Here is a 59,155-nt window from a genome sequence, read left to right on the forward strand (position 1 = left end):
CACACACACACACGTGGGGGTGGTTAAGGTTATTCCTACAAAAGGAAATTGGATCCTGATTACAGATTGGTGTCAATGTGGGTTAACCTGAGGTCTGACTGCAGCTTTATTGAACAGAGGTGACATGATGAGAGCAGAGGCGTGAGGCAGAATCGATTAGCAGCAACACATGGAGGGGAAAGGGTTTATGTTTACAGGAGTTGAGAGTATGATATTATATTTTAGATTAAAACCAGGCAGCGTCCTGTCTCATTGGATTTGACAGTTCACTTTTTGCTGTGATAGTTTTATGTTGTGTGTGTGGTGAGTTGTGACACATGAAAATGACTCATGAATGAGTCACAAGTACGTTTAACTGCATACAACAGGCCATAGATTAAGATTGGACATTAGACTGGATGATACAAGTTTGATCCCCACTCAGCCACCAAATATGTTTTATGAAATGTGAATCCACCTTTCACCGTCTTTGATTTCCTCCACAGATACAAAGGTGCTGAGCAGTGTGACCCGTGTCACAATGTTCCATGAATATTTCAGAGGCTGGCTGATGTCAACGGGAGCTGTAAAGCGTCTATAAAGAGGGGGCTCCTCTCTGTGCAGAGGACCTCCAAACACCCGCCTCCGCAGAAGCACCACTTTTATCCACCCGCCGAAGAGAAGGACTCGTCCGTGTTCGTGTGTCAGCACCATGGTCAGCACTCGGGCTCTCCTCCTCGCGGTCACCTGCTGCTACGCCTACCTGTGGCTCGCTCGCGCAGAGGACTCCTCACTGGAGACGCGCTCGTTGGATTTCCCGCTGAAAACCCAACAGGAGAAGGACCTGGTGAGAGATATATCAGGGCTGTGCTTTGAACGATAATATAAAATGTATTAGTTAGGGGAAGTGACTCTCATGTTTAACTTTAATTAGTCTCCACAAAAAAAATGGACAAATCATGTCAAGTTTTAATACCAAAATTTACTTGATCAATATTTAACTTTCTGGAATTTTATTCTCGGCAGATCGACGCGTTGCAAGAAGTTCTGGAGAAGCTGCGGAGCAAAGAGATGCCCTCAGAGAAAAAGCTTGGATGGCTGCCTTCTGTATGTATTTAAATTCTTTTAAAGCATCGTTTTATCAGCTAAAGTCTCTATTTTTGAGATACTGTCTAAATCTATAACATCTGGAAATGTGCTGACTTTTTTGGAGATGAGATTTTTCGTCTTTCGGAGTATTTAAATAAGCCTTTCCTCTGTTAAAATCGGAGCATACGCGTACCTGTCCAATTATATTCCTGACCTTTACTTTACTACTGACACTGTCTTTGATTAAAAAAAACTGTACAACCTATATCAAGATTAATTTATGTTGTTTTACCGTTCCAGTGTGACGCAGGGGAGCCGTGCGCCGTGCGTAAAGGCGCGCGTATTGGCACGCTATGCAGCTGTCCCCGGGGAACTGCCTGTAACTTTTATGTCCTCAAATGTTTGTGAAGAAAAAGAGAAGAAAGAAAAAACAAGAAAGAGAGAGTTCAGGGCTTTGGAGTCACAAAATCTACTGTTATCCTCTGTGTGACAAAAAAAATAAATGTAACATGTGATTAATAAAGGACGCTTTTCTTTTATAAACGTGGACCGGAAGTTGTTAGAATAATAGATTTTAATGTCTGTGTGCATCTGTATCTTCTTATTTGTCCGCCAGGGAAGTTATTTGTGTGGGGCTGTGGCATTTTGTGAAAGACTCTGAATGCAAGTTTTGTCCTAAATAATTTTTCCTCTTGGGTTTTGTTTGTTGTTGTTCCTGTTATGGGGGGGAGATAGTGAAGCTATCTATAGCACCAGGTTCAAAACTCTTTTGTAAGATAAGGAGGTCAATAAATTAACAACTTATATTCAAGTGTCTGTGTGTCTGTTGCACTATTAGAGGTTTGATCCAGTATTATCCAGGATGGTCTGGTCCCATCCTACATCGCAGACCTCCAATCCACCTATTCTACACTCAAGTCCCTTAAATTATACAACATAATACAATGATACATATAATTAAGGGGTTTTATCCAGTATTATCCAGGATGGTCTGACCCCATCCCACATCACAGACCACCTAACCCCCTATTCTATGTGTAGGTCCCTCAAAATTATATAACATAATATAATAATACATATAATCAAGGGGTTTTAGCCAGTATTGTCCAAGATGGTCTGATCCCATCCTACATTGCGACCTCTTAACCCCCTATTCTACGCCCAGGTCCCTCAAAATTATACAACATAATATAATGATACATATCATTAAGGGGTTTTATCCAGTATTATCCAGGATGGTCTGATCCCATCCTACATCGCAAACCTCCTAACCCCCTATTCTACGCCCAGGTCACTCAAAATTATACAACATAAAATAATGATACATATAATTAAGAGGTTTGATCCAGTATTATCCAGGATGGTCTGATCCCATCCTACATCGCAGACCTCCTAACCCCCTGTTATCCAAGATGGTCTGGCCCTATCCCACATCGCAGACCTCCTGACCTCCATTTCTACGCCAAGGTCACTCAAAGTTACACAACATTATATAATGATACATATGATTAAGGGGTTTTATCCGGTATTATCCAGGATGGTCTGACCCCATCCTACATCGCAGACCTCCTAACCCCCTGTTATCCAGGATGGCCTGGCCCCATCCTACATCACCGACCTCTTAACCCCCTATTCTACACCCAGGTCCCTCAAAATTACACAACATAACATAATGATACATATCATTAAAGGGTTTTATCCAGTATTATCCAGGATGGTCTGATCCCATCCTACATCGCAGACCTCCTAACCCCCTGTTATCCAAGATGGTCTGGCCCTATCCCACATCGCAGACCTCCTAACCTCCATTTCTACGCCAAGGTCACTCAAAGTTACACAACATTATATAATGATACATATGATTAAGGGGTTTTATCCGGTATTATCCAGGATGGTCTGACCCCATCCTACATCGCAGACCTCCTAACCCCCTGTTATCCAGGATGGCCTGGCCCCATCCTACATCACCGACCTCTTAACCCCCTATTCTACACCCAGGTCCCTCAAAATTACACAACATAACATAATGATACATATCATTAAAGGGTTTTATCCAGTATTATCCAGGATGGTCTGATCCCATCCTACATCGCAGACCTCCTAACCCCCTATTCTACGCCCAGGTCACTCAAAATTATACAACATTATATAGTGATACATATCATTAAAGGGTTTTATCCAGTAGTGTCCAGGATGGTCTGACCCCATCCTACACTGCAGACTTCCTAACCCCCTGTTATCCAAGATGGTCTGGCCCTATCCTACATCACAAACCTCCTAACCTCCATTTCTATGCCAAGGTCACTCAAAGTTACACAACATTATATAATGACACATATCATTAAAGGGTTTTATCCAGTATTATCCAGGATGGTCTGACCCCATCCTACATTGCAGAGCTCCTAACCCCCTGTTATCCAGGATGGTCTGACCCCATCCTACATCGCAGACCTCCTAACCCCCTATGCCAAGGTCCCTCAGGTCAGCTGACCTGGGGCTCCTGGCTGTCCTACGCTCCAGACTCAAGCTCACAGCAAGTGTCTGACCCCAAACTGTGGAACAGCATCCTTTCCTCCAGTCATGTTGCCTCTCATGTGTTTTTAGCATTTTATTCCTCCTGCGCATCACTTTGGTCAACATGAGTTGTTTTATAGATAAATTTGAGTTGCACCACCTCACTTTCCACAAACATCACTTGTTGGCCAGTTGCTTCTGATTTAAATACAGCACTAAAACACTTAAGGCACAATAAAGAAAAATCCATTTGCCACGTGTCATCAATAATGCATCCTCTTCCTACACATCCACTAATGCACAAAGCTGCATTCCAGCACACCAGCTGTCATCTCACTGTTATAAAAGGCGCTGTCAGGCTTTTTCAATGACATCACATCCAAGTGCAAGTTTCCAACATGGCGTCCAGCCGGGTGCCGGAGAGGGAGGTCCAGGAGGAGCCGAGACGCGCTGCGACCGCAAACCCCGACTTGTGCCTCCACAAATACTCCCTGCTCATCATTATAGGACGGACCGCTCACCTCAGACAGACGGGACACATCAGCAGGGAGATTGAACGAGGTACGTTTGCGTCAACGCCTCTTGCAGCCTGCTGTATGTCGCTTTGCTTTTCTTAATATACATTTGGATAAATAAAACAGACGCAAGTTTTCATCGCCTAAAATCACCAGCGAGGATGCTACACTGACCCCCATTGCAGTGTTTATGTAATTTTATCCACCCTACTGACCGAGGATGCGTCATCTGGCGATACTCCACCATCAGCATCATCTCAGCCCTGTGGGCACAGTATAATTAAAAGCAGTCTGGAGCGGGTGGTTTGTCTTTCGCCTCACTGTATGGTTACGTAAGGAGAAGCTTTGGGTAAATGTTGCAGGGCGGATATTCAGTCAACACACAGCCACTTGTAAACGACGTGCCTTTAACCTTTGTGTGTTCCCACTGTAGCAGCACTGTAACTGTGCAGACTGCAGGTAGTAGACAGTACATGGCACACAGTACAGCCTGTCTTTCACTGGGAGTACAGCTGCAGGACATTTGAATGCAGGCAATTTATGTAAAACATCGCATGGCTGTGAGATAGATAAGAGGACAGAAACAGAAACACGAGCACAGATACAGAGGACAGAGATGTATTTATCGTTTTCTTTGGGCCTGTAAAGATTTCATCAGTCTGGTGGAAACCATGTGCCTCGAAAATGTCAGCTTATCATGAGATATGTTAAACAGCCCTGTTTCTGCTGTGTGACTTTGCATTTTTTAATCAATGTTTGTGTTTTGAAATTTATCTTAAGAGGAAGTAAAAACCATCATGTGTTTTCTTTCTTATTTGTTGTGTCCATAGTTGGAGATTGGTGCAGGGGACACATCTCCTTCAATATGTAGAACATTTGTCTCCCCCCAATAAAATGTAATAATAGAGGACTTTTATTTTGACAAAATTAAACACCATAAACTGCAAAAAAATGACCAGAATGCAGGAAATTATGTGTACGATGCTCAGTTTTTCCAGTGACAGACCCCCAACCTCCTTGTTTCATATATGTCCCCCCAAATGTTGAAACGAAACCTACGCCCTTGGCTGTGTCACACCCTCACTGTCCACTTAATTACACTGGAACAATCTAATGCAATCTAAAGCAACAGCTCTGCCATGAATTCTACTCTTACAAAGCTTATACATAATTCTACTTTAAGTCTCTTATAATTGTTTAGTTAGTGGTACATTTTTATTAAAATACATTCACCCAACTCTCCCCTTGCTGTTTTGTTTAAATAACAAGTTTTAGCCCCTAAACGTTGAAAAGATTTAGAGCCAAAATAACCATATCTTTGAATTTTGACAGAATTTTGACTATGACTACTATCTAGTCTCTGTAGTACACTTAAACACCAGTAAATACTCTGGTCCATTTGGGCATATCATATTTAATTTAATTTAATTTAATTTAATTTCAATGTTATTTTTTTTAAATTTTATTTTATATTTCATTTCATTTCATTTTATATTATTTTATTTTTATGTTATTTTATTTTATTTTATTTATTTTTTCATTTTATTTTATTTTATCTTATTTCATTTTATTTTATTTAACAGGGACAGTGCACAGCTACTTAGCCACACCAGAGTTAGCTTTAAGCTAATATCATCCGTAGTCCCTGGGCAGGAAACACAGAATAATGTCTCTGCTAAAACACACTATTAGATTAAAAAAAAAAAAAACAGTTACAAAATACAACATATTCATGACACAATGGCTTCGGTAATACTAACACAACATCAAGTCATCGCAACAATAACAGCAACAACAACAACAACAACAACATTAAAGCTACAACATTAAGATATAACAAGATTTTATAATGTTAGATCAAGTGTTTGAGTTAATGTGTGATCAGTACATGATTGGGTTGATTTGAGCTATGATTTCATCTTAAATTTAAAACCATCTTACATGGTACTGAGCTCCAATAGTCTGTAGCTCTAACAGAGCTTGTACTTACACTTGCAAAATCCAAAGCTGTTCAGTTTATAATGATGTATGATAAAGAAAAGCCTCAATATCTCACATTTAAAAAGCATAAAACCAGGAAATGTTTGACTTTTTTGCTTGAAAAAATTAATTAACAGTTACTTGATTATCAGAATAGTTGCCAATAATTTTCTGTCAACTGACTCATCGATAAATTGACTGATCATAGCAGCTCTGGTTGACGACAATAGACTTTTGGTCTTAAGCATATCTAACAAACCAAAATTTTTTCAGATTTCAGTCCCTGAAACAAATTCTTGTGCTGGCCTATATGTAAAATGAGTTATACCTACTATAATTCAATTTTCACATTCCAAGTTTATCACTTATTTTTGTTTGTTCTGTTAATATTTGGACACTAAAGTTGTTTATGACAAATTGTTGCCCCATGTGACGACATGTCTCTTATGTCTCCAGGTATTCGGTCATGGGATGTCGACTTAAAATCCTGTAACCTGAACCTTCATCTCCAAGAATTTCTCTCCCATCACACGGCTTCTTTTAAGGGTGCAGGTAAGTAACAGTGTGTTAATTTGACCCTTTATCGCACAGAGAGCCCCGTCCCCATGGTAACCCGCCAGTTTGGCTGGTCTCGGGTCAACGAGGAAGGAAGGAAGGAAAGTGGAGGAGCAGTCGGGTGATTGTTAAATATGGGTGGGCCCTTTGGACAGAAAACAATGGGGCTCTGCAGCCAAGCGGTGCCACCTCTCTTTCTGTGTGTGTTAACAGGCTCTCAGTGTGCAGAGCCAAGGACGAGCAGGGAAAATGGTAAAAGGCAGGCAAACAGCAGAGTCAGACAGTCGTGTTACAGCTGAGCTGTGAAGTGATTAACACAGACAGGAAGAGACACATCTCTTTGTTAGGGAGGACAAAATGGCAGCCAGAGAGGTTGCCCACATGTGATAGTGTTGTTAAAGACAGATTTATCGATACATATTGATTCTGAATATTTGAAACAGTCTCAATACTTGTTTTCCACAGTATCAATAAACCAGTACCAGCTGCGGTTTCTCGCTCTGTCTTATTGGAAATGTTCACTACAATCATTCTTCAATTCTCTGCTGATCACCACGAAAAGTTGCCAGTCATGTTACAGCCTTGTTATGTTTATCTTTTATTAAATGCCCTCAATGTCAATTTTTCCTGTGATATTGAAAATGGTATCAAATATCAATATTTTTCAAGGTACCGTAACAAAGAAATTCCAGTACGACCCGGTCTCACTCCGAAGTCGTCGAAATCCGACACTTGGGCAGCGACTTGTGGCATCAGACAGTGAGGGAAAAAGCTGTCCTTTAATGTCGGCATGATACGTGGCCAGCCGCCTTTATAGTTTAATGGCGCTCGGCAGCATCAGGGGGAAACATGGCGGGATAAGAACGAAAGTTAAGATGGTGAATGTTCGACTAGGGAGGGCGGTAGGGGTGCTGGATGGGTCCAACACACACCGACCTTCACCCAGGAGAGCGGTGTTCGCCTCAAACCCTGTCGTTTTTTTTGTTCTTGAAGAAAAAAAAATGTCAAGGAAGTCCCTTTATTTTGAAAGAGACAGTATGTAAATGGATAATTCCCTGTGTATTTTAAGAAAGACAATGTATGTAACAGGCAGAACTTGACACGGCACAGCAGAACATCAACAACCAAAGCACCCAGGGTACCTTGCACGTCGTATCTAGACATGGAAAGTCCATGACCAAATGTCAATATGTGACGAGGTCAGAGTGAGAATGTGTTGTCCAGTATTGTGACAGCACTAGCATGTGATAAATATTAGTGAATTATCTTTTATCTATGTACAGAGCCAACCCGTTGTCATCAATACCAATGCATTGTCTCACCCCTTGGCAACTCATAGTGACGCAAAGGCAGCACACAGTTAATGTTGTCAAAGGTTGCGCTTAGGTTTAGGCAACAAAACAACATGGTTACTTTGAGAAATAAGATCATGTTTTAGGTTGAAATAAGCACAGTTGTAATATAACGTAACGTGAATATGTCATGTGATCGGCGTCAGCGTTAAAACTACATAGACTTTTGGTTTCCCAACGGTCACGAACTGTGATGTCCTGGTTGAAAGTCTGGTTTTGTTTTACCCATCCAGTTCCACTCCCTCCCGCCCTACGCAGACTTTCTTGCTCTTTATACTACATCAGTTGCTCTCAGCATCAAGTATTACCTCGGATGGTTTACACTGGAGTTAGATGAAAGCGTGGTCCTTCTCATAAACACGCCAAAGGCTGACTTTGGCGTCAATATCACACGCTGAGGGATGTGACGAAGCGGCAGTACGTGAATCCCTGGCAGAGCTTACATGTAATCTTGGATGTCAGGGTTTTGTAAAATGGTGGGATCTGACGTTTTGTAAGAGATGGAGGGTTTGGGAAATATGCTTATTTGCTTTCTTGCTATGAGACAAGAAGGTTGATACCTTTATGGTAACTAAAACTAGAGCAAGCAACTTGTTACCTTAGCTTAGCATAAAGAAACAGGAGACCGCTAACCTGACCAGCACCCTTAAATTGGAATAATTAACATGTTATGTCTTATTCAATTTGTACCATAACTGAAAAACTGCACTTTTGTCACTGGTTCCTTAACAACTTCAGGGTGACAAGAACAGTCCACATAACTGCCCGTCAGTTTTAAATATGCATTTAGAGGCTGGTAGACAGATATTGTTACCTTTGGACAGAACCAGGCCAGCTGTTTCCCCCTGTTTCCAGTCTTTATGCTAAGCTAAGCTAACCGGCTGCTGGCTGTAGCTTCAAATTCAGTGTACAGACATGAGGGAGGAATTGACCTTCTCACCTAAGCCTCAGCAAGAAAACAAAACTATTTCACAAATCGTATTTATGCATTGAACTTGTGCATGCCCTGTAATTCAGCACAATAGCCAGCCAGGAATGGTCACCATATTCATCTCTAACTTGACCTACAGACAAAGAAACTTTTGTTCTTATTTGGGTCATTATGTTCCAGTTGGCTGTGTCCGCCTCTGCATCCTCAAACGTTGATCCAGTTCCCCTCAGACTGGATATTCGTCGCAGACTGAGTTAACTTGGCATTTCATCCTCAGACAGTCCCTCCGACTCAGCTGTTCCACTCTTCTTCCTTCCTCTTTTTTTCGCTGAGGGAGTCAATCACCCGCCCGGTTATCCCAGTTCACTTTCTCATCGACTTCTCCGAGCTCCCCTCCTATTTGCCTCTGGCCTCTCTCTCCCCGCTCAGATCCCTCGGCTTGTTTCCAGACTCCCTCAGCTCCGACCTTCCCCAGCTCTTGTTTGCTTCCCCTTGTCTGTCTGCCTGTCTGTCCTCCTCTTTCTACTCTGTTTTTCTCTCTGCGTCCTCAGGGCAGAAGTGTCTGCGCTACAGTACCAGAGTGTTGGACACTCAGGTGCTGATCAGTCCATCTCAGGAACAGGCTCATACAGAGGTGAGGGGAGAAGCCCTGGCTCCTTCAGGTGTCATGATGATGATGCGAGGGCTTTTTGTCCTTTTCTCTCCTCTTTTACTTTTTCATTCACACATTTAATTATGGAATAATGCAAAATAAAAAACATATTACCATCTCTCTGTGGCCTGGCCAGGTGTTTGCTCTGTTGTCCAGGGAATCGGCACATAAGCTGTTGATCTTGGCCGGTCAGAGCGTGGAGGACAGCGGTGACCTGCTGTTTCACAGAGGACTGCTCTCACCACACCAACTGAAAGAAATAATAACAGGCCAGGTACGACAAAGTCTCTCTGACTTTTATCTCTCTGCAAATAAATGTTCAGATGCTACTATAGCTGGCTATACTATTTTGCCTGGTGATATCAGTCTGGCTAATTTATCAGTTGGCCTCTGCTCTAAAATGTGCTCTATCTTTAGTTCATAGATCAAGGGAGCTCTGCCTCCTCCTCCAAACTCAGCCTGACCCTCAGCTGTCCCAACATCGGCCAGTGGAGGAATACCCTCTTGGGAAACCAGCCTCTGCAGGGTCCTTTCACGCTGCACATCAACCCCCCAGAGGTGCTGCCTGCCATGGAGGCTCTGGGGGAATTCACCTCCCTCATCTCTGGCACCCTTTCCCCTCCATCTCCCTTCGACCTCCTGCCTCCCCCCACCACTGTTGGTTTTCTCAAGCTGTCCCGCCCCTGCTGCTATGTGTTCCCTGCCGGCCGCGGTGACTGTGCCTTTTTCGCCGTCAACGGGTTCACTGTGCTGGTGGACGGCGGCTCGGACTCTCAGGCCTGTTTCTGGAAGCTGGTCCGCCACCTTGACCGAGTCGATGCAGTTTTGTTGACGCACATTGGGACAGAGAACCTCCCCGGGGTCAACATATTCCTGGAGAGGAAGGTGGCTGAGTTGGAGCTGAGCTATGATATCAAAGGTAAGAAGTCACTTTTATTCATACAGCCCAAAATCACAAATTTGGCTCAAAGGGCTTTTGAATCTGTTCAGCATTTATCTTTAGACCCTTGGTTCAAAAAGAAAGCAATGAAGGAGGGATCCCGCTTTCAAGAAACAGGGTGGTGATGTTGCTGCTCTCCCTGCTGGAAGATGAAATAATAAAGAAGTGTTGTTAGGACACTGAGGTTTCCCTTTAGTCCTCTTTAACTGTTTCATGTTCAAATGTCGTTTTTGTTTGTGTCTTTCTCTTCTTTTATCTGAACAGATGACTCATCTAAGAGGCTCATCTCCCCCGAGCTTGGAGTTGTGTTCTTTAATGCCCCCAACAGGTTGCAGGTGGAGGAACAGCCTTGTAAGTGATGCATTGTAGGTTCAGTGTGAAGGATTTTGGGGGAAATACAGACAGAAATTAAAGACAATAATTACATTTTCTTTAGGGTATAATCACCTGAAAATAAGAATTGTGTTTTTGTTACGTTAGGGTGCTGTTTGGTTCGGTTTAATCAAACTCAAGTTCGTTTGGTTCATTTGGGCAGGTGTGAACACAGCAATCACACTCGGGTGCGCACCAAAACAACCGGACCAAGACCTTCTTGAAGAGGTGGTCTCAGTTCGGTTACAAACGAACTCTGGTGTGGTTCGTTTGTGGTGAGAACGTGTTCCGACCTGGATCTGAACCAACTGCAGTCACATGACACATTGTTTGGGTTAAACATGTTACAGTCCTGGAGGATTATTAATGTGCACCTCCTCCTGTACTGCCTTAATATGCACATTCAGCACATCCAATGCATCATAACATTGTTTTCTAGTTGGAGCCGCGCCTCGTTTTCAAACTGTATGGTTTGACTAAAATGAACAATGACAGCAATATAGTCCACGATGAGCAGCGCTAAAATCAACCTGCGTAGTTGTCCCTCCATTGTGACATTAGAAAGTGTCACATTTATCTTGCAAGTGTACTCTTCTTCAACGTTTTGTTCACTTCCTGGATTTTTCCCACATGGAAATTCTGACCAATCAAGAGCAGCTTTCTCAGGCAAGGCATTTGATCTGGTCCGCTAGTAAATGCTGCCGTGAGAACACAAACCAACTCTAGGCAATAATGCAGCTTTGTAACAAAATTAGTCCCTGATTCGGACCAAAGCAAGACAACTCTAGGTCTGAAAGCACCCTGAGAATAAGCCGTTAATATCTACACAGGGAGTGGGGCCTTGTTTATGGAGATTCCTATACTCATGTTTCTACAGTAGCTCGTAACAGACAAACCAAACCATGGCTCTAGGTAGGGGCATTTGCAATTTCGCGTCAGCCACCGTAGTTAACAGCCCCTCCGTGTCAAGAGCATCAGAATTATACAGATTTTTCCATGTGAAATGTTTTATTTAATGTGTTTAACCAGTTAAAATCACAGAGTCCATTTGTTTTGGAGAGGAAGAGACTTCTGCGGATAATTCAGCTCTCATTATAAAAGCCTCCTGACCTATGAACACTGAAGGAATTCTAACCAGGAAAATTTTCATCTGGTTGCAATCTGCAATCCTCACCACTAGATGTCACAACATTCCCTTAAATTTTACACACTGTTCCTTTAAAACCTCCTGAAATAATTTCTAATATGAGTGATTGATATCAAGTAACTTTATCATTCTTCTCATGTCAGGTGTGGACAATGTACTGAAGAGCACACACCAGGCGGCCCTAACCCTACAGCTGTTAAAGAAGTTAGACATCCGACCACAGCCAATGTTTCGACCTCAAGGGGTCCCTATTGAACCGCTAACCCTGTTCCAGAAGATGGGAGTGGGGCAGCTGGATTTATACATCCTCAACCCTGGCAAGAACAGCCAAGAGTACCACACATTCATGCAAAATTGGCCTGATGCAGTGTCCTCAGCATCCAAATCCCAAACTCTCCCTCTCAATGCGCTGGCATCAGTTGCTGCCCTGCTCGTGTGGCACCCAGCGTGTCCCCAGGAGAAGGTGGTCAGGGTGCTTTTCCCTGGCATTACCCCACAGGCAAAGCTACTGCAGGGGCTGGAGAAGCTGAAGGGGCTGGCCTTCCTCCAGAAACCCACAGTGACCACGGGGGATATGGAGAGGCTGGGCGAGGAGAAAAAGACCAAGAGGACAGAAAGCCAGGACAGCGCCAGGTCACAAGGGAAGGAGTCAACACCCAAACATGGAAAGGAGCGGGGAGTTAAAGAAGAGGGAAAAGAGGTGCTGGTTAGGGAAAAAGGAAAAATATTTAATGGAGTCGCTACAAGAGATGTTGATAAAACCAGAGTCAAAGAGACAGGTGTAAAGCAAAAAGCAGCATCGTCAGAGAAGAATACATCGAAGAAAGGAGGAGGGAAGGATGGGAAAAAGGAGGCTGGAAACAAAGAGGAGAACAGTGTTATGAGGAATGATCAGGGTAAAAAGGACGTTCTCCCTTCCAAACCAAAGACTGAAAATAAAACTAAGCTCAAAAAGGAAGCAAAAAATGACTCGAAAACAGGGACGAAGAAAACAAAAAAACCATCAGGAAAGGAGGCGAATAATGGTAAGAAGGTAAACACTGAACTGTCTACCAAACCCGATGATGGGAGTGGGTTAGAAAACCCAGAGGCAGGGGGTCTTGATGCAGAGCAGCAGAATCAAAAACCAGAGAAAGAGTCTGAAGAGAACCCCTGTGGCTCCAAAATGTCCACCCCTGAGGATATGACAGCTGATTTTCTCATGCTCCGGGAGGAAAGTGAAAGAGGAGAGGCGCAGGTGGAAACAGCAGATAAAGGGAAGCTGAACAGCAATGAGCCAGGAAATGAAAAGAGCCTTGGGGGTATGAGTGAGGAGAAGTGTAATGAAGCTGCTCATACCCTCGAGGAAGATGCAGCAGGTGGTGCAGGGTTAATGGGAGGAGAGAGTGGTGATAATGGAGTGCAAGATAAGGCTTGGACTGAAGAGAAAGCAAATGTGGAGCTGCAGAAAGAACCTGTAGACCAGCCTGGAAATGCTGCCAAAGCAGCAAAGGTTGTAGGATTTCCATCTCCCCTGAACAAGGCGCCAAAGAGCGAGCGCACAGTCCAGCTTGACTTAACCCCGACGGAATACACTCTCCTTGACGGGGCTTTGAGAAACAGCCCTCCCTCGAGATCCTCTCCAGAGAACCAGGCCCCCGTCAGCCCAGACGAGGAGACCGTAGAGCCTGCCTCCCCGGATTCACGGCCCAACAGCGCAGGCCACACTCCTTACTGTCTGTCCCCAGATGATGTGTGGTGCAACAGGGCCACTCTGAGCAGGTTACAGGCCCAGATGGGTAACATGGACTCCGCTGATGTCAGCCAGCCAAATGGATCATCCAAGCAAAGCGAGGGGCAGCCCAAAAGCACTCCAGAGAGCCACACACAGCCCAGAGAGCGGCAACTAAGTTTCCTGTCTTTGGGTACATTTAGAGAGGGATCTTCAGACCCCTCTCCCTCTCTCACCACCACCACCACGACACACTCCATGCCAGCGGAGGTGAGCTCTCCTCAGTCCACAGAAGTCGATGAATCACTGTCCATGTCCTTGGAGCAAGGACCGACCACTGTGAGCCAGAGAGAGGGGGATGACAGTGTTCATACCTCCAATGGAGGCCATTTTGCTGGGATGTCTTTACCACTGAAGAAGCCTCCCAGATCTTTAGGGCAGGGCTCAGAGATGGGGCGGCCTCCAGCGCCTACCACGCTTCATTTTGAGGTGTCAGCTCACGACGTGGATCTATGTCTGGTGTCGCCCTGCGAGTTCAAGCACCTCAAACAGCTTGACTCCGGCTCAGGTGCGAGCGAGCCCTCCAGGGGAGCCTTTGCTGTGCATCAACACGGCAACAACAACAACAACCCCAAGGACACGTCACCAAGTGAGTCAAACGCCCCCATGTGCACGGAGGACTGCCCGTCCACCACAGCAGATGGAGTTCTGGACTCAGATGAGGATGAGTCGTGTAGTGAGCCATCCAACTCTCCACACGATCTCCGGTCCAGTCAGGTGCTGCCCCCGGACCCTCTTCCAGCTCCTCTCAGGGACAGTCCACCCCTGCCCCCACATCCTGACGCATCCATGCCTGTTCCTCAGACTGACGCTGACGCTCACGGGAAGAAAGCAAAAGCAACCGGCATGCGAGGGAAGAAAACTCTAGCGGTGAGTTTGTCTTATTCGCAAAGAAGAAAAGGATGTTTGTGTTATTTGGTGCATGAGTTCATTTATGGATTTGGGCTACATTTTTTGCTTAATCTTTATATATTTTTTTTGTGGCTGCCATCAGTTATAAAGGTGTAACATTGGGTGTTTTGAGGGATTGTTTTAGCTCTGATTTCAGAGTAGGTACTCTCCCAGCAGAGGAGGAGCCATGAGTGATGTAAGTGTGTGGTGACTGATCCACATGTCATAAGTGTACGTTGATTGGTTGAAGACAGCCAGTGCAGCACCAGCAACTGCCATTTTCATTATCTGTGTAAAAAACAAACCCAGGAAAGTTTTTGACTCGTCAAAGCTAAAGTGATAGTGCTATACCAACCGCTGGCTGGCTTTCAATATATCACATCAGACATACATTGGCAGAGAGAATGTAAACAGGAAAGTATGTAGTTCTCAGTTTTGGGGGGGGGGGGGGGGGGGGGGGGGGGGTCCAAAAACGCCTATTGTCACCTCCTTATATTTTAATTCATAGTTTGTGGTGAATTTTGACTCACAGATTTGCTAAGTTATTATAATTTTGAGCATTACCATTATTGCTTACTATGTCTGGAGTGAAACTGTCATTGAACCTTACATATGTGTATTTTACTTTTTGTGTTCCCAGGTTATTGAGGCCTCCCAAAAATCAGGCTCAGGGAAAAGCAGGACAGGGGGCCAGACTGGAGTTGCAAAGGGGAATGTGTCTTCTACTCGTACACCGTCCTCCAGCACGCGCTCTGCACCAGCAAAATCCTCACCCACTCCAGGCATGAGGCATAAATGATATAAATACTGTAGATTTCTCTGATAGATTTCCTTATCCCTCTTTTTGTTCATTTTCTCCTCTCCGTCCTGTCACAGGCTCTAAGTCTACCTCTGCTGGTGAAGTCAGTGTGTACGTGGACCTGGCCTATATTCCCTCTGGAGCCTCCACTCCAACAGTCAGCGTGGACTTCTTCAGATGCATTCGCTCCTCCTGTTACATCATCAGCGGAGACAGTCCAGAGAAAGAGGAGCTGATGAGGCAGACGCTGGACGCACTACTGGATGCCAAGATGACCTGGACGGACACTATGCAGGTAGAAAAACACACAATGAGGTTCATGCATATTGAAAGATATTACGTGATGTTGGTGGTTGCCCTCCTGAAGAGAGAGCTGAGCGGTAAAAACTAATCTCTGGGAACCTATTATGCTTTTCCATATTTTGTGACTTATATAGTGTTACAATGAAGGATTGCCAAAATTTGACATAAAGAGGTTATCCTCTGGCTTTTCTACTCTGGCTACAGTATGACATCATAGTGTGCCGGATTTCTTTATATGGTCATCTGCTCCAGGTTGCAACTGTAAGTGTTTACTTTACGTAGCCTACACTGCTACATGTAGCTACATGCTAACGTCAGACTGTAAATGTGGATGCTAATGTTGTAAATTTCTCCGGATTTCGGATCATATTCCTGCTGAAACATGTCCTGATGTGTTAAGAAGCTTTGGTGATTTTTCACGGTACAAAGTGCTGCTATCCTCAGTTACAGTCATTCCTTGGCTACAGTGACGGTGCAGAGACACAGAGACACGGAAGACTCTCAAACACTGACTAATCGAAGCTGACTTGGGCATTTTTGGGGAGAAAGGGCTAAAAAAGACAGGTGCTACATAGTATGGAGTTAGATTTGTGTCTTTATTACATGTGAGAAAATAAATGATATGAGAGAAAAAAAAATTTGAGAAAAAACATTTTTTTACACTGATAGCAAAAAATAATATTTGAGACTAAAAAAAGTTTTGAGAGAAAGTATTTTGTTATAGAATATAAAAAAATAATAATTTGAGATTTAAAAAATGATTTCCGAGAAAAAAAACTCTCTCTCAAAAAACTTTTTTTTTACTCTCCAATATTATTTTTTTTGCTATCAGTGTGAAAACATTTTCTCTAAAAAAATGTTTCTCTCAAAACATTTTTCTTCTCTCTCTCAAAACCTAAACCTAAGTCTTTGCTCTCGTGTCAGGATTTTGCTTTCGCTGCGAAAATAATGTCATGGGCGGGGCCATGTTCCTATTGGCCAGTCTCAATCGAATTGACAGCTGGGTGAGGATCGTCTTGGGAGTTGAATTCAACTGAATCATTCATCATCTGTGTCATCATCTTACCCAAACATTGCGCATCTATGCCGGTGAATCGACCATGGTGGATGAATGATTCAGTTGAATTCGACTCCCAAGACAATCCTCATCCAGCTGTCAAAAGAAGAAAAATGTTTTGAGAGAAACAATTTTTTTTGAGAGAAAATGTTTTCACACTGATAGCAAAAAAATAATATTTGAGAGTGAAAATAAAGTTTTTGAGAGAGTTTTTTTTCTCGGAAATCATTTTTTAAATCTCAAATTATTATTTTTTTTTTACATTCTATGACAAAATACTTTCTCTCAAAACTTTTTTTAGTCTCAAATATTATTTTTTGCTATCAGTGTAAAAAACGTTTTTTCTCAAATATTTTTTTTTCTCTCTTATCATTTATTTTCTCACATGTAATAAAGACACAAATCTAACTCCATACATAGAGCTCTCTGTTGTAAGAACCAACGAAAGTGGTTCAACATGAAAAACGCACTAGTACACACAAAAAACCACAACAGCTACAGGAAGCTCCTCCCATTCACAGCTCTCTGCTGCAGACAAGTGCATTGCTTGCATCATCAGAGACACCTCTGTCAGTTTGCCCTGAGCCTCATTCTGTGTCACTGTTGTGAAATTAAACCACTATTAAAACATCTTCATGCAGGCAGTCTAATGTAGGCAATTACCCACCATTAAGTTTAACAACAAGTAAGACAGTCTGGTAAAGCCACACCATCTCCCTCCAACTCTCGGCCAGATTCAGGTTCACCAGCTGCCCCTGCTTTCCCATGTCCACAAGTCTTATCAAGCCAAAACTGTATTTGAAATAATGTTTACGTCTCCCATGTCGTATCTCTGATAATTTCTCTCTCTCAAAACAAAAATGACGTGCAGTTAGGGGCTGCGGTGTGTAAAGAGGGCAGAGGAGGAGAGGAGGAGCGCGCTGCTTTATTTTCTTTATTTAGAGAACAGCGTTTTCCAGTTTTGTGTCAAGTTGATTTAAACAACTCGTGCAAGTTTTTAAGAACCCTAATCTGAAGCTAAATGCCAACTAATTTATCTAAATGTGTTATATATGTTTTTTTGTCTTGGTTAACATGACAATGAGCTCAAATTATAAGTCCATCTTTTTAGAGACACAGATTAAAGAGACTCACTGTTGCACAATAGGTGTACTGTAATGTTCTGTATGTCTATGTACTGTAACAGAAGCTAACCTAGAAGACGTGTGGTGCTGCAGCTCTCTTCATATGTTCAATTTATAACAGCTATTCTGCTGACTGAAAGCCCTGATTGACCTGTGGTTCTATACTTCTTCTGCCTTCATATATTATATATTTGCCTCCTGTATGTGACTGGGAGTGAGGTGACAAGAGCAGGAGAAAACATCTGAGGGCCTCTGGTGGAAAGGAAAAGGATGGCAATGAACAGATTTGAGGAAGTGGAAATGTGGCCAAAGAGAGGACAGGGAGACAGAGTGTGATACTAGACCCCTTCTGACAGTGTAAAGATGATGATAGAGGACTAATGGTGGACATGTAGGCACTGATTTAATTAAACTGAATTCATTGTCAGTTATAACACCTTTATTGGGTTTATGATCTAAAGCAGGGTCATGCAAATGTGATCAGCCCGTTTTTACGTCATAATGTCCACTATAAATTGTTAAAACAATGGGGAGGTGTGTGATTGTGTTCATGTGGCTCGACTCCTGGCTACATTAGCCGTTAGCTTGGAGAAAACTATCCCTATGAAAGTGCATCGCCGAGAAGAAATGATTTGAATCACTCAGGGATTGGGGTTTCGTCGTTCATCGAGTAATTCGTTCACCGGGTGATTATCACGTGGTAGGCAGTCCCTCCCTGCACCCTGGCTGCCTCGCGCGACTCACGAGTAATTCATCATTCGCACGGACTGAATCGGCAGTTCCACTCCCGGCCTGCACGCTCGCTGCTGAGCTCAACTGAACTGAGAAATGAACGAATCAATTCTGAAAGTGATTCAGTTCAGTATGTTGATTCAACAGATTCATTCTTTTGAACGATTCGTTCGCGAATGACACAACACTACTAACAAGAAAGTTTCCATTTCGCATGCAGTGGAAATGCTTTACAACTGGCTACATGGTTCTTTGAATTACTCCGGCACGCAAAAGTTTGGGCACCCCAAAAAATTCATTTACCATGAATAGTTAAATAAGTAGAAGATGAATGATCTCCAAAAGGCATTAAGTTATTTTTTAAAGCAAAGTATTATTGTTTTGTACAATGTTTTTTTTTTTTTTTTTTTTTAAGAATATTTGTGTTGCATTTTTAAAAATAAGGGAGCAATGAAAAAAGAATTAATAGAAAAAAATAAAAATAGAAATAAAAAATAGTGGGCATTACATCCATCCCCAACCTTCATCACCTCCTACAGCCATATAAAAGGCAGCGAACATACAAACAGACTAACAAATAGACATCGAAAGTTACAGACTTTGTCACTACAGCCGCGGATACTGATCCACTTACTTATCCACCTTTCCCCAGGTGACAGTGATCCCTACCTTTGAGTCGGTGCAGATGCAGGAGTGGTACCAGCAGACCCTGGACAGACAGAAGGAGCAGGGCATCACCGTGCTGGGTTCCAACAGCACTGTCGCCATGCAGGACGAGACCTTTCCTGCCTGCAAGATAGAGTTTTGAGGCGGACTTATGGATGCAGCGATGGAAGATGGAGGGTGAATATGACATGTAACAGTGTACAAGGAGAGATAACAAGAAACAGAAATTTGAGAATATGAAGAGAATCCACTTTCTGCATGAATACAACTGACTGGGTAATGACATGGGATGAACACGCCATCCCCTTTTGGTTTATCACTTCTTTGTGGGCTACTTTTGCACCAGAAAGCCCTTATTTCTCTTTATCCAAGGAGAGAACACATTCCTATTGGGGAGTATTGCATGATTATTTTTTCCGCAGACCCATGACCCTGTGCAAAACAGGAGAGGAAATCACACTGGCTGCAAGAGAAGCATGTTGCGCTGCAAACATGTGGATCCACATGAGAGCTGACACTGTAGATTAGGCGATGTAGTTAGCATACATGGGGTTAAAGGCACTGTGTGTAGGCTTGTTTTCTTAATGCATTCAGCACTGAAGTGTGATAGTAGTGTGTGCTATGTTCAAGGGCCCATTTTGCTGCTTTTAATGTTACATTTACTAATCGACATTACTGCTCCAGATACTCCCAAATGGCAGGAGTGTGTAAACTTTTGTTTGTGAAAGCATCGGTCACATTTCTTTTATTTACTAATATTATATTTGTCTGATTATTGCAGGAGATGTTTATATCGTAAAAAGAGAGTCATACGTTGTACCTTAAATGAAATCGCATTCACAGTGTGTGGTCAGGTGTTTGTTGTGAGTACTGTAAGCAGACATGAACTGTGCTGCTTGTCGTACCTACGTTGACCTTGAGATATCTGCCCAGCAAACGGACCAGCGTGGTGTGTCTGATGCAGAGCGATAATCTGAGATTAATGAATCTGAGTGTGCATAACAGACCAGTCAACAGAGATTAGAGCACCAGATTAAATTTAATAGCATTACAGCAACCATCTCATTAAGAATGGGGCTGTAATTGTAATCCAGTATAAGTGCTTAAAAGCATACTGATTAGGAATCAGACGGCAAAAGCTTTTGTAGAAATAGATGTTCACTTGTTATCTTACTAAAAATGAAAAAAAAAAAAACATTAAAGGGACAGTTCAGATTTTTTAAAGTGGGGTTGTATGGGGTTCTTATCCATAGCCGGTGTATTACATACAGTAGATGTCTGTCGGTATGCGCCCAGTTTGGAGAAGCAGGCTGGAGTCTGACGCAGGAGCGAAGCAATGTACTGCTGTGAATGGGGGCCAGCATTAAAATGTATTTAGAAAGTACCACCTAAAAAAAACATATATATCAGTTGAAATGTATGTTATATTGAGAGCATTTTCACAGCTTCACCTTGCCGTCAGACAGCCCGTTTCGACATGCTCTCCTCAAAGCCACCAGACTCCATTGAGAAAAAGAGTAATTTTAGCCTCGCTGAACACTGGAGCTGCTGGTCTATCACTACCTTAATCACAATAACGTTGTGTTTATTGTGTGACTTTGGTGAATCTGAACCAACCCTTTCAAATGACAAAGTCACAAAATAAAACCAACAAACTAACTGATAGAAGCAGCTGTAGACCAGCAGCTCCTGTGTTCAGCGATGTTAAATTGCTGTTTTTCTCAATGGAGTCTGGCTCTTAAAATGGTGATATAATGGCTTCATTTTCCCGCTGGAAATCACTGTCTGACATTAAGGTAAAGCAGGTAAATACTCTCAATGTAGCATACAATTAAACTGATAGGGATACATTTTGTTGCTGCCCCCTCCACAGTAGTAGAATAATTAGCGTCCATGTTGAACTCCAGCCTGCTTCTCCAAACTGGGGCATACCAACTGACATCTACTGTATATAATATACTATCTATGGATAAGTTCTCCATACAACCCCATTTCAAAAATGTGAACTAACCTTTGAAAAGCAATGACATGTATTTTGATTGTGAATATGATGGATATGATCATATAGTTTATTGTAGACAAATATTTTGCACAGCATAAAATCAGCCCAGTCGCCAGAATAAAATGTTGGCATTGTATGTTTCTGCAAACCATGGATATGTTACATTTGTATATTTTGTACAAATGATGTAGTTCTGATTACATTTACATTAGCTAAGTTTCTCATTAGGAGGTATAGGGGATGGTGGAAAATGTGAGACCTTGCAAGCAGTTGGGGAAATGTCCTGACTTGGACGTGGGTATTTTGAATCCAGACATGTTTTCCTAACCCTAACCAAGTGGTTTTTGTACCTCGTCATAGCCACACATAAACCACAGTGTCGTCACAACAGAAAATTTAAAATTGAAACTTACAGAAAGTTCGAACATACACTCTACCTATGAAACATACAGATGTACAACCCTGAGTCCAAAAAAGTTGGGATGCTGTGTAAAAGGTAAATAAGAACATAATGCACCAACTCTTTGAAACCTGTTGCAGGAATCAAATTCAAAATGGGTGTAAATTTACAAAGAACAATAAAGTCTATCAGTTTGAGCATTAAATTTATTTTATATACTTAACAGAATATAGACTGAAAATGATTCGATGTGGTTTGCAGAAATGTACAATGCCAAAATGTACTTTGGTGCCTTGGTTGCATAAAATCAGGCTTTAGTCACAGTGGATGGTAACGACAGCTTTCCTAGTTGTAGTTTGTAAATATAAATGAATTAAAAATCAAATTTAATTTATATTTGGAACAATAATCCTGAAAGGGAAACTGAAATTACTGAATTGTTGTGATTAAATCGACTACAGTACTAATACTTTATTTTATGGGTCCATAATTTAGTTAAATGTATAATATATGAAGTTATATATAAATAATTTGGTACTACTTTTTGATTATTCTAATTAATTCCCAGGATAACAGCACACAGTTTGACATATATGATGAGGACGTGGGCAGTTCTTTCCTGGTATTATACAACTGCGTACAACTAACTAACTCGACTGTATTGTCCGTGTAATTATTACCAACTTAAATGTTTTTCCTAGACTTCCAGGAAATGATGAGGACATTACAAAAAATAAAGTACACATGTGTAATGTAATAGATTACATTGTAATCTCTCCAGATCTGTTTATCCATAATTGTTTTCCTTTTTATTTCCTTTTGTCCCAGTCTAGATGTCCAAGAACGGATGTTCAGATTCTGGTGGGATGTAAATCATCCCATCGTGACTGATTATCTCTGTTTCTGTCTTCAGAGGATTAGTTCACGCAAATGTGAATGTGACGTACAGACTTTCCTAAAAACCAAAGCATGACATCACCAAGACACCACCGACTATTTTCCCCTTCGTTCGAATGCTGCCTCAAAATACAGGAAAAAGATTCAGCATCTCTAAATTACTTGGAAAACATTTTGTAATTAAATAAATGCACATTTGTTTTATTTTGTGCTCTCTTTTCTTTTAATCACACTCTTGAGCAAAAGGCCACCAGATTAAATGATTTATTGGCCTCGGAGGGGTCGAACTAGATCTGTAACCATGGGTAAAAATGACTTGAACCCCACAGTAGCCAAGTGAATTGTAACTATGTGTATGTGTCCCGCATGTATAAAATACTGTACGTACTGTATGTTGTTTCATTCATGATATTCATGAAGACAGAGAGCAAAGCACTGTGGGAGAGCGGGATGAACATGGAGAACCTTTCACTTTGTAATTGTCTGTAAGTACATACAGTAACAATGTCAAAATGTGTGGGTTGTATGAATAAAGAATGTGCATCACCATTCAGAAGCGTTGTGGAAGTGCAGATTCCTCAGGAGAGCCGCCTTGTGGGCGTGGAATGAAATTATGCATGTATTGCACCTAAAACAAGTTGAGCACAAACATTTCTTTAACATTTGCTGCTCTGCAATGGATTTACAGTTTAATTCCACCAAAACATACTCTATTACATTTGCCAAAACAACACAGTGGAGAGTGGAGAGTAACTAAGTACTGCACTTAGGTAGAGTTTTTAGATACATTATCCTCCTGAGACCCTTCGTTCTTATATGAGGACATCACATTTTGGGTTTGCTGCACCTTATACTCCATTATGCTTAACATTAGTCTGGGGCCGTTTAGGTAAGGAACCAGAACCAGGGCAAGAGAGACAGGATCCGGAATTCGATGGATGCGCCTTTCCATCAAAATAAAAAGCACCAAGCTAATAAAAATGCGGTGAAACTTTTTAATTTAAAGAATATAATTTACAAGAAAAGCCCCAAGCCATTAAGTTAACCTTTTTCTTTTATTGTAAATCGATGGTGCGCCAGAATTTAAAGTTTTACTTTGGTGAACACTTTTACTTTGGTGAATCCGGATCCGCTCTCTAGACCGGAACCAGAATCCAGACAAAATTCAGAGTGAATGGAAACCAGGCTCTTCGCCGTACTTGAAGAGCCTGGTGACACGAGGCTAGCTTAACATAGACCTGTTTGTCCTCGATCATGGACACTTTTTTGTGCCATCTAGTGGTGGTAAGTGCACAATACACTAATCCATGTAAAAACAAGATGGCTGCCATCTCTGCCAAGTCAGTCTGCAGCTGATCCCGACACAAAAGTAGACAAGGTCCAAAACCTGAATGAACTTTAAGGTTGAAACTTGTTTATTCATGATTAATGATGTTTGCAGTTTGATATGGCAACACATTTGACAAATTTTAGCTGTAGTAACAAGCTGAGACGCTGTTAATTAGGAAATATTTGTTTGAAGATATTGGGTCTTTATTATTGCAGCATTTCACACAGGCCAATCAGGTGTGACAGACTTACAGACAAAAGGACATTCCTAGCTTGGAGTTTGGAGCAAGACACTTGTGGCTATTTAATTAAACCCAATGCCCCCATATGAGGACACCATTTAATTCAAAAACTACTTCCTGTTCAAAGACAATGCTTAGTTTTTTATACTTATCAGATCTCACTGACCCCAGATAGCTAGGAGAAATTGAAAATGCATACCGAAGAAAAGTTCAGGTCTTTGGAGGAGGTTATACTTCTACTCTACTAGTTGCTATACTTTTCAGATCAATACTTTATACATAAAACTTTGTAACTGTTATAAACGACCTCACAGCCTGGGACAATGTTGTAGTCAAGACAACCAAAACCGAAACTAAATCATGCTTGGGTTAAAAGCAAGTCAGGAATGAGGCAGGGCGAGTTCGAGTCAAAACAAGACCAGTTTCCCACACTGCACTTAATATAAAATGCAGAACATGCAAACGTTAGCCACTCTTTAAACTCCTCTGAAAGGTCCACAGTAAGCTTTGTACATCACATGACTTGACATTATAAAACTGAACACTTTCATTTTTACTGGATCCTCAAGGGAGAAGCACACATCAGCTGAAGCACAGGGACCTGCTGCATTTTAACACCACACTTCTACCACTGCTGGTGAGTTTAAAACCTTAAATGCATCAAATGTATTCAGATAAAACACATCTGTGTTGGTGGTCCAGTTTTAGTTTGGTGGGGTTTTGTTTGGTTGATAAGAAATTAAAGCTACTTTCGTTTTCTGTTTGATGCCTTTTCCATCTTTCCCTCGTGGGGTGTGGACAGAAATTGCATTAATATTTACATGATATGAAGCAATGTGAGATTATAGAGAGCTTGTTCCTTTTCTGCTTTATTAACATACGCATCCCGGTGAAAATGAAACTTCCCAACTGAAAGAGGACAGACACTTTCAGATTCATTTTTGACAACCTGGCAGCCCAACGTCCGTCACTGTCCATTCATAAAACACCTCTAAAGCATAAAACCATGAGGTGCAATAAAAAAAAGGCTTGTGAAAATCGCATAGGCTACAGGCGCATGTTCTCTTGACCTGTTAAATTCAGTATAACAGCCTAAAGTACTGTAGGCTTATATGATTTTCATATATTTCACATGCGAAAGTACATTTACTCAACTAACATTACTGTAGCCTACTTAAGTTGTATTTTATTTAAGTATTTCTTTTTCTACCACTGAAAACTCATACTTTGGCCAACAGCACTGATGAGGACTTGCAACTATATGTATTCACCATGTGTTACATGCATGAAAGAGAATGGTTTTAATTGCATGCCACAGGTGGACGAAGAATCCAAAAACGGAGAAAATCCGTCATGGACTGAAGCCACATTAACAACAGCGAAACTACATCAAAACAACCTTTTACAAACTCTCTCGAAACTCCAGTACCTGCCATGCATTTTTGGAAAACATTAGGATATGCGGCTGTGCATGAGACTATTGTACTGACTGTACTTTAGAGAAATGGGTTAGAAATTCAGCCGCAAAAAAGGTTCCCCTTCTGAAAACAAATTTAAAATGTTTCCTGATCGTCTAACCAAAAGATATCAACATAGTTACAGGTGATTTTACTGAAGAGTACATTCCTTATTCTAATTCTGTACATTTCTGTGCCAGTGTTAGCCAACTGGCTAATTTTCAACTGCACTAAATTAACAGGACAAAGACATAAAGACAGCATTAATTACAGCGAACACAAATTCGCAGGATAGAACAAAAGCCATGCAAAGCAACAAGCAACAGAGCATCACTACAATACAATAACGCACCAGCAACAAACAGCATGTTAGCACAAACAGACACGCAAGCAACACGAAGCACCAACACACAGATTAGCCTTACATTCAGATATGTAGAGCAGTCAGAGCAGCCTTTATAAAATGCTTAAACATGCAGTTACAGGTTAGCAATGTGGTCATGTGCACTAACACACACGTCGTGCAACACAAAGTTAGCCATGCTGTTAATTATATAGATACTGCATACATATCCATGCAGAGTTGGCTGCCTGGCAACGGGCAAAGGACATAGAGCATGTTAGCGGCATGTTAGCCAGTAATAACAACAACAACAACAGTATTTCAGTGAGGAGCAATGTACTGTGTTGATCAGAAAAGTTTACATCTGATTGTCCAAAAACCAGGGGCTCTCCGAGACCTCCCAACTTAGCCTAAAAACTTTCAATAAGGAGTTCTAGCTTAGGAGTGATTTTGGGAAGTTCTCAAAGCAAGTCCAAGTGAACCCTGGTGCGCTTCACGTAGGGCATATTCACACCATGATAGTCAAGGGGACTCTGTTTGATTGGGCGGGGAATACCAAAAAATTTCACACCTTCATTTGGTTCGGTTCACTTTCACACTGCACTTTTTAAAGCGGACCAAACCGCCTGGACAACGTCACAGTTACAACAGCTGCTCCTTTGGGGGTAGTATTGCCCAAAACGACCACTAACCAGGAAGAAAAAAAGCATCAGGAAGAAGAAAACCCGGCTCAATGATTTGGCCAGGACCAAAACCGGAAATCCATCCCCTCCAGTCGGCTTGATAACTGCGATATATATAGTCCTCTGACCATATATCAATAAGCACCTGCACCTCCTTACTACTCCACGTCTTTTCAACTTTCTCTTTTACCTCTGCTTCTCCCAGTTAGTGCTGTTGACTTTGTTTTTTTTTCCTACCCAAAATGCACTGCGCTCTACGTCACTTCCTCTCTTTGGTTCCATGGATAGTCCGTTTGCATTACTCACTGTAAGCAAACCGCACCAGGGTTCACTTGCAAGTGAACCGAGACCCCCAGTTTTCAAGCAGACCAGCATTCGCTCGTTTGGTACACAAGAGTTTGAATGAGCGTTCACACCACTCCAAACGAACTGAACTATCTGTGGAAGCGGACCAGGGTTTCTATAAAGCGGACCAGACAGCGCCAGCGTGAATGCGTCCATATTATCCCTGCATGATCTAATTTGGAGCATTTCAATAACTCACTGTCAGAATATTTCTCCGACCTCTTTGTCTTTTCACCATTTTCTCCTCTGCTTGAGAAACTCTTAATCTTAATCTCTTAGGTGTTTTCACACTTGGTCCTTTTCAGCCGTCTAAAGGCCCATTTATGCTCAACATTAAATACGGATCCGGATATGGATGGAGCCTTCTGTCCGTGCTCCGCGTTCATTTTGTCCGTATTTCTGCACATTTCCATAAAGCTTACGGATACGGGCCAAACGGAGCAGTACCACCGGAAACCGTGGGGCCAGTGTTGCTGTCACTACCCGATACGTAGCTCTAGTGAGACACGAAGAAGAAATAACAATTCAATTTCCCTCATCGGCAGTACTAGAGAAAAGAATTCTCCATCCTCCAGTCATGATGTATTTAACGGCCTCACCGACCACCGCCTCCTACAACGCTGCCTCTGTTTTTGTCTTTTATGCAAGAGGTACATTATCAATATCTCCTCCACAGTCGCCATGTTTGTTTTTGAGTTCGTTGTGGTCATAAACTTTTGACTCTGGGCTGCCCCCTGGTGGATATATTGGTTAACTATGCCAATGCCAATGTAAAGGACGCATGGAAGTATTTGGGCAGTGACAGGAACATCGTTTGAAACGGACGTATACATTTTTGTATGTAAAAAGGGAGCATAAATGGGCCTTAAGCAGACTCCGAGCGGCGACTCAGCATTTTTTGCCCAAATGTGAACACTCTAAGAGAACTCAGGCCCCTCTGAAGCAAACCGAACTCAGACCACCTAATGCGGAACCGAACTCAGACCAACTCCCGAGGTGGTCTGAGTTCGGTTTGTGCAATGTCAACACAAAATGCTCTGGGTCCGCTTTGCCTTTCACTATTGTATTGCAGCCCTCCAGGCTTGCCGTAGACAGATCACACGCGATTTGAGTGGGACGCATTATAAACGCAACGTAACCACGGCCACAGGTAACGACAGCACGACCAGCGGACGAGGAGTACTTTTGGTGTGACGATGAAACAACTGCACTTCTAAAGATATGGAACGAGTCCACAACACACAGACACGCTAAGGTTTTCCTCCAATATTAAATTCATAACTACACTGCAGTGCTACATCAAAGTAAAGTATAGTGTAGAATAATACAGGCTATAGTGTGAACAGAAAAAGGACTGAGGCCCCATCAGAGCTGCAGTGGACCAGAGAGAGAACCGAGTCCTCTTTTAAATGAACTGACAATGTGAACACGAGAAGAACTGACTCCCTTTTCTGTTGGTCCACTTTAAGGAGGACTGAGTTTGGTTCACTTAAAAAAAAAAAGGACCAAGTGTGAAACACTTAATCTCTTAATCCTGGGGGTCTCGGTTCACTTGCACGTGAGCCCTTGTGCGGTTCCCTTACAGTGGGAAATGCAAAAGGACTCTCAAGAGAGAGAAGGTGAACCAAAGAGGGGAAGTGACGTGGGGCGCACTGCATTTTGGGTAGAAAATAAACAAAGCCAACAGCACTAACGGGGGCATGCAGAGGTAGGAAAAAAAGGAAAGGTTGGAAAATGTCTCGCGGGCAGACGTGGAGTTTTGAGGAGGTGCAGGCGCTTATTGATATATGGTCAGAGGACTATATGTCGCAGCTGCTCGTGGCTACACACAAGAACTATGAGGTTTTTAAACTGTTTAGCGAGAGGATGGCGGCGCGCGGGTTTAACCGGTCGGCGGTTCAGTGTCGCATCAAGGTGAAAAAGCTGCGACAGCAATACGTGAAGGTCCGGGACTCGCTGCGGAGAAGTGGCAGCTCGATGGAGGAGAAGGAGAAGTTTATATGGTACGACGACCTGGACGGTATTCTCGGCAGGAGACCGACAAGCAGCCCAAAAGTCGTTATCGAGTCTTTTAAAGAGGAGGTGCCTTGGACGTCAACAGCAGAGGAGCCAGCTGATGTGTTCAAGTGCTCTGTCAGTCTGGAGTCGGACAAAAGTGGTGAGTGTGTTTTCTGTGTTTGCTGTTATCAGACATTAAAAACACATTCAGTGGCTTTTTAACTTTGAGTGCTAATGACGCTATTATTTTCATGACATGTTTTAAATAGTCATTGGTTATTTCTCACATAGCCGCATACAACACATTTGTAAGAGTCTAACACAGCAGTGACATGTTAACAGTGACATACTTGGTGTTCACAGGGGATCCAAGCTACGAGGAAGTTCACCCTGAGGAAGATGAGAGCACAGCCAGCTCAGGGAGCCCTAGGCCTCAGCAGGAAAACACCAGCCTCCGGTGGGCAACTCCTGGTGCACAAGGTCGAAAAAGGAAAAGCTGGACTGAGCGTTTGGACAGTTTTTTGGAAAGCTACATGCAGCATAAGAGGAAAATGGACGAGGCTGACCAGAAGCGGCACGACGAGGAGAGAGCTGCGTTTGAGAACTTTAACAGACTGCAGCAAGAGGCAGAGGAGCGCCGCTTCAAGGCGATACAAGAACAGCAGCAGGCCAACAACCAGCTGTTGTTGCACATGATGGGGACTTTTGCAAGAGCGTTATTGCCCCAATCGCACACCCCACCGGCACAGTGGGCGCCCACAACCTCGACAGTGTCCCCACATGCCAGGCCCCCTCACAACCCGCCAGCAGCTATGGTCAAACCTCACAACGCACCATCACCTCTGGAGACCTCTGAACATCCTGTAGCACCAATGGCAAAATACCTCTCAGAAACCATGGCTCCATGCACGTCTTCTTCTGTGCTTCATGATGTAATCAAACAGTTCTTTGATATTTAGTAAATGCACATCACGTTACATTACAGTTGTACTTTACTTGGAAGACGTGTGCATAAATGTTTCAAAATGTAAAGCTGTTGCTGTAGTTTTTTTTCTTTCACCCCTAATTTGAGACACATTTAATACGCAGTTGCATGTGAGTTGTCATATGTTGTTTTTGACATGTCAACATTTGCATTTTTGTAGGATGGGGGAGAATAATTTATTAGAAAACTCATAATATCTAATCACACTGCTGCATCCTCAGGTCTGTTTGGACAGTGTACCCTCCGTCATGCCTGTAGTCAAATCCAGCCTGTCTAAAGATCAGCAGAAGATGCTGCTCTCTCTCCTCGGTCATGTCAGGCTCCACCTGCTCTACAAAGCCAGCGTCCACGGTTTCACCGCTGCTGCTTTCCACAGCCACTGTGACAACCAGGGGCCCACTGTCATCGTTGCCTACAACGCTGCTGGGTTTGTCTTCGGGGCCTACACCTCTAAAGACTACAGCCAGAGTGGAGAGGCTGTCACTGACGAGGAGGCCTTCCTCTACAGCATCAGCGCAGGGGGTAACAAACCACTGAGAGTGGCCGGTATCAGCGGACAGTCTTCTTTCACAGATGGATCCACAGGTCCCGATTTTGGTGCTTTGGTGTTCCTGAATGGGGACAAACCTGAGGTCCAGTCCAAACCAGGGACAAGCTTCCACTTTCAGGCTGCAGCGATGCATGGAGATGATTTGAACCTGACGGAGTTTGAGGTGTATCGGGTTGAAGGTGTGCAATGAGATCAGGATATGTGCTATCCACATATATTCAGAACATCTTTTAAGTACAATTATGTTACAGGTAACTTATTTTTCACACGCAGGCTTGGGAGAACTCCTGGACAAGCCATGGAGGAACATCAAGTGGACTGCTGAGTATGTAGAAATCTTTGAGCAACATTTTCCATGACGTATGAACTCATTTAAAAGTCAAAAATAGGTAAAATATTTTAGTATCCACACAAGAAAAAAGAACAGGCTGTAGGCTCTGTGTCGTCGTAGGGTGTCTTGTGATAAAGGCTGAAACACCCGATGTTGAGGTGTCGGAGGATGGCTCTGCCGGGTGGTCACAGCTGAAACACCTACAGTCTGGCACAAAGCATGCTGAAACACCAGGGATTGTAACACTAAGTCCTAACTGCTGAAACTCCTCAGTTAACGAGTATCAGACAAGTAAATGTCGTCCATATCATTTGTGCTCACTCTAGGAAGAAGCAGCAGCTGATGAAGACCATTCAGAGCTATCAGCCTGAGATTAAAACAGTCCACCAAGCCAGGGTGTTGTTGGTGGGGCCAGTCGGGTCTGGCAAGTCCAGCTTCTTCAACTCCATCAACTCAGTGTTTCGAGGCAACATGACGTCCCAGGCCATCGCTGGTACAGCGGGGAAGAGCGTGACCACTCAGGTACTGGCGCAGGTTTTTCTGTTTGTGAGACTTAAATTTTCGAGTTCATATTAAGGTTTACATTCCTCGACTGCTTGTGATGTGAATGTAAAACTGATCGCACATGCTCTAACTACAGTTCATCCAGTTAAATTACATTCCATGCCTCTCTTGTAGTTCCGCACCTACACTGTCAAGGCAGGGAAAGGTGGTGGAGCTCTTCCTCTGATCCTGTGTGACACAATGGGGCTGGAGGAAAATGCTGATGCTGGTTTGGACATCGAGGACCTAGTTAACATCTACAAGGGCCACGTAAAGGATCGCTACCAGGTCTCTTACATAACCACCTACTGATTTACATCTTCGTGTAGCTGATTTAAGGGTTAAGGTTGTAGGATGCTTATGGAGTGCGTCTGCTTTATTTACTCCACAGTTTAGTCCCTCCAATCCTCTCCAGGCGGATGCTCCCAGCTATAAGAAGCAAACGACTGTCAATGACATGATTCACTGTGTCATTTATATGGTCGACACCTGTAAGGTCTCTCTCCTTACCCAGAAAATGCTGGACAAGTTTGCTACCATCCGGAAAAAGACCAACCAGCTGGGTTAGCAGTATAATATAAATAACATTTTTAGACAGATAAATAGGATTATTTTCACTTTACTTTATTCCCTTCTATTCTGTCTCTACTGATCTCTTACAGGAATTCCTCAGATTTTGCTGATGACTAAAGTAGACGAGGCCTGTCCGCTGGTGGCAGAGGACTTAAAGAATGTTTATCGCAGTGTTTACATCCAGAGGAAGGTACAGTTGTATTTCTTATTTTGCAGGAATCTTCCACAATGAACGGGGAATCCAAAAAAGGCAAACATCCTCACAGAGCTTGTGCAGTAAAATGCAAGTCTGATTTATATAGACGTATGCCAAGTTCTTCCCGAACTTCTCAAATTTTTGCTAAAATGTCTCATGCACAGCTGAGTAAGAGCGCATGGGTGCGCGCAACGGGCTCGTGTTTAAACATCTTGGTCTCAGACTTCGGAGAGTGACAATAAAAGCCGTCCTTTCATGTTGGCATGATACGCAGCCAGGCGCCGTTATTGTTTAACAGTGCTCAGCAGCGTCAGGGGGAAATGCAGCGAGACAACAACGAAAGTTAAGGCGCGAAAGTCAGACTGAGGCAGGCGGGGTGGGTCCAACAACCACTGACTTTCACCCGAGAGAGTTGTGTTCACATCTCGTAAGATTCTAAAGCCAAACCGTGTTCTTTTTTCCTAAACCTAACAACGCGCTTTTGTTGCTTAAACTCAACCACATGTGCGTGTTGGCTAAATGTAACCATGTGTGTTTTTTGTTGAAGGAAAAAAACGACAGTGTTGTACCGACGTAGTGCATTTATTTTGACAGAGACTGTATGTAAACAGTAAATTTCCTGTGAAAACGGAAGTGTATCTTGAAAGAAGACAATGCATGTAACAGGCAGAACTTGACATGGTGTCCCAGAACGTCAACAACCAACGCTCCCAGGGTTCCTTGCACGTTATTAAATGTGGTCCTCAATGACTTCAATTCATGAAGATCATTTGCCCTTTTTGGATTCTTCATTCATCATGGAGGCATGCGGAAAAAAAATCTGCACTAATTCAAGATGACATGCAGCGAGTGAGTTATTGATATGCAAATGGTTATTTTGTGGGTAAAGTATTCTTCAAAATGCTCAGAAATCATGTTAGGAGCAATGACGCTGGCCTGATAACGATGACTTCATCCATGGTCATTTCTTTTGCCGTCTTCCAGGCCCGGGAGTTGAGCGAGTCTCTGGGCATCCCCTTGTCCTGTGTGCTGCCGGTGAAGAACTACAGCGAGGAGCTGGAGCTGGACCAGGATACTGACATACTGCTGTTGACTGCCATGGAGCACACGCTCAACTATGCAGACAGCTTCTTTGAGAACCAGCTCACTGAGGACCAAGACGGGAGTGATCAGCAGGAGCTGTACAGATCCAGCGATCTTAACCGCCCAGGTTTTTCAGAGCGTCCTCGACCTGAAGTTGTTTGAAAAGATAGAGCATCACCATTTCCCAAACCTCATTAATTCGGGCTAATGATTATGTATTCACTTACTTAACTACTCACATCTGCGATAGAGAGCTTGTGGGTCTAATCTAAAAGTTCAAATCAATCAAACGATCAAATGATAAGGATTAGTGCACTGTATACTGGCTGCAATACGAGAATTAATGAACAAGAAGTTGGCACTATACGGTTTCCTGTATTGTAAAAACAGAGGCTGAAAATGCTGAGATCAAACTGTAAAACGTAGAGATGACGAAATATGAACCAAGATTCTGTTGCCTATTTCTCACTCTCACAAAATATTTCAGAGTCATTTTAGTTTACTGTTTGTGTAATTCGACATAATTTGTTACCAGCGGGCGGCCATGTTCTGCAAAGCTCTCATTAGGTTACCCACGAGCAGGAGTGTTTATTGGTGCGGCGAAGTGCATGCTGGTAGTTGTAGGTTTTCTACCTCTTGAGCAAATGCCACAGCTCTTTTTTCTGATTTTTTTTTTTTTTTGTTCCCAGTCATGCAGCACCAATTCCAAAAGTATTTGTCTTTCTACTGCATAGACAGTCTAGTTTTGGGAAATGGTCGTCTTTCCAGCAGTACTTTAAAAGCTTTACGTCTTGGTTTGTTTTTTGCTTGTTAGGACATTATGTGTCAAAATGCTTCGTTTGTCTTGTGCTTAAAAAGACAAACATTTGATCACACACACACACAAAAAAATTCAAGTTAATGAATGAATCAATAAAATGTATTTAAAGAAATGCATGGTGGGTTAAAAGTTATCCATTAATATATAGTTGCCTTTATTTGCCAGCATTATAACAGCTGAAGAGAAAGGAATCACGCCTGTTAATGTCTTGGTGGCTCATGCTAATCTATAATCTGTGGGGACACTGTTTGTTAACCCTTTCACATATAGTGGTTGCTACAGGGGACAGTTGTTTAACACCCATTTTCTTGTGAATGCATGGGTTTTGATGCTATAGTTTCATAAAAGCCATTGCAATGGACCCTAGTGCGTCTTGCTATACACTGCCACCCACTGGCCATGTGTTGTAATACAAAAAATGTTGATCACCTATCCTACTGTAATTGGAGACCCTTGCAGGTAAATAAAATTTGTTATCATCAAGTAATGTCTAAGAAGTTGTACAGTTAAAATATTGACATTATGTTTTCCCGCAGTGACTTTTTGGGCTGTGAACAAATTGTTTTATGTTATAAGAATGCAACTTGCAGTTTTTGTAACTACTTTTACAAGATGTTTATTTTTGTAGAAAACATTCATTGAAAAATATACATGGTTTAACAGGGGGAGGTGGTTGGGGGGTTCAAGGAGTCAGGAGGAAGAAGCTGAATGAGGTGTGGGAGGTGTAGAAGAGGGGAGAGGCTGAAGTGGGATTTTGACGTGTGGCAGACCCTACGCACGTCGCTTATGCTGTTGTGAGCTTTATAGTTGTGTGCTGGTGTGTCTGGGTCACTCTGCAGTTACACCTCCAAAACACTAGTTGGCGACAGGGTTTCTGTGAAGTTTAGTTGATTCAAAACACTTTACACATTACTTAAAAAGACAATTTCAAACAAGTACACAAATCAGCTTCACTGTAACTCGCAGCATTCACAGACACAGCACTTGTCTTTTGCTGGACACATTTTCCCCACAAATACAACATGCTAATGTATTTAGCACAAGCCTATGGCATTTTACATTGTATAAATTAGCCTAGCAGCTAGCGAACTTTCCTCTTCTCATATAAAACCAGGGACAACAGCAACATTTAACAAAAGGTGACGTAACAAAATTCAACTCCATTACAACTCACAAGGTTCACTGATAAGTAAGTTGTCTTATACTAAACACGTTTTCCAAACAAATATAACATGCTAACGTTGTTAGCACAAGCCTATGGCATTTTACATTGTATAAATTAGCCCTAGCACTGGATAGTATTGGAGTATATCAAAATATGTAAAGACTCTGGTTTATCATTGAATATATTTTTTTAATTTCACATAATACATTGATTTTTTTCCATTGGTTTATATTTATTCAGTTCAAAACTTAAAAACACATGCTGTCCACCCAAATGGACACTCCTTGCATGTTTACAAAAATGAACTTCAAATTTGTTTTTCATGACTAAAGAGGAATATAAACACTTACGAAAAAAAACTGACAGAAGTAGTCATAATTCATGTGTGAAGTGGAGGAGGAGGTTCAGAAGGAGAGGTCTTCTGGCCTCATCAGCCATGACACTCTTCTGCACACAGAGGTTTATTTTCCAAACCCAAGAAATGGCAGTTAAATATAAAGGGGGGAGCAAGCACACATGGGTTGTGAATCTAAAAGAAATAAACACAACATCAGTACCTAAGGCAAATTAAATGTCCATCTTATTAAGGATAAATAATGCTCTAAGTTAAACTAATCATACACAGGATAAACTAAAGAGAAAGAAACTCTGCTTACCAGCACTGCTGCCCCATGTGATGATGAAGGCAGAATGAGCGATATGGTGTTTGGGGTTTAAATAACGATGAGCAGGTGAACTCAATCTGATTAATGAGGAGTGAAAAAAGGTGAAAGTAACCAATCAGTTATTGAATCAGTGCTGAGAAAGGAGAGGAAAGGAAGTGAGGTAAAGGAAGTGAGGTGTGTGAGGAAAAGAAGTGTCAAAATAAAGGAAAAGAGGAATCTTAATTACAGTTTACATTTCCTTTTCTTCTTGGCAGAGTAACCAGGCACCACATGTAGCTGAGGAGTTTTGTAAATTCTATTTTTAAATGCTGTGACATCAGATAAGATAGATGAGAAGATGAGAAGAAAAAACAAACTTGACACACACTCACACACCTACACACCTACACACACCTGATTCTCGTTAAGATGGCTGGATTTTTGTCATCCATGACACGTTTCCTGTCAGCAGACACTTCAAGCTCTTACTTTTAAAACTAATTAACTTAAAGAAGCAAGAGAAAAAGAGGAGAATAGTGATTGAGTGCTAAATATAATAAAAAAACCCTACAGAATACAAATAAGATTAAATAAAATAGTATAAAATATATACATAGTCTTGCTGCAAGGCAACAATGCACCACTATGCCACCCATTTAGATGCACTGTTATCCCACCGGTCACTATTGTTACCGTCAACATGTTCACTAATTCTGAACAAAGTTGAGTAATTGCAAATGCACATATCAACACTAGACACCTTAAAGATATTGTGTACACAAAATCTCTGTCCTATCTTTATGCTAACAAACTTTACTAACCTTTTGTTTGGGAGCTGTGATGCAGCCATCCTCGTCTCGTGGTGCAACCAGGAAGTAAATAGCTCTGGTCATGTGACAGTTTACACTAATCATGTGACACTGCACATATTTCATTGAGAGCCTTTGTCTCAAATGTATTGCTACATCATTTGGTAAAGTATTTACAGCCTTGCCATGTAGTCATCGGACTTGGCCCATTTGCAGCAGAGTGTCGGCTGACTCTGCTGTGTTCTGGCTCGATGGTGCCAAATGTGAACCAGCATTGGCCTGTTTACTTTTGCCAAATCTGGCCCAGATTTAGCTGTTACAGATTTGGACCTTTTCTGGCTGAGACACGGCTCCTGGATGAATTAGCAGCCTCCCCAAAATGTATTCTGGTCTGTTGATGGTTGCCAAATCTGGGCCTGATTTGGTGTTGTAGACATTCCTGACTGAGACACGGCCGCCAGAATCAGGACAGTTTATTTAAATAGGCCCGATTTTGGGGCGTCAATCATCCCGAGTTTCAGCCGAATCAGGTAACCGGAAGTGGCTAGACTTGTTTCTTCCTGCACGCCGAGTTTGGGCCCATGTTGGCCTGGGTCGTTCTGGCTACCCAGGTTATATCTGACCCATCACTATCACAATCACTGAAGACAGCATCTTTTAGAGTTTTTGGGACAACTGTAATGTTGTATGCATTTTCTGGGCCGTCACCTTCATCCTACCTGTCCAAACTTCACTCTAAGTGGCCTGGCCTGTCGATGGTTGCCAATTCTGGGCCTGATTTGGCGTTGTAGACATCCTGGCTGAGACGCGGCTGCCAGTATCAGGACAGTTTATTTAAATAGGCCTGATTCTGGGGCGTCAATCATCCCGAGTTTCAGCAGAATCAGGTAAACGGAAGTGGCTAGACTTATTTCTTCCTGCACGCTGAGTTTGGGCCGATGCTGGGCTGGGTTGTAACTGAAAACTTTTTTTGTGGTCACATTGTTACCAGGTGGGATGGTTAAATTAAAAAAGGATTGACATTAATCTGTCTAAGCAGACACTGTTGTCATTATACAATCAAAAACTAAATGGACATGATTGGATGAAGGTATTTGTTTGGACGAATGTCTTACTTGAACATGTATGACCTCAAACTCACATGGCTGTCAGATTCATAACAGTGGGAGGTTATTCCCCACTCAGCCACCAGATGTCAGTCATAATTTCATAAAGACTGTTGCCCAGTTATGGAAACTTGGGCTGTTAGGAAAAGAGGAGCTCATGTTGCACAACTGCGCCTGCACAGCTCAACATATTTACGCAGTTAAGTTGATTTTAATCGATGGATTCCTTTGGGATTATTAGATTTTAAGCGTATAAAAGACCAATGCACATGCAAATGCACATGTTTTATTATGCACTGTATTGTCACGCAGATCACGAAGTCAGAATGACAAAGCAAATGTACTTCCATATCGTGCAAAGCCATCACTCAGTGTGACCAAACAAACAAACAAAGCACATGACAGAGAGAGACGTTGGATTTCTTTGGAACCAATTGTAAAACACGGGTAGTTTCGGTGCCGCCCTCGTCTCAGCCCTGCTATAAAGACTGTGACGCAACGTTGCCAACAACAAATGCTTCCAACGCTTGTGCACAGATCCACTGAGGGAATATTCAAAGCGCTGGACTACTGTCACGCTTTTCTCACTGGGATTTAGTTTTGACTTGCAAACATGATTCCAGAGGAGAGCTATGGATCCATTGAGAACAGGTAAGATGTGTTCCTCGTGTTTTTTTTTTCCTCCTGCACTTTCTTCTGCTGTAGTTTCATGGCTGTGTGAGCCATGTGCATGGACATCATGTGCTGGACAGGAATGCGTCTTGTTCTTTGACCCTTGCGTTGCCTGAACTGCAGGTAGATTAGGTAAAATGCCACTTTGTGATCTTTAAGACTTTGCCTGGCTGGAGTGCAGATAATTTTGGCATCAAATACTTTATATAAGATACATTTAATTTGTAAACATGAGCATAGTATGGTTTAAAAAAAGCTATAGTTGCTTGTGCAATACTGTACATGCATGCAACAGCCTGCAGCAAGGCTGTGCGTGGACTATTGATATTCATATTTTTATAGACTTAAAGTTCCTTTTTATTTTATTGCAATAATCAAGTGCAACATAACTGCTGAAACAGATGGGATGGGATAATATATCAAAAACATCTGATGGCTTCTCTTGGACTTTCTCATGAGGTACATTAGGTACACTTATTTAAGCACTGCAGAGGCTGTATGACAAGACCAGTGTTTTCTTTTTTGGAATATAAAAGGTTGATTGTTCTGTGTTTCCCCCTCAGGATGCAGTCTGTGGGTCTGGCTCTGGAGGAGTTGCTGGTGACAGCTCAGAAACAAGACTGCCTGACTGTTGGCATTTATGAATCAGCTAAACTTCTTAACGCGTGAGTTGAAACTGTAAACTTTGGCTTGTAATATTTGTAACACACAAGTATATGCTTCGCTTCACATTTCAGGAAATAACTCCCATCCCAGACATGAGTGCAAGTGTCTGCCTTAAACTCATCATTTTCTCATTTTCTCCTTCCTTCCTCCCCAGAGACCCAGACAGTGTGGTGCTGTGTGTTCTGGCAGCCGACGACGGAGACGATGCAGACGATGTGGCACTGCAGATCCACTTTACTCTGCTACAGTCCTTCTGCTGCGACAGCGGCATTACCATCCTGCGAGTCTCAGGACTTCAGAGGCTCCAGCAGCTGCTGGGTGCTGTGGATGCAAACAGAAATCAGGAAGAGAATGGAGACCTTCACTGCATGCTGGTTACGGTATGTTGACTCAGCACAACAGTTCTCTCTTACGTAACTGGAGGGCCAAAGTGGAAATATATTAGTGCAGATTATTTTCATGCAGCACTTCAGCTGAAACGTTGCTTCATATCATTGGCTTTATTGAGTAAACTTTTATTGCACTCTCTGGAACTCTTCCTTGTGATTTGCAGGTTGAATTCGCCTTAAAGCCTGAGCATCAGTTTAATGTTGTGTTTGCTTCCCGTGCAGAACCCCCAGGCTGACCACTGCAGACTCCAAGAGGTGGGGACCTACTGCCAGGAGAGTCGACGCATTGACCAGTGGGTGCCTGAACTGGTCCTGCAGGAACGCTGAGGGTCTAGCACCAGCATACACCAACAAACAGGAGCTTTCTGGGTTCAGATGAACTGAAGGATCCATTGTTGCTCATGCAGGGACGGCCTGGAGCAGACTGGGATGGGCTATCCTGACTGATGACAAGCAGGAACCAGGGACTTCCTCTCAGCGACTAGTGAAACAGTCAGAGTGGAGAACGGTTTACAAAATCTGCTTTGTGCAAAAGATACAGACAGAAAAGCAGATTCACATCCAGGTCACATTGTTTTTACATCGTCCGTAAATCTAAGCTTCTATTTTGTGCTTCTCTTTGGCTACAATACAATGTTTTTGGGGTGTGACAATCAATAACAGGAGTAGTAGCATTGAAAGAAACGTGTCCACACCCCGATTAGTACCTGGAAGACCTGTGTGTTTGGACTGGACAGGAATGCTGTAATGAAACTGTGCCCAACATTCCTGTGTATTCTGTCATGGGAGAGTCCTTGGAGAAAAGGCGTGTGTGAATGTGTGGTATGCGTGCACAATACTTGTGTCTTTCTTTAGAAATGACTGGGCGGGCAGCGTGTGCGTTCTTGAAATGAGCAGCTGAACCTGCGGAGGAATCGTCACCATGGAAACTGAAATGGAAATGATGTTCAAGTTAAAGTCACACAGGGTTTATTGGCATTTCAGGGCCAAAAATAAACCGAGGGGGGGCAATGGACATGATGTTTCTGGTCAGAGGAAGATACAGAGTGAGCAGAATAATGAACTGTGTGTGATCTGATGGAAAAATGTCGGCTGTAAATTCACATTGTGCTGCAAAAAAAACACAGTCAATATCTTTGTGCCTTCAGGAGTGCTGCTTTTTATGATCAAATGCTGTTAAAATAATATAAACAGTGCTACACTAGTAACTTATTGATTGTATCAGTTGTTTGTGTAGCTATTTATGATCTGTGCTCTGTTAACTAAGTCAATAAATTATGAGTTCCTAAGTGTTCGACTTCTTTATCAAGAACTTTGTGCTCACTTTTCAAAAGCCATGATTGCGTCATGGCACTTGAACTATAGCTGAGTTATGCAACTACAGTTTACATTTGGTTTGATGTAATGGGAAAAAAAATCCATGCGCACTTGGGGCAAAATTGTCAGTGACAGCCTTGCAAATTATCTGGCAAGCTTTCTTGTTGTAGTAAACATTAGTCAGAGGGAGAAACCGGGGTGGGGACAGAAACTCTTTGTGTTGGAGCAAACAGGCAAAACAAGCTAATGCAGACCCACAGTCCCTACAAGTCAAGTAGCGGAGGGTGGGAAGTTTGCAGCACAGATGCAAGTTGCCTGTTCAGACTTATAATTTAATTGTTCCCATGCCCTTTGCATTCTGGTTTTTGTTGCATAATGAAACTAAACCTGCAGATGCATGCTCCAGAGCCCTGAGAGCTGGGGCATGTGCACATTAATCTCAGTGTAACCCCACCCATGCCATGGTATCTTCACATGATCAGGTAGCAAGATGTTCCTGCAACAGTGCAAGTGGTTCATCCTCCCCTCTGCCTCCCTCTCTCGCTGTTTTGCCTCCTGCTCCACCCTCCGCTCTCACATGTCTGTGCTCAGATCTGACTGTAGTGCACCAGAGAGGGAACATTCAGGCACATGGACCTCCCATTTGTTTATTATCAGCTGGACAGGGGAGTGGCTAGTGTGGGAGCCTGACTTCTGATTGGCTGTGGTTCTTCCGCCCTTAATCTGATAGGCTTTGACTTGCAGAGAATTGGAGGGGGGGCTGTGATTTGAAACTTGGAGGAGACTCGTGACTGTTGAAGCAGCGTTGCAAAGGGACATGTAACAATGACATTCCTGTCAAATGACCCTAATAGGAGACTTTACCTGGCTGTGCCCTTTTGTTTACTCTGTTCTTTGTTTTGTCTGGTGCGAAAACTTTTCATCTTTGCACTGCACACTATGTACCCGTTCGACCAGAGAACATGTATGTCCATGTGCATCGTGTATCTTTTCAATCAGTGTGAGAAGAAGCCAGAAACTCCTACACAGAGAGCTCAGAGAGAAATACACAGCCAGTAAACTGCAGCTAAAAATGAGCAGGAGTGAGTGTTTACAGCCGTGATGGTGCAGCTCTGTGAGACTGTACACACATACTGTAGTTTCTCTACTGATTTGTAAACAACATTCTTGTCAACTAAATACAAAAATAGCGATACATCTGACTTACTAATGGAAGTGCCAAAGTGGTTATGGTGTTGTCATTGCAGGATATTTTTATCCTCACACAGCTAAAGCTAACACATGGATGTTTAGCACCATATTAGTTTAGCATGCTGACATGCTTACAGTTGCTGATTAGCGGTAAACACAAGGCACAGCTCAGGTTCAAGAGGACATTGTTAGTTTTGGAGCGATTAGGTGATAAAGCAAAGTATGGGACACGTTAACATTTGGACCAGATGATGGCGATTGAAAAAAAAGTTTAAGGCAGACTTTGGTATTTTTGAACCCAGATCCCGTCTTCCCATGTTTTGTGTCTAAGTAACTAATGAAGACAACTATTTTTAAAATTGGTTGAGTAATATGAGAGACCACTGCAGCCAGCAGCCGCTAAACATGCTGCAATGCAATCCCTACAGGCAATTGTGCCCCGTCAATTTACGTCCATTAAAAGTGCTTGTTTTTGCCACTGACAGGCTCAGATTGCTATTATAAGTGTCGGACAACATTATGTGGGCGATCCATTAGACTTAAAAATGAGGTTTCAGAATGAGACTTCTCCTTGAGTGAATCTTGGTCACAATTACAAACAGACCAGTGAAACGTAAGTATGAACATTTAATTTCTCCGTGGGATCTTTTCCATAATGTTGTCGGACATTTAGACCAACAATCTGAGCCTGTCAGTGGCAAAAACGAGCACTTTTAGTGGACAGAAATTGACAATGCCAAATTAACCTTTGCTTGGCCCCGCCCCTTTGTGGTGGTCTGACAAGCTGTCGGAACATGCATGGTGCCCACACTGTAACCAACTGCGCTCCCTGAAGAAATATTATCATATTTTTGGGAAATGAAACAGTGATTCCAGAGAGAAGCAGACAGAGGGGTCTACAGTCTGTGTTTGAAGGATATATCCAGGATGTCAAACTGACTCAGCAGCAACAACAGGTTAAAAAGACAAAGATAGAAGCTAAAGCCTAACGCACAGAGTGTAAGTGAACCACCAATCAACTGGCAACTGAGACAGAAGACATTAAAGACAAAGGGAAACTTTGCCAATTTCAACAATCTGTGTTCTCACAGTGTGTGTGAGTCAATGGTGTTATGCTTCCCCACGTGCTGCCAATGCCGAGACCTCCACTGGTGGATGGGTGGGGAGCTCATCTACGCACTCTGCGATGACACCGAGCTGGTTGAATATCAGCAAAGTTTCCCTGCTTCCTTTCACTGGTTCCTGTACAGCAGGGTCGGTCTTTGTTTTACTGTTACAATCATTAAAAAGAAAAGGCAGCATGTGTATACATTCAGTAGGCTATATCTTCAGTAGCTAGCTAGCTAACCCTACACTTTTCAGGGTCTGATTTTGATTTTGGAACAGGGAAGAAACGTGTATCTTTTTCCAACCTCTCCAGGTAACGATCATTAATACATGACGTGCTCCAGGCACAATGTTAAACTTGAAATCTGCAAAACCTGCCTGAAAATGAAGGAAATTTGAGAAGATTACATTACAATCTATTGAGCACAGCTCCATAGACTTGTACTTGTCGGACCATTGTTGGAGCTAGCCAATGCTACACTATAACTGGCTAGTCTGCGTTTGAGGGGCAGGACTTAATAAAGGGTCAATTGCCACTGGGGATTACATTCCAGTCTCTGGTGTCTCTCAATACTGGACCAGTTTAAAAAACTGTCGTCTCCATTAGTCAATTAAGTGGGATTTATACTTGTGTGTTAGCTCTATGAAGGGCCTGTGCCATAGCCTATGCCGTTGTGAGCATTTAAACTTGTGCGGTGGTGTGTCTATGTCACTTTGCAGTTACACCTCTAAAACGCTAGTCGGCGGCGGGTTTCTGTGAAGTGCTGTAAAGTTTAGTTGATTCAAAACACACATGACTTAGTAGAGACAATTTCAAACACAAGTACAGAAATCAGCTTCACTATAACTCGCAGCATTCACAGACAAAGCACTTGTCTTTATCTGGACACATTTTTCCCACAAAGACAACATGCTAATGTTTTTAGCACAAGCCTATGGCATTTTACATTGTATAAATTAGCCTACTAGCTAGTGGACTTTCCCTCTACTCATATGAAGCCAGGGACAACAGCAACATTTAACAAAGGTAACATTACAAAATTCAGCTCCATTACAACTCACAAGGTTCACTGACAAAACAACTGTCTTATACTAAACACGTTTTCCAAACAAATACAACATGCTAACATTATTAGCACAAGCCTATGGCATTTTACATTGTATGAATAAGCCTAGCAAATAATGGAGATTTCCTCTGCTTGTCTGAAGCCAGGATAAATCATACAAGACTTAAAATGCCATTTTTGTGGAGCCTTTATTGTCTTCACAATTTATTGTTAGTTAGTTATAGTTAGTAAATAAATGCTTTGTTTCCACTGAGAGAAATGGTTTCAGCTTACAAAAATAGACAGGACATCTGCATTGTGACTTGTAGTTACATATCTGGGGAAGTGCATGTCAGGCTATGGTGTAGGGTAAGGCGTTGGTTCAACACAGATGTATAAATCCCGCTTTTGGCATAAAAACGTAGGAAAATTGGGTCTGGGTTGAAAAATACCAAAGTTTCCCTTTTTTACCCTGCAGGGGACATATATGTGTGTATCAAATTTTATGTCAATGAACTTGCATCTGTGGTTCATGTGAGTTGTCCAAATAGCTATTGGATTAATTGTGGAGACATTTCAGTTAATCCACAAATGTCAACCTGCTGGTGGAACTAGAGGAGAAGTCAGGGGATCACCAAAGTCTCAGGGTTCATACTGTAAAAACCATGAATGTTTGCATTTCATGGCTTTGCAATAGTCCAGTAGTGTTTAGATATTTAAGTCCGGACCAAAGTGGTGGACCAACCAACACGCTGACATACCATGCATACAAATTACACAAGAGCACGTGTTATTATATCATCTTTTTATTAATGTTATCTACTTCTCAATATCATCTTTTTAACAGCAATATCCACAAAATATTAACAGTGTGCAAGAAAACATGAGTTATGGCACATCAGAGAACAGTTACAAAAAATAGATATATTTTCTTCATAATCAATCAAGGCAAAAAGATACATATACTGTATGCATACACAGGAGATCAGAACACAAAAGATGAGTCTCAGGAAGGGCTCAGAGCCGATTCAGCGATGTTTGATTTCAAAGTCCACCAGTGAGGAGCCTCGACTCTCCCCACCTGACCTGAAATGAATTTCCCCAGGCTCGTTTTGTGTCACAACACCAGTGGATTTCCATCTCGAGCCGTGTGTTCTACTTTAACACTGTTCGTTCTGTCGATCTGATAACCCCCAAGACCAGCATTAACACAATATACGCCACTATAAGGCAAACTAACAACCAACCAATCAGACAAACTGTCAGCCACACCAGCGATATAGGCCGGCTGTCTCTGATCTTTAAGCCCAACCAGCGATGGAATGATTGAAAAAACAATAATGATATAAAATAGCATCTGTCAGACATCTCCAGGACAACATCAGTGTGTGTGTGTGTGTGTGTGTGTGTGTTCTGATGTATGCATGCTTGTTTCATGTTGTGTGAATCTCCTGCAGTTGTAATCTTCTTTGACTTTAGCTGCACCTTGCAAAAGACATTACAAGGGCCTACCTTTCCTTTCCTGAACACAAACAGCGAATCAGTTATGTCCTCAATTCTGGGGAAAATAAACTTAGATTATCTCCTACCTGTCACTGCAGCCTGCACTCAGGTTTCTTTTGATGAAAGCTCACCATTTATTTAGCCTAAATCAGGTCCAACCGTCTCTTCAATTATCTCGACAAATTAGATAAAGGGATTTAAATAATTTAAAGGAATAGTTTGACATTTTGGAAATAATGTTAATGAACTTTTGGCAATACTACTTTCATACCTGTTTACTAGATATGAAGCTACAGCCAGCAGCTGGTTGGCATAGCCTAACCTAAAGACAATAAATAAATAAAAACAGCTAGCCTAGCACTGTGCTGAGCACAGAGGTGAAACCACAACTTCTGAGTTGTGTAACAGAAGTTAGGCCGAGCCCCCAGGAAGTGTGCCAGGCAATTTTTATAGAGGCCAGTGGAATTACAACTTCTAGGTCCGTCACATGATGCCATTCAACCCAAAAAGACTTTTTTCAATAGAATTACATTGTGAAAGAGACGTCGAAGTTTTAGAGGCATCACAACCTCTGCAAAATTACTAATTTCACTAGAGGGATTTGATCCATTCAGTCCCGATAAAAGAGCCAAACCATTAAATAATTGTATTTCTGTTCAGGTTAGCAGAGAGCTAAACTTGAAATTAGAATTCGGCTGGCAGAAGTTGCTGCTCTGCTCACGAAAGTCTGTAGTGTCAGACCCCCAGGAACACTGCTCAGCCTTGCAGCCAGTGGCCACTTGCAGTACTGCAGCTAAAAAATCTCCTGCGGCCCAAGAAAAACATTTTTTCCCATAGACCACCGATGTAAAAGAAACATTTGTAAAACTGTTGACAGGACACCTCAAACTACAAACAAGGTCAATTCCAAATCTTTTAATCCATGGAGGTTTTGTATTTGTAAAACTTTCCTGGAGCCGAGAAAATCTATTTAAAAATCTGTGACATCATCATAATGTAAAGTCTATAATGTAAACACTACTGAGCATACTCAGTGGGCCGCGTGATGTGGAAGTAAACCTGGAAGCTAGAAACTTTTGGGTGCATGCGCCAGTTGAGCAGTTTATTGGACTGAATAGGCCCCATCTTGTGGTCTGGTATCTACTCCTTATTATATATCTGTGGCTTGCTCTGTCGGCCCAATGATGCAGGTTATCTAGGAAGTCGAATTTTTTGGGCGTCACACACCACTGAGCACCTTCTATAGGAATGAATGGGCCCTGCCTCTGATGCAGTATCCAGTTCTCTTTATGCATCCATGAGTCAGATAACCTCGTTCAAAAATCCCATTAACATTTGTGACAATGCTAACAACTATAAATTGCCTCGTGCAGTGACTTCATGGAGCCTCTGTTGGTCACCTAGCAACTTCAAAATGACGACAAGACTCCATTTAGATGTATAAACCCGTTGAGCTTTAGAGGTTACCGTTGGATAGAGCCAGGCTAGCTACTTCCCCCTGCTTCCGATCTTTAAACTCAGCTAAGTAGGTCCCAGCTTTTGCTTGATATTGAGCAGACAAATGTGAGAGTAGTATTGATCCTCTCCTCTGACTCTCTGCAAAAAAGTGAATTAACGTATTTTCTGAAATGTCAAACCAGTCCTTTCAGTCTCTAAGGCTTTAATGAGTGGTGAAAATAAACTGCAGCGAGTACAATGTAGCTGAGTCAGGCACACATCGAGCTAAACAGAAAAAAGCTTTGTGGGTTGTTTGGGGTTATTATTGGTCATCACATCAAAAATAGCTTCCCACACGTCAACCAAACGATTTGAGCTTGTGACTGAATCCTTCTTCTGCAGAATGTGCACACTAGCATCTGACAGATAGATGGAGTGCGTGGAGGCCATGCATGCTGCTCTGACTCACACAGCGTCACATGACCTCTCCTCCAGTCAGACTTGCCCTGACCTGGAATTGCAGGGCTGCAGTACTGTAACATTACTATGCGACACTGGAGGCACTGTGTGCTCTTACACACTGTGTCTGCACTCACACACACACACACACTTGCATGCGTGCACCTCTATTTTCTCTTCTCCGCCTACTGCTCTGCCAAATCATCCTTTTCAGCCACCAAACACTAGCACCCGGCACCCACACACACACGCACGCACACACACACACACACACACACCCTCAGCCCTCTCTGGCCTTTCTCCAGCTCCTGCTCTCTCTGTACTTTGGAAACCGCCTCTGTTTGGAACAAAGGCAAATGAGAAATGAAACAGGGCTTTGTAGCAGGAACCATCGCCTACAGTGAGCAAGCAGTGATGTTAATTAGAACATATATCAGCATATATATGCAGAATCTGTAGCATAGTGGACAAGATTTTGGTATCGGAAGTGTTCTAGTTTCCGTTTGACGTACAGTAGCATAGACCAATAACGTTTAAGCAGCAGGTAAACAGTCGGTGTAGAGATGCGAAACATGTTGACCAAAATGCAATCTCAGAAACCCACTGGCTGACGTCTGATGACAATTTAGCTTTGTATTAGCTTTATTAGGATAAACAGGCTTACATCTGCATTAATATGAACATATCTGTTTACTGATGAGGGCACATGAAGAGCAAATCTTGGCTCGGATGTTTGCTTGCTCTCCAAAAATATCAGCCGTTGCCCCAAGACTTATCATCGTCACACCGATAGCCAGTGGGTTCCAAGACTGGCAGCCTGTTAGCTTAGCTTAGCATAAGGGCTGGAAACAGGGAAATATAAAGCCTAGCTGTGTCCAATCGGTGCCTCTAAAGTTTAACCTTACCCGAAAACCACTACTTTGAATAAACAAATTAAATATAACATGTTAATTTGATGAACTTTAGAGGTTTTGATACATGTGGACAGAGCCAGGCTAGCTGTCTCCCACTGTGTCCAGCAACGGCAACCTCCGGAGCTGAAAATGAAGCCAACGCAGAAGTGCCACTTGAGGCTGGCTCCAAAAGCGAGCACATCCTCATGGACCCCCATGTTAAAATGCCCAACTTCACAGCAGAAATGAACATGTTTACAGCCTGGTACAATTTGGTCTCAATCGCTCCCCATTCAGGACAACTGACGGAGGGTGTATTTTTATGTAACTCACCCATTTAAATTTGTCCAGGTCACCTTGAGTCACTTGTGGCTCCAAAAATCCAAGATGGTGACGGCCAAAATACCAAACTCAAGGCTTCAAAATGGGAGTTCACAGTGACACTGGTATCAATCTTCTCACTTAACGCTTGGCAAATAAGCAAATAAGCAAATAAGCGTACCTAAATTGTCGAACTATTCCTTTAAAGACAAGTTCACAAATTCGTAAAGGCTTTAAATTTTGCACACTTCCAGGACTAAATACAACGCAGGTATTTTTGCATGGCGTCCCCAGTGGACCGTCTGCACTTTAAACTGTGCACACACCAAACAACTGCTCACCTCTCACGACTTCCAAGAAAAGCCCTCCTGACTCCCAGGAGTCAGTGCACCAGGTGTCACATATTGACCTAGTGATTAGTGAACAGAGAAGCAGTGGGTTCAACTCCTCAACAGTCCATCAGCAGCCATAAGTCCTGTCTAACAGACTCCACCCTGCCCTGCCACTGTGCATTAATCCTGACAAAAGCCTTGCCTAAATGCTCAAATGTAAATATGATGTCACAAAGCTCCCTTCTTTCAGCAATTAACCGTCACAAGCAGCTCTCAATACCCAGCCTGGCCACTCCTTAAACCTTTGACCTCTGACAGTCAAACTTAAAACAGCTGTGAGAGAGAGAGTGTGTGTGTGTGTTATGTGTGTGTTGTCCTAGGTGCCTGTCGCCCACCAAAAAACTGAGGGCTGCTCTGGTGTTAAAGGATAGATCAGGAGGTTGGTTTTTGCCACTGGAATGAGGTCCGATGTTGATTCATCCTCTAACAGGATACGATCCTAAACCTAACAGGGCTTTTGTTTCTATCAGGTGTTTGTATCGGTGGTTAAAACCATCCTCCCTTATCGTAAGCCTCTAAAACCTGAATGACAAAAAAACAATAATAATAAAAGTAAGAAATGAAGACAGACATGATCCTGACTGACGAAACAGAATAAGTAGTACTAAAAAAATCCAACACCCACAGAAGGGGATTCTGTGTTTAGATTTTGTATCTTACAAACACTGTACAGGGTAATACTCAACTGACCAGGTTCCATGGACTCCATAGAAAGAAGAAACTCAAAAAATAAACCCAAAACAGCTACTCTTCAACTTATCACTTCTGCACGTCTGAAAGAAAGTTTATACACTTAGTTTGTTTCTCTTGACTCCATTTTTTTTTTCACTTCATCTTCAGCTTTTACAATCAAGTTTGGTTTGTCAGAGAGGAGGAGCATCGTGGAGGAGACGAGGGAAGAGGAAGCCGAGAGCAGACTGCGGTTCCACTCCCTGACCAGTCTGAGCTCACATTAAAGCGAGCTCTTCTGCAGGGGGAGGCTGGAAACCTGACTGGTGAAGCTGGTTATTCTAATCCAATTTAAAGCCAGAATTGTTATGCGTTAAAACAGGACATATCCCCCTTTTTTACTGTAGAGGAAAACAAAAACAAGCACCTCCATCTTTGCACTATCCAGTGCAATACATCTCGTCCCTTTACCTTATAAAAACTGCCAACTGAAAAGATTTTCCCCTCCAGCCTTGCAGTCCTTGCAGACTGATTCTCGGGTGTGGTTGAGTCTGCGACCTCGCCCTCTCTCAGGGTAAAGCACAGGGAGGCTTGATGTACAGTAGAAACTTTTTGTTTAAGATCCTAGCAGGTATCTGGTTAGGTATTACCCCTGGCTTACAACTAGATCTCCTGTCGTTTCATTAATACTAGCATTTAACGCGAAGAGAAACCGGATCAGCCAGGGGCAACACCTATGTCAAAGCAAAACAATAAAAAAAAGTACTATCTAATCTGTTAAGTAATGCTTCAACAAAATATCAAAACATACATTGAGTTCACAAACAAGTATTTCTTAAGAAAAATGCAGTAAACGTCCAGGGTTAATAGCTTGAGTTCTGTGTAGAGCAGTTCACTATGTTCCCCTCATAGGTGCAGATCTGAGGTCAGCCTAGACATCGATTTCAGCCAACTGCAGCCATAATGAACTGCAGTGGAATCGGTGACAGCAGATCAGCATCTAGAGACGACTCTCTGTACAGGTTGGCACGGCTGGAGGTTTGGCCGCAGTGAGGCCACAGGCAGAGAAGGTCTGTTGATACAGGTTTGGGTGGGAACATGCTAGCCCAATATAGGCAAAGGCTTTCACTCCAAAAATACCCGCCATGTTTTAGCACAGGCAGGTTCGTGGGCAAAGCTCTGAGACCTTTCAATACACCCACAAGAAAAAAAAGCTTTTATTGAGCTTTTAATGGGACACCAGGTCGTGTTTGGCACGGTCGGCAGGAGCGCCTACCGCCCATTTGTGTTGCCCACATGCATCCTCCCACTCCTTGCCTATGGCACTGCTGTCCATCCTTTACCCAACCCCTCATTTCATGACAAAAGGAAAAAGAAATCCTGGTTTCCTACTGATTATTAATGTCCAAATCCCTTTTCAAGTTAAGCTGTAGTTAATTTACCAGCATATATGAATATTACCAAAGCACCTTGGATCATACTCAATGATATACTGATCTCAGCCACTGTGAACAGAAGATACCTGCCCCTTAGCTGTGGCTCCGGGGTATGGCGCTTTTCCAGAGTGGCTATTTTGGGAGTGTTTGTAAGAGTGTGTGTGTCGGCTAGATGGGCTGCTTGAAGTGTGTGTTTGCATGTGTGTGTGTGTGTCTGGGGATCAATTTAAGTACTGAATGTGTGCACTCATGTGTGTCTGTATGTGCATGTGTGTAAGTGTGTGTGTGATGGCAAGAGGAGCGCAGCGCGGCTATAGAATGATGCAGGGCTTCTTGTCCTTGAAAGGGTTTTCGGAGGTGGGAACCCCGACCAGCAGAGGGTCGCTACGAGCATGCTGCTCACAGTAACTCATCAGGTCTGCTGCTGCTTTAGACACCTGACGAGAGGTGGGAGAGAAAGAGAAGGTGAGGGGTTAAATGCAGGGGAAATAAAAAGGTAATGGTCGACGAGTGAAGGGATTTGTGGGGTAGATGAGAGGAAGTAACAGGAGCAACAAGACGGAGGTGTAAGGTGAGAACGGTCAAATGTGGGCGACACACGACTCGTCCTACCTTAATGCGTTCAATCCCTGCCTCAATCCTCAGCTGTTCCACCAGTTTCCGGGCCTGGGCGATATTATTAGTGGTAGACATACTGATCCATCAGAATACACCAACACAGGAGAAAACTGATGAGGGAGAGACAGAGGGAGAGAGTAAAAAAATGTTTGCTATGCAGACAATGATGGATGATTTCATCAAATATGCTGGCACGCCTCAGCTCGATATGCAGGGAACGGGAGGTGACTCCTGGCTACTAAAAACTGACTTAGGGACATTGTTTGACATGTACAGACATGTTTTCATTACGTTTTGATTTGTGTCTCGTGTGTAGCCATGACAAGAGTGGATTATCCTGGTGGCATGAAGGTGAAATGTGACAAATTTAAATTTAAAGCCATCTTGGAACCCATGGGTCTGATGATGATTTAGCCTCTGAGGGCAACAGCCAATATTTTGGGACTTCCAGTGTAGACAGTGGATATTGGATGTTGGATATCTAGGACAAGAGTTTCTCTACTGTGCACCGGTCATTGTTGTCAGTCCGATTAGCAACTTAAGCACGAGAATGGAATTGCATAGTTATGGCTGATCTCTGTTAACAGATACCTGCATATGATTGAAGATAAACCTTAAGCTAAATTGCGGTCAGACAATAGCCGATGGATTCAAAGACTGCTTTTGGCCGATGCATTCCACCTCTTTTGATCTTTACATGGACTGCTGACTTGCATGTAACCAAAGCCCGCTGTAGCGTGATTAGTCAACACTGCTCTGACTACAAATGGAGAAAACGTTGAAGAAGAGTACACTTGCAAGATAAATGTGACACTTTCTAATGTCACAATGGAGGGACAACTACGCAGGTTGATTTTAGCGCTGCTCATCGTGGACTATATTGCTGTCATTGTTCATTTTAGTCAAACCATACAGTTTGAAAACGAGGCGCGGCTCCAACTAGAAAACAATGTTTTGATGCATTGGATGTGCTGAATGTGCATATTAAGGCAGTACAGGAGGAGGTGCACATTAATAATCCTCCAGGACTGTAACATGCTCATGTTTAACCCAAACAATAGCTATGTTTCCATCCAAAAGTGATTTAAATCATTGGGAAATGCGCATTAAAACAAATACGAATTCTTTGGTGAAAACTATGAACTCACGCAAGTTTTCCGCAGAACCGGAAACAAAACAAGTCTCGCATTCTTCTTCTTCTACGTTTTCTGGCGGTTGGCAACCAGCTTGTAAATGCATTACCGCCTTCCTGATCCGGAGTGTGGATATCACCATGGAGAGAGGTGCGCTACATCAGACTTAATTTGAACATAACTGTTTTCATCCCCCGTTTTGCGGATCAACATTTTTTCGAATCAACCAAAACCCGGCTAAAGCGAGCGTATTTTAGTTTGTGCGAATCAGGGGATTTTAATTCGAATTTAGGCGTTTCCATCGTAATTTTCCAATGCGATACTTCTAGATGTGCATCTAAACAGGCTGATGGAAACATGGCTAATGTGTCATGTGACTGCAGTTGGTTCGGATCGAGGTTGGAACACATTCTCACCACAAACGAACCGCACCAGAGTTCGTTTGTAACCAGATCGAGACCACCTCTTCAAGAAGGTCTCGGTCCGGTTGTTTTGGTGCACACCTGCCCAAACGAACCACACTTAGTGGGCAAACGAACTTGAGTTCCATTGAACTGAACCAAACAGGGCAGGTGTGAAAGAACCTTTAAACTAGCAACAACTGCACTTAAAATAAATAGTAGTAAAGTAGTAGTAGTAGTAGTAAATACAATATTGATAAAGCTGAGTATTTTCATTTTATGCCACGCCATATTTCTACTTCACTACGTTTCAAAGGGAGACACTGATCTCTTTACTACACTTCATTTATCTGACAGTTACTAGTTACTTTGTAGATTATAATTTCTCATATTATAGATTAAACTACCATTTATGATGTAATTTAAATTATCTTTTGTATGACCAACTACTGTATAATATTAAAATGCTGCTTGCACATTAATGAATCAGTGTTTATGATCCAATACTATTATATATAGCTAATGATATACTCTAATGAGGACCATTTTCAGCAGGGTGAGTATATTATTTTTGCTACTTTACACACTTCTGTAGTTTTACTCAAGAAAGCATCTTCATGCTGGACTTTTATTTGAAATGGAATATTTTTACCTTTTGGTACTAACACTTTTAATAAGTACACTTCTTCCACCACTGCAAGTATTCCACACAATGTATTTACAGTTAAGCAACAAACAATTAAATGATGATTTACATCAGTCTCTGGGTTTGCTGCCATATGAACATTGTGTTTATACTGCACTGATTTATGAGCTGAATCACCTTTTAAGTAATCAATATCCTCCTTTAGGTCACTGTGTGGCCTCAGTTGTAGAGTTATAGCACCACTGTGAGGTGACTACATGGTAGTGCATCACTATTAATGAGAGAAATAAGGCAGTTTCTTGCTCAAAATACATGTTATGCAGGTAATATGCAGAGTATAACTCAACCTGGGACTCACTTATTAGTTTAGATCTATGTTATGCTAAATGTTCTTTAAGATTTTAGCACAGCAGAGACAATAGAGTGTTACCTGACTGATGGCAGGCAGACAGGACTCTCTCTGAACACAGACGTGACTGGACGGAGGAGATCTGAGCGATGCACGGAGGGCCACAAAACAGTTGCCAAGTCAAAACGACAGAGCCGGACGGCAGCTGAGCTCACATTGGCTTGTCTCTGTAAAAGAGGAGAGCAGGTGAGATGGCTGCTTACAAAGCTAGGTTACAGACAGGCAAACATTACACATGCGTTTTTTAGTGTTAGTCTCCATTCACAAGTTAAATTGTAGTTCAAGTTTTCATATGTCACTGAGAATTTTGAGATCATGAGGGTGCTTTGCCTCAATGCCAAACTATCATCATCAGCCTTGTTATTCATAAAACAAAATCTGTCATCACAACCTGTATTACTGCCTCACTGATCAGATGCTTGGACGTTCCTGCATCTCTGATCCAAAAACAGGAATTCCTTTCATACCTGCACGGTCAAAGATTCATTCAGAAACCTCCACTTTCTTTCTTTTACACGTCTTTTAGCACAGCGCACAAGTTTCCCCACCAGTGCACTTGATCAAAACGCACCTCGCTCCTCACACACATCAATGTGACTGTGTTACGACTGGGTCTCTCACTCTGTGTCTCTGTCTCTGTCTGTCGCCCTCTCTCCCGGGAGGAGAGTCCTGCCTTAATTACTCCTACTGTGGAGTAGCTCAGAGATTCATGACTGTAATTAGGGCTTTTGTGTGTGTATGTGTGTGTGTGTGAGAGAGTGCACACACATTTGTATTGTTAAACTTATGAGGACATTTATTGATTGTCTCCCAGCCTAGGCCTAATTCCAAATCCTAATCCTAATCTCAATTTGGAGTTCAAATCCTCCCAACTGGACACTTAGAGGCACATTTTCCTCATGTTGGAGGGTTTCTTTTTCTCTGGCCTTTTTTTGTCTATTTGTTTTCCCTTACACAAGCACACTTTTTTTAACAGCACTTAATTTACTCTCTTAATTCACTGGAAAGTAGGGGTGGGCATATCGATACTGCTAATCTTGCATTGTGTATTAATACTAGAGCCACGTTAGATCTCATTCTGAAAACACAAACACTTGTTAGTTAAAAACAGAGCATAGTACATGTGTAAGTGGAATTAGAGGTAACTTTTTAATGGCGCATTTCCCTCCTAGGTTATGGCACATGACTCTCTCTAAATAAGATGCTTTTAATAGTAAAAAGTACAGGTATCGGCCCTTGTGTTGCTTAATATTGTATTGGAATCAATTTTGGAGTTTTTGGGGGCATCATCCACCCTGGAAGTTTACCCTAACATTAATAGACAGTGGGGATGCACAACATATTTTTTTTAAATCGTTATTGCGATGTCAACTTGTGTGATAAACATACTGCCACAGATTGCGATATTGCGCCCAGAGATTTTTTGAGTTAGTTGGAAGAAAGTTTTGGTAGAACACTGCACTTTAAAATGTTTGTTTTCTTTTGTGTTCAGTTCAATGGTCAATTTGGTCAATGGTCTTTTTTTTTTAATTCAACGCCAAATTTGTTGTATCTTAGCAGTATAAAATGCAGCAGAGAGTCAGTGGTTCTCAACCTATTTCGTGTCAAGGACCCCTAAATTGACACACATTAGATCATGGACTCCTCTTTGGTAGCTTTGTCTTCGGGGGCTTCCATCTGAAAAGATTTTGGTCATTAGATATGATTGAGATGAGGGGTCTCATTTATAAACATTGCGTATGCACAAAACGAGGCGTGAAAGAGGTGTACGCCACTTAGCACGCAAAAGTTGCGCTCTATAAAAACAGACTTGATGGGAGAAATTTTGACCCATGCTTACGAACATTTTAGAGACGGGAAATTGGCGACACAGATGTTGAGGTGGAAGCCTGATTGTACAAATCATGGAATATTTTTGGCTTTTGTTCATATGTACATTTTTAGTATGGATTCTACGCACTGTTTTATAAATGAGACCACAGAAGTCTATAATCGTCGACTACAGTTGTGATAACTTTAAAGGATGTCAGAATAGTCACCTCTATGACTCTTACTCACATTGGGCTCACGTCTATAGTGAATTAAATCTATTCAGCATCTTTCTGGGGATCCCCTGGAACTCCTTCAAGGACCCCTGATAGTCTCGAGACCTCTGATTGAGAACCACTGTTGCAAGTATCGTCAAAGCCATGTTCAACCACGTTCTCACATATTTTTTCTCATGTCAAGCATCCCTAGTCTACAGTGCACCACATGCTTTAACCCAACACTGACCTGAACATAACCATAACCCTACACTGCAGTGGCTCATAATGTGGGCATCTGGTCATTGTCCCCACATAGGAGGTAAGTGTGTACAGGTGTATGTCACTAAAAGGTGTTTAACACACGTGTACACATAAAAAAAGGCATACAGCCTTTGTGTCACAGCATACATTCTCTTTCAGGATATGAGGAGTGTCCCTGAATCACCCACTGGACCCATATGAATGACAGCAACTCGCAGGGACAGTAAGTCAAGTAAACACAGCACACTACAGCCTGTATACCACGGAGCTGAGTCAACACCAGTCACCGCAAAACAAGAGAAAGCTACAGCCTTACTGAGGGAATACTTCCCTTTAAATATAATTTCTTACAACATAAGTGGGCAAATATTAAAAGGAGACCACAGCACTTAGCTGCTGTGCCTTTCACAGACTAAGTCTTTTGTGATTTTGGAGGTAAACTTCCACATGCAAATGATGGTTTTGCTCAGACAAGTTTCCATATTTTCCTCGAATGCATTTGCAACAAACGTGGCAACTCGCAGCGACAGCGCAGCCCAGAGATATAAAACTTAAATCACTCCTCGGTGATGGTGGTGCTGGTGCTTTGATTTCTTCAGCCTGTTGATTTTTCAAACTTTTTGCTGTGGCGCATTCCGTGCTGAGAGAAGGAGGCTGTGCGCTTAAAAAAAGCAGCACAAATATGAGTTTCTGCCCATCCACAGTCAAACCTCTCGCCTCCAACACCCCCCCCAAATTGACACATTTTCTTGTAAAGCCAATGCACAGAGGCAATACAGTAAGCTGGTCATTTGTCTTGGCCTGGACCAAAAAACATCACCAGAGCTGGACAGGCCCCGGTCAGCCTGCCAGCCAGCCAGCCAGCGAGCCCAGAGCCGCTCTCGAGACGCGCAAGAATGCATCAATCCTTATTGATCCTAGCAGCTCCTGAGCGCTGATCGGGCCTGCAGTACGGAGCCATGTCCTCCGCTATAGGCCCTGCTCGCTGCTCTACCGTGTGAAAACACAATGCGGGCATTTTGATGGATAGAACAGCATGTCCTCTCTCTCCCATGGCTATCCACACTCCACACACACACACGCACGCATACATACACACGCATACGCACAGTGCGCGCAAGCACAGGCAGACCTTGTGCACATATCAAAGCCAGAGATATTTTCCCAAGTGAAGACCAGACTAGACCGCTTCAGGTCTGCAAACAGGCCCTGATTGTTAGCCGTGGGAGCAGGGTGGTGACATGTTTTGAGGGAGGCAGGCTCCAGCAGCCAATATAAACCCATCCAGCGACAATGGGCACAAGACTGGAGCGCATGCCTTTATGTTCCGCTATTATGCAAATTGGTCGGCACACGGCCTACTTCAGCATATAAAAATCCAGAGGTTTTTGGATACAGTGGCTTGTGCGTCCTCAGAGTCCAGCCGAGCAGTAGGAAATCTTCCACTGACCCTGTCCCCGGTCCTCCCCACCCTCTCTGCCGGCAAAGGGCTGGGGAAAACCGGATTCGTGACACTGATGAAGCCCCTCTCCGCTGCAGCCGCCCTCGGTGACGAGAAGCCGGGGTTGCAGAGGCGCACAGACGCGTTACAATTATTATACACAGGGAGAAAAATACCCGAATATCTCCAAACTCACCTCCGAATGCGCTGTATTGGTGATTTAAAGGGCCAGATCCGCTGGTTTCTTACCCTCTCTGCTCGTTCACTCCCCGTCTTCGCCGAGCCAAACGCCTCCCCCTCCGCTGCCAGTGTCTGTCCACTCCTCTACCCCCCCTCCCTCCCTTCTCTTCCTCCCTCCTTCTCCCTCCCTCCATCCGATCCGGTGACAGCACCTCTAACCCAGGGGCTCCTAAACAAACATCCACATTCACACGGATCCTCTTAAGAAGACGAGTTTGAATGGATTTATTTTCAATGGATGTGTCTCTGCAGCCCTGTGTGTTTGGATGGATGTCTTGAAGTGTGGACTGAGCAACACTTGCATGAATGAAAGCCCCATTCAAAATTAATTTAGAAAATGTATTCCTCTGCTCCTCTGCGTCCTCAACACCTTTATCTAACAATGAAGTCAGTCAATATCTTGCTGGATTTCCTGGAAACTTCTTATTTGAAACCTTGATCGCCAGGACACTGGCTTATTGAATGGCTCCTTCCCACCATATTTCATTAATATCTGATTGTCATATTGTAAATTATAGCTCAGATTACAGGCAAGTAACCAAACAAGTCACTGCAGAATACTTCCACTGCATAAACCTGCCTTTTACTTTTAGATCATCCTTATCCAAAGT

The 59,155-nt window shown here is 42.7% G+C and overlaps 5 protein-coding genes and 1 long non-coding RNA gene across 10 annotated transcripts; 4 read left to right on the forward strand and 2 right to left on the reverse strand.

The window, feature by feature from the left end:
- Positions 1 to 690: 690 nt before the first annotated feature.
- LOC117267388 (cocaine- and amphetamine-regulated transcript protein-like) lies at positions 691 to 1,874 on the forward strand. Its single transcript, XM_033643274.2, has 3 exons — positions 691 to 826; positions 1,006 to 1,086; positions 1,369 to 1,874. Exons 1-3 carry the CDS (start codon positions 692 to 694, stop codon positions 1,474 to 1,476), a joined length of 324 nt encoding a protein of 107 aa, XP_033499165.1. The 5' UTR covers position 691; the 3' UTR covers positions 1,477 to 1,874.
- A 2,006-nt stretch (positions 1,875 to 3,880) lies between these two features.
- Positions 3,881 to 23,224, forward strand: LOC117267387 (microtubule-associated protein 1S-like). Its single transcript, XM_078175170.1, has 10 exons — positions 3,881 to 4,143; positions 6,534 to 6,629; positions 9,467 to 9,549; positions 9,704 to 9,841; positions 9,985 to 10,486; positions 10,772 to 10,858; positions 12,170 to 14,667; positions 15,329 to 15,470; positions 15,565 to 15,782; positions 19,356 to 23,224. Exons 1-10 carry the CDS (start codon positions 3,981 to 3,983, stop codon positions 19,509 to 19,511), a joined length of 4,083 nt encoding a protein of 1,360 aa, XP_078031296.1. The 5' UTR covers positions 3,881 to 3,980; the 3' UTR covers positions 19,512 to 23,224.
- Positions 23,225 to 24,635: 1,411 nt separating this feature from the next.
- LOC117267384 (interferon-induced protein 44-like) lies at positions 24,636 to 34,629 on the forward strand. Of its 2 annotated transcripts, XM_033643268.2 has the most exons (9): positions 28,717 to 29,225; positions 29,429 to 29,997; positions 30,272 to 30,779; positions 30,874 to 30,925; positions 31,258 to 31,453; positions 31,610 to 31,762; positions 31,866 to 32,037; positions 32,137 to 32,237; positions 33,228 to 34,629. In XM_033643268.2, exons 1-9 carry the CDS (start codon positions 28,802 to 28,804, stop codon positions 33,486 to 33,488), a joined length of 2,436 nt encoding a protein of 811 aa, XP_033499159.2. In that variant the 5' UTR covers positions 28,717 to 28,801; the 3' UTR covers positions 33,489 to 34,629. The 2 variants fall into 2 exon arrangements, with proteins under 2 accessions (XP_033499160.1, XP_033499159.2); XM_033643269.2 differs by lacking the exons at positions 28,717 to 29,225; positions 29,429 to 29,997 and adding an exon at positions 24,636 to 24,876.
- Positions 34,630 to 34,785: 156 nt separating this feature from the next.
- LOC117267386 (uncharacterized) lies at positions 34,786 to 37,083 on the reverse strand. Of its 2 annotated transcripts, XR_013493365.1 has the most exons (4): positions 36,777 to 37,083; positions 36,370 to 36,460; positions 35,968 to 36,053; positions 34,786 to 35,840 (listed from the first exon to the last, which is right to left on the reverse strand). It is a non-coding gene; the product is annotated as an uncharacterized LOC117267386 (long non-coding RNA). The 2 variants fall into 2 exon arrangements; XR_013493364.1 differs by lacking the exon at positions 36,370 to 36,460 and having other exon boundaries at positions 34,794 to 35,840; positions 36,777 to 37,075.
- A 1,002-nt stretch (positions 37,084 to 38,085) lies between these two features.
- Positions 38,086 to 40,886, forward strand: LOC117267385 (growth arrest and DNA damage-inducible protein GADD45 beta-like). The gene is made up of 4 exons (XM_033643272.2): positions 38,086 to 38,521; positions 39,106 to 39,207; positions 39,363 to 39,588; positions 39,820 to 40,886. Exons 1-4 carry the CDS (start codon positions 38,484 to 38,486, stop codon positions 39,922 to 39,924), a joined length of 471 nt encoding a protein of 156 aa, XP_033499163.2. The 5' UTR covers positions 38,086 to 38,483; the 3' UTR covers positions 39,925 to 40,886.
- A 4,162-nt stretch (positions 40,887 to 45,048) lies between these two features.
- gng7 (guanine nucleotide binding protein (G protein), gamma 7) lies at positions 45,049 to 58,624 on the reverse strand. 3 transcript variants are annotated; one of them, XM_033642636.2, is made up of 4 exons: positions 58,501 to 58,624; positions 54,597 to 54,742; positions 51,981 to 52,096; positions 45,049 to 51,805 (listed from the first exon to the last, which is right to left on the reverse strand). In XM_033642636.2, the coding sequence occupies exons 3-4, from the start codon at positions 52,059 to 52,061 to the stop codon at positions 51,680 to 51,682; spliced, it is 207 nt and encodes a 68-aa protein (XP_033498527.1). In that variant the 5' UTR covers positions 52,062 to 52,096; positions 54,597 to 54,742; positions 58,501 to 58,624; the 3' UTR covers positions 45,049 to 51,679. The 3 variants fall into 3 exon arrangements, with proteins under 3 accessions (XP_033498527.1, XP_033498528.1, XP_033498529.1); XM_033642637.2 differs by lacking the exon at positions 58,501 to 58,624 and adding an exon at positions 58,314 to 58,482; XM_033642638.2 differs by lacking the exon at positions 58,501 to 58,624 and adding an exon at positions 57,996 to 58,281.
- Positions 58,625 to 59,155: the final 531 nt, after the last annotated feature.

The sequence above is a fragment of the Epinephelus lanceolatus genome, chromosome 15, assembly GCF_041903045.1.
Source record: "Epinephelus lanceolatus isolate andai-2023 chromosome 15, ASM4190304v1, whole genome shotgun sequence".
In the NCBI taxonomy this organism is placed as follows: Eukaryota; Metazoa; Chordata; class Actinopteri; order Perciformes; family Serranidae; genus Epinephelus; species Epinephelus lanceolatus.

Bases quoted from the DNA above. Each gene is read 5' to 3' on its own strand.
- LOC117267388 (XM_033643274.2), top strand. From the start codon at position 692: ATGGTCAGCACTCGGGCTCTCCTCCTCGCGGTCACCTGCTGCTACGCC. The intron at 827-1,005 runs GTGAGAGATATA...TATTCTCGGCAG, and splicing joins CCCAACAGGAGAAGGACCTG to ATCGACGCGTTGCAAGAAGT. The intron at 1,087-1,368 runs GTATGTATTTAA...TTACCGTTCCAG, and splicing joins AGCTTGGATGGCTGCCTTCT to TGTGACGCAGGGGAGCCGTG.
- LOC117267387 (XM_078175170.1), top strand. From the start codon at position 3,981: ATGGCGTCCAGCCGGGTGCCGGAGAGGGAGGTCCAGGAGGAGCCGAGA. The intron at 10,487-10,771 runs GTAAGAAGTCAC...TTATCTGAACAG, and splicing joins GCTGAGCTATGATATCAAAG to ATGACTCATCTAAGAGGCTC. The intron at 15,783-19,355 runs GTAGAAAAACAC...ACCTTTCCCCAG, and splicing joins CCTGGACGGACACTATGCAG to GTGACAGTGATCCCTACCTT.
- LOC117267384 (XM_033643268.2), top strand. From the start codon at position 28,802: ATGTCTCGCGGGCAGACGTGGAGTTTTGAGGAGGTGCAGGCGCTTATT. The intron at 29,226-29,428 runs GTGAGTGTGTTT...TGGTGTTCACAG, and splicing joins TCTGGAGTCGGACAAAAGTG to GGGATCCAAGCTACGAGGAA. The intron at 31,763-31,865 runs GTCTCTTACATA...TTTACTCCACAG, and splicing joins ACGTAAAGGATCGCTACCAG to TTTAGTCCCTCCAATCCTCT.
- LOC117267385 (XM_033643272.2), top strand. From the start codon at position 38,484: ATGATTCCAGAGGAGAGCTATGGATCCATTGAGAACAG. The intron at 38,522-39,105 runs GTAAGATGTGTT...TTTCCCCCTCAG, and splicing joins TATGGATCCATTGAGAACAG to GATGCAGTCTGTGGGTCTGG. The intron at 39,589-39,819 runs GTATGTTGACTC...CTTCCCGTGCAG, and splicing joins TTCACTGCATGCTGGTTACG to AACCCCCAGGCTGACCACTG.
- gng7 (XM_033642636.2), bottom strand. From the start codon at position 52,061: ATGTCTACCACTAATAATATCGCCCAGGCCCGGAAACTGGTGGAACAG. The intron at 51,806-51,980 runs GTAGGACGAGTC...ACCTCTCGTCAG, and splicing joins CAGGGATTGAACGCATTAAG to GTGTCTAAAGCAGCAGCAGA.